A 72,089-nucleotide genomic window follows, 5' to 3' on the forward strand; every position below is an offset into this window, starting at 1 on the left:
GAGGGGTCAAATGCTTTCACCACCATGTTGGAGGAAATGTTTTTATGACTGTGTGAAGCAAAAACAACACAAAAATCATTTGTTGCTTGCTAATTTGAGGATCATTTACTTAATCAAGAAATTAGCCAACTAATCACCACAAACATATTTAAACTCGTGAATAAAAACATACTAGTAGTGATAATATGATAAAACACAAAACAATTCCATAAAGATTTAAGAACAAGTTCATGGATTCTTCAACATCCAACAAAAGTTCAAAAGATTCAACAAAAAGTCAACCAAGATTTGTTTAGCCAAGCATGGCTAAACTTAAATGAACAAAGTTAGATAAGATCGTACCAAACATTTGACAAGATTCAAGAGATGAAAAGAAGATATTCTTCAAGTGTTCTTGAGGTGTTCTTGGCCTTCAAAAGCACTCCAAACTCCAGAGAGAACAAGTCAAACTCGGACCTTCAAGATCAGGCTAAAGAGGCACATCCACCTTCCCAATATAGAGCTCTTAGCAAAATCCCGAAATTGCCCTTGTCAGGAATCCACGCGGGCCGCGGGGAATCTTACGCGGGCCGCGGGCTCTGACGGGTAATTTTGGGCTTCTTCAAGTTTTGGGCCCCCACAGCTAATCCATTGGCCCAGTTCGAGTCCAATCAGCTTCTAGTCCATTTTTCTTCAATATTTCTTCAATTTGAGCCCAATTTGTCTTTCCGCATCACTCAAAACTTCCGCAAACTCCTAAACATCGATCTTGCACACTCAAGAATTTTCCCGTGCCTTTCAAATTTAAAGTTCAACACTTCCAAGCCTTCAAGCAACTGACAAGTCCACTCCATGAATCACCTCCATAGCCATTAAGCACGAAATCCCCATTTCCCTTCAAGCCCAATCGCCTCCCAAGAGTCCCGCTCAGCTAGTCTCCAATAAAATCTGCAATAATGCTCAAGAAACTAGAAAGTACCCCGAAATGGTCATAAAAATAACAAAAGGGAAAATATGCATGGAAATTAACTAAAATGCGAATGAAATGTGCTAAAATAAACTATAAAAAGAAGTAAATAAAATGAAGCTATCATTCACCGAAGACCATGACCATGTTGGTTTTGGTGCAGGTTTCACAGGCGACTTTGCTTTCCGGGTCTTGTTCTAGACATGCGTCTAGAATGGCGTCTGAGACTTGATCGCAGAGCTTGTCTGGGTGGCCTTCGTTCACGGATTTTGATGTGAATAGGAAGGTTTCCATCTCTGTGATAATAAGAGTTCAATTAGAAACGAATGAAATCCAGGCAATTTTCTCATATGATTTTTGAACGAATGTATCACATTAGGATCATTATTGAAGTGAGAAACTAATCAGGCAGTTTCCTTATCACAGAATTCAGTAAATCATCTGTGGTTTTGGTGTGGTTTATGCGTTATACCACGAAATACAATAGATACGATGTTCGATTAACAACTTCAGTAGAGGAAAGAACATGATCTACTTGTAAAAGAGGCTATTTAACATAATCATACTTAAAAATTCGTGAAAAACGACCGAACAGAATGTTCAAAATGTACAGAGATCTCGCTCTTCGAATCAAACTTCAACAATTTGTAAAGCATCAGAAAGAACAGTTTATCAATGTGATTTATCACATGAAGATTTTAAATTTATATACAAAAACCTAAGAGAAATTTCCACAATCAAGACTAACAAACCGCAAATTCAGGAAATAAAAAGTCGATTATCAGGATAAAAAAAAAACCAAATTTCAGAATATAAACACGCAATTGAATCGAATAACAGTAGCAAATCGAACGTACCTTTCTTTGATCGGGATCTGTAGAGATATGGGGAAGAAGCGATTGTGAGTCGGTTGGATTGATTTGAAGCAGATGAAGCATGGATGAGCCGATGAGGAGGCAGAACTAACCATGAAGCCCTAGGTATCCAAGGGAGAAAGAAAAAGACGAAAATATGAAAGGAAATAGATGAGAATTGAACATTTTTAGCAGTTAGCTAAAGTTTTAATTATTGTTGTACCCTTATGACAATTTTAAAATTACACTTTAATTCCTTTAATTTTAAGAATTTACATAAATGGCCCATTCGATAATAACCTTAGATTTAGTTTTTTAAATGGTTCAGATTTGTTCTCGCGTTCTCAACCTTTTAGGTGTTCTCATTTGATCTTACTCATATATATATATATATATATATATATATATATATATATATATATATCAGTGTTGTAAATATCGGCCTAGGCCCTAGGCGCTAGGCGGTCTGCAACTGATTACGATTAGGGGTGCTTGGCGGAAATTGGTCAATATCGGTCAACCTCAGGCTAGACGGTCCTTGGCGCTCATCGGCGGTCCTTGGCGCTCCTCGGCGGACCTTGGCGGGAAGATTTTAAAAAATTCAAATTTTCAAATATTACACCAAATTTTGCAAAATTTCAAAATTTTAAATTTATAAATATTCAAATTTTCAAATATTATACCAAATATTTCAAATTTTCAAATACTATTTTTTCTAAGGAGAAAGAAAGTGATTTGTTGCATCTTTTCTTATCTTGAAAAAGTCTTAAAAAAAGAGATTTCTCTGTTATGTTAAATAAACGAGTTTGCTTCTTTATTCTTAGTTTACTCTTAGTAATTCATTGAATAACTTCTAGTCTTTTTCTATTCTATTTTTATATAAAAGAGTTCCAAGTACGATAGCATTGCTAGTTCAGACTAAGATTATAAAACCTTCAATATAGTTGAATCGTTAGATGAATGTTCCCGATATTGACAATCTTTCATAGGAAGTGTTGTCATCTCTATCTTCCATCATCCATTCCCTGTAATTAGTCCATGCCTAACATCCTACTGCTGGAATCCATTCCACCTGTCCTAATCTATTCTTACCTTCAAAGAACAACAACAACCTAACAACATAGTAAGATAGGTTGAAGTTGTTGGGGAGATAGAGGCTGAGACTACTCAATATTTATCCTCATTGGACTCAAGGAAAAGGAGCTAACCCGGATGCAAATCCTAGAAAACTAACTAACCTCGGCATGGAAGCCAACTTCCGAAACTGCAGGAGAATTGGGACCCTTGCTTCGCTTCGCACCTCGTCATAGCCTTGAAAATCTCACTCGGAGTTATAGTTAGAGAATGGGATATGATTAACTACTTACCTACTGCTACATGGGAGTCTTTCCTCGGGAGATCAAAGAAGGTATACTATTAGACAAGGTTCATTTTTGCTTAGCTGCTTTGCTGTTCTTTTTTTTTTTTTTTTTTATCAAAGATAGCTATTCCTTTGCTTTGATGCTTTCTGTGCCTTTATGGGACTTATAGTGGAATAAAGGTCCCGGACCTCATCCACGAGACTAACCAAGTCTCATGATCTAGGGATCACTCCCTCGATGCCAACCTAGAGAGATGGGTAGAAAGTAGCTAATAGTATTGGGTGCCTTACCTATCCTACATATTAGTAATCCACATTAGCAGTAGGGTAGAAAGGTCATCCTAAATATGAAGAAAACAGAAATCGTTGTATTCCCCTAAAGTAATCGTTCGTATGAGAATAAGTAGACTAGTGATTCAATTGAAAAAGACCTGACTCCCTCAGATTGTACATCTCAGGTTCACAAGATTCTCTCTCAAAGAGACATGATCAGAAAGCAGTGACGAGGGGTCGGGGAAGATGCAAAGAGCAGAAATGACGAAAACAGCTTTTCGATAGGCCTATACACCATCTTCATTAGACTTTAGTTTACTCTTTTCTTTTTCTTTAGATGATGACAAACGAACTGAAAACTACGAATGCTTCTAATTAATTGAATCTTATTTTAGAATCCAATTTTATTTTATATATATATATATATATATATATATATATATATATATATATATATATATATATATATATATAAAGCAGAGTGATGTCTTTATGACAATTCGTCAAGTCTGATCCTCAAATTCTTACCTTGACCAGGAAAACCTCGATGACATAATCGCTTATAGTCACTCACTGGAGGTTTGGAACCCTGAGTATAGTGTTCCGGGATATATTAAGTTTTATAATAGTTTTATTAGTAATTTATGGTCCCCGATTAATCCTCCGATTAATCCCCACCAAACCGATTAATCGCTTGACCCCAGTCGGCCGTCGAGCTAACGCCGAACGATTTTTACAACCTTGATATTAACCCCAAACAAAATACAATACACTGTAAAATAAAATATTAACCCCAAACCCTAATTAAGAGTTATAAGAACCATAACTGATGCATATCGAGCGATACACATCTACTGAGCCATAATGGAACATTTATTGGCATATAAAACGTATATGTGTTATTAATACTTTTATCAGGGCACGTTTAAATTCTGGAAATTTTAGAAAATCATCATTGACATGACAACTTTTGTAGATTGTATCCTGGTAAGTGATAGCTTTTAGATTTCTTCTTCACCTTTTTATTGGCATATATCTTCACAATCAAAGAAATACACAAATTAAAACATAGTACTGTGAATATAAAAATATAAAACACGAAGAACTTGTCCGATTATTACATCCAAGGACATTCGACTTAAAAATGCCTTTTGGCCTAGACCACCCACATTCATGACCACAGCTAACCCAACAATTTCATTAACAAAAATATTTCCTTTTTCCTCTATGTACACAAACCAATCAAATCGTTTTTATCAACTTGGTTAACAACCAATCTCAAGCTAACTTATTTACATTATAAAATAATAAAATATAATAACAAAAAATATCAATATAAGTGTATGTTTGTAGAGAAAAATATTATGAATATCATACTATTTTGTTTATTTATTTTAACAAAATGTCGTCTAACCTATAAATTACAGATTTTGGTTAATAAAAATCAAATTTAGACAACTAGGAAAGTTCCAAGTTACATGAACATTGTATCTGAGATTTTTGTTAAATAATTTTTGTTTATTGGTGATCAAACATTGTTTGATTGCTGATGATAGTAGTCTTATACCCCTTGAAATATAACAATCAGATAAACATGTTTTGAAATTTCTAATAGATATGTTCAAAATTAGCACTCCAAGCTCCGAAAACCAAATAACATATTTGGAGGGTGTTTGGGTTAACTTTTAAAATGACTTTTGACTTTTATCTTTTAGAAAAAGTCAAAAAGATGTCTGGTTAAGTGAAAATGACTTTTGTAAATGACTTTTCCAATAGAGTAAATTGAGCCTTTTTGAAAAGTCACGATTACGTGACTTTTTCTAACTTTTCAACAGCTAAAAATATTAAATTATCAATATACCCCTTATCTACCCTAATTAATTCTTCATTCACAGCGTATTCCCTACTCTCTCGTTCTCTCTGTCACTTTCTTCTCTCTCGCATCTCGATCGTTCCTGCAACACCGACGACCTGCAACACCTGCAACACTAGCGACCTGCAACACTGCAACATTGGCGTCTTCTTTCTCCATCTCCGATCAGGTTTGTTATCTTTCCAGTCGATTTCCGATCTCCGATTTTACAAAATCTTCCTGTCTATTTTCCATTTTTCAGTAGCAAAGAAATGTAGTTTTTGAATTTTCCTTGAACTATTCTGTGATTTCTTCCTCCCGATTTCTGAAATCGATATGTTGTGATTTGTTCCTCCCGATTTCTGAAATTCATATGCTGTGAAATAGTGATTATTCTGTGAACTTGATGAAATATGGATTAATAATTAGTGAAATTGATGAAATATGAGGCTGATGAATTTTTTTTTCAGGGATGATATTTGTGTTAACAGGTAACCAATTTGTGAAACTGATATTTTGTGATATTCTATTTTTTCTGTTTTGATTAGAATTCTGATAAATTAATGAAATCATTTAGGAGGGTTAATGAAATTGATTTGTTGTTTAAATGTTGATACTATATGTAATTCACAGATAATGGATGAAAACAACACTACAATTGTTGATTGTGAAACATCTTTAAAAATGAAAAAACCAAAATTTGGGTGGGATAATCGTAGTTTCATGGTGTTTGTTGATTCGTGCTTGATTGAACAGAAAAAAGACCATAAACCCCGTACCTCCTTTGATAAAGTTGGGTGGGAAAATATACAAAAATGCATTAAGGAGAAAACAGGTTACAGCCTTGAAAAAAACAACTAACAAACAAATGGGAGAACATGAAAAAAACGTGGAAGCTTTATGACCGCTTAATGAGGCTTGAAATCAAACTCGGTGGGACGAGAAACCTAGTAGATGTAGGGATGTCAAAAAGTCTCGTGGGACCCCATTCCCGTGGGGACCCCGTACCGTTTGGGGATTTTTTTTTTAAATAGATCGGGGGCGGGGACGAGGGCGGGGGCAAGGTTAACCCCCGTTTTAATTTCGGGGGCGGGGGCGGGGATAGACAATCCCGTCCCGAAACCCCCATGGAGGCCCCGTTGATAAATTACACATATATTTACATATATTAAATATATAAATATAATAAACTATAACATGATTTTGAGCTTCCAAAATTCATCAAAAAACATGTTTTTAAATTGTTAGTATAATGTTTTTAAGATGCTATAACTTTTTTTATTTTTAACATGTAAAATTCTACTATACATAATTATTTGTTATCTAAAAAATAGTTTTTTTAGCGTAAATAATAGTTTCTTTTAGCAAAAAAAAAAAGACAGCCCAAAATCAATCGGGGACGGGGGAACGGGGGTGGGGGCAGGGGTAATAAAGGGGATTCGGGGTGGGGGCGGGGGTAGGAAGGTTGAACATTTCGGGGGCAGGGGCGGGGACGGGGGAACAAGAAAATTTCGGGGGCGGGGGCGGGGGATGCACTCCCCGTCCTGTTTGCCCCCGTTGACATCTCTAAGTAGATGCGTCGCGTGAGTGGTGGGAGGAGAAAATAAAGATATGATTACTATTCTTTTTAATTATTTTAAGTTATGATTACATATAGATTGAACATATTTGATTTACAATATCTTTTTGTCTTGCAGGAGAATAAAGATTATGTCAAATTTAGGAACACATATTTGAGCATATTTGATGAGAAATATGCTACTTTGTTTCGGGATTCTGTTGCCATTGGAGATCAGACTATGACTCCATTACAATTTCAAAACAATAGCAATCCAAACGAAGAAAATATGGAGGGCGAAGGAGATAGTGATGAAATCAATTTAGATGATGATGAGCCTCTTTTTCCTAGTCTCCATGAAAGTAGTTCAAGTAAAAGGAAGGGGCCTAAGTTTGTTTCCAACAACCATCCAACCAAGAGTAAAAGTTCAATTTATGAAGAACAAGTTGATGCTTTATTGGATGTCATATCATGAAAAAACACACAAACTTATCCACAAAATAATCCTTCCCCAACAATATCAGATTACATGGCCATTGTCATCAACTTTCCCGATTTTCGTAAAGGGTCCAACGAATTTTCACAAAAAGATGAAGTGAAGTACATTGGTCGAAAGGGATATGCAACACAAAATATAATGATTGTTTGTGATTTTAACATGTGCTTTACATTTGTCTGGACCAGTTGGGAGGGGACTGCACATGATACAAGAATTTTCAATGAAGCCTTACAGAGACCAGATCTTAATTTTCCCTATCCAACAGGTGGTTAGTATTTTTTTTTTGAACACAAGTTTTATGTTTTTACTACTTGTTTGAAACGAATAATAAATGTTTGTTTTATTACAGATAAATATTATGTTGTTGATGTCGGATATCAAAATACTAGAGGGTATCTTGCTCCATACAAAGACACAAATATTCGTTATCATTTACCAGATTTTCGACGTGGACACACAGCTGCTATTCGTGAACCTCGTGGACCGAAAGAGAAATTTAACTATCTTCACTCATCATTGCGAAATATCATTGAACGAACTTTTGGAGTGTGGAAAGCTAGGTGGACGTTATTAAGAGACATGCATGTTAATTACAAGTACAAGAACCAAGTGAGAATTGTGATAGCATCGATGACGATCCATAACTACACTAGAAAGGTTGGTAGGTTTGATGAAACGATTAATATGGCACAACAAGAATCTTACAATCATGTACGAGGTGATACCGGTAGTGATGTTTACGAAGAAGGTCCAAGTACACGTCGTACGGACGGTGATGATTTATATATCGCAACGATACGGGATATTATTGCACAAGATATAATCACATTGCGAAGATGAATGTAATATTATCTATGATATTTTTTTATGAATTATTTACAATTTGTATTAACGTAATTTTAATATTGTCATGGTCTAATCCAAAAAGTCATCTTATGAATTATTTACAATTTGTATGAACGTAGTAATTTTTATATTGTCATGGTCTAATCCAAAAAATTAGAAATATTTTAAAAGAAATTTATATTTTATATTTTCTAATAAAATGTTTGCAAAATTATAATATGTGTTTAAAAAAAATTAAGTATTAAATAATATATGTAAAGTAGTAAATCAATGTAAATATGTAAACATGTCATTTTTAGTCATTTTACATATAAAATTTAAACAAAACACTTTAACTTTTGACTTTTTCTCTTCAAAAGCTAATCCAAATACATTTTAAAAAATAACTTTTGTAAAAAGTTCTTTTATAAAAAAGACTTTTGCTCCACAAAAGTTAAGCCAAACGTCCTCTTGAAAAGCAAGAAACATGTATGATGTTTTTTACAGTAGAAAAGTTAAAAAGTAGGTTTTCGGATTCTAAAATCCGAGGAATAAACCCAAAACGCAACACTAACATTACAAAAACTCAAATAATTAATCAAAGTCTCAATGTATTCCAATATCAGGCATGAAACTATATCATTTCATTAAACCGATGATACATATTATCTATAGGGAAGGATTTTTGAAAGTGTAAAGTGAAATGAAAAATAATTTGGAATAAGCTGTCATTTTACCAAGGATCTAAAATGTGGACGTCTATACTCTAAAAAACTATATGGTCTTTTGTGATTATCTATTATTTGTTATATATATATATATATATATATATATATATATATATATATATATATATATATATATATATATATATATATATATATATATATATATATATTTTGAAAAATGACCGATTATTTGTTAGAAGTTAAATTCAAAGAATTTAAATTGATTAAGGGGGTGTTTGGGATTGCGTTTGAAAAGTGTTTATTTGTTTATTGGCTCTTTGAAAAGCTAATAAGCAAAAAAAAGTGTTTGGTAAACTCAAAAACACTTTTTCATAATAACTTTTTTATAAGTTTCAATAAACACTTTTTAATAAGCATATAAAACATGGTTTTTGACACTGTTTATGGCTTTTCAGCTAAAATAACTTTAAAAAACAATTTTTAAACCAAACACTTTTTAACATATTAACTTATTAGCTTTTTCACTACAAAAGCTTATCCAAACACTTTTTAAAAAAAACTCTTTTTTAACACCACTATAAGCAAATTAGCACTTTTATCTAAAATCATTTTTCTTGTTTTTTCCCAAACAGGGTCTAAATCATTTACGTTCGGATTTGTACCTACAATCTAACAGGCTTCCACATCTATCTAGGTTAGTCTCATATTTGTAATAGATATCTTAAGAAAAAAAACTTGTTTATCATTTAGATACGACAAAACTGTAAAATTGGTCCCTGTGGTATTCAAAAAACTTTGGATAGGGTCCAAAAAGTTTTCAACTTGCATGGAAGGTCCAAAATCAATAATTTCCTTTGGTTTTGGTCCTAAAAAAGTTGAAAAATACGATTTTACCCCTTATCATTTCTTTTTATATTTTCTGTATTTGTTTAGTATTTAAATAATTATAAAAAAAATCTCATCCCCTTAAATAATTATAAAAAAGAAAAAGAAAATCACCTACCCCTCCCTACCCGTAACCCCCCTTCTCACTTTCACTCTCATTTACTCTCTCGCCTCTTTCTCTATATATCAGTTTTCTTTTCTTCCATGTTAATGCAATTGTTGGTGGTGGTGTTGGGTTGTGATATGGAAGCGTGAAGACAACCGGAAATCGGTATGACATCAGCTATGTAATGTCTAGATTTCTTGATGAAGAGCTTGTAGGATCCTCCTTCTCTGCGTCTTCCCCTGTATTTGTATTTCCTTGTGATGAAGGTAAGACCATCAGTTTCAGTTCATATATTATGATGAAAGATGGTGGTGGTGATATGGCTCTCTAGCGAGTTAATTATTATCCTCGAACAACAGGAGGGATTTCAAGGCCCTATTTTAGGGGTTTAAAAGTTCGATTTTAGGGTTTCCAAGGTTCGATTTCAGGGGTTTCATCATTTCCCTCTCCTTTTTCGTTGCACCATCTCTTTAATCTGAAACACAAATTAAAAACAAATCTCTTTAATATACTACACACAAGTTAGTGAAATTAGGAATTCATGAACGAAATTAGAATGTACAGGTGATAAATTAGGAAAAATAAACAGGAATCAACTCCTGATATATGAGCTCTTAGGTGTCTAGTAAGGAAAATGATCACCGGAAACCAGTTTGGAATTGCTACGACATCAGAGATCTTTTGATGAAAATTGTCATCGGAGATAATGATCTGTTCAGATATTTTGATGAAAATTGTCATCGGAGATAATGATCAAAACAGATGTTAAATTGTGGGTTTATGGTGGTGTTTTGTTGTGACTAGATGTTGATGATGGGGTAATCAATGGTGTATGATGTAGGGTTCCGGCAAGCATATGGTGGCGGTGATGGTAGTTGAATGACATCCGAGAGAGAGAGAGAGAGAGAGAGAGAGAGAGAGAGAGAGAGAGAGTGTGTGAGATAGAGAGAGAAAGAGGAGGGCTGGGTGAGATTTTAGTTTTGTTTTTATTTTTAATTATTTATATATCAAAATAAATAAAGAAAATAGAGAAAAGAAATAAAAAGGGTAAAATCGTCTTTTTAAGTGTATCAAGGACCAAAAGCCCAAAAAAAAAATTGATTTTGACTTTCCATGCAAGTTGAAAACTTTTTGGATCTCATCCAAAGTTTTTTGAGTACCACAAAGACCAATTTTACAGTTTTGTCTTTAGATACCGTAACGATTTATACAAAACGATTTGCTATTTATGTATTGAATTGTATAAAATAATAAATTATATACGGCTCTAAACAATAAAAAATTAAAAAGTAAAAACACTTCCAAAAGACGGTATATTGGATTGAACTCGTTAGCTTGGCCACTGGAGAGTTGAATACGCCATTGAAGGCTGAGAAGAGCGAGCCAATCGAGTAGCATTGAGTTGCTACGGAGGGGAATAAGGGGTCCTTCGTAGCAAAAAGATATCTTCAGTTGCTTCAGTTGAAATTTTTTGGATTGCTAGGATTCACTAGACAAAAAAGGATAATTTGGCGATTAACCCTAAAGAATTGCATATACCAGTTACGGATCGTAGAATTCGCTCTTAATGGCGACGAAGATGGACGAGGACAAAGAGGAACTGAACATAGTCGCCGCCGAACAACACCGGGAGTTAGCGGCGGCCCGAATCTTCGTATCCGACCTGGACCTAGCGTTCCGCCTCCAACTTGAAGAAGCCATGACTGCCTCTCTCGCATTTCAGCCCTCCTCCTCCACTTCACCGATGAAATCTCAACGACCACCAATCCTGGTCTCGGACGACTCAGATGCTGTAAACCTCGTCGACCTCCAAACCCTAGAGCTTGACAATTACGAGGCTGAAATCCGCGACCGCGTGGTCATCGAAACAGAGAAGATGAAATTTAAGGAAGATCTACACCGTCGAATCCACGATCAGAAACTAGCTCGAGAGATTTTGCGTATGCCAGAGGATGAGTGGGAAGAGGTCGGCCACAATTTCGAGCGTCCTTACGGCGAGGGTTCTTCTTCTTCGAAAAGCAAAGACAATTCAGAGGTTTTTAGGGTTTATTTCAAGGGTTTGTTGAGCGAGGAGAGAGTTCATGGTACTAGTTCTTCACAGAAAACAACGACATTCGCTGGAATTGGCGTGGCAATATGCGATTCGAGGGATGAGTTAATTTTCGAGATGAGGAAACCTCTAGATTTGATTGAAGATGATCGTATTAGCAGGCAGAGTGTTGAGGGGAAGGCGTTGATTGAGGCTTTGAATGCTGCCATTGCTTTGGATCTCAAGAGAATCAGGTTCTATTGTGATTATTACACACTGTATCAATACGTGAGTCGATTTTCGTCTAAAGCTCTGTATGTTGATTTCGTCTTCATACTTCATACTTCATATCAGTGTTTCAACAACTGCAGGTTAGTGGGAGATGGCAGCCAAAACAAGCTAAGATGAAAGCGTTTGTGAATCAGATAAAACTCCTTCAAAAAAGTTTCACATACTTTTCACCCTCTTTTGTTGCTCGAAAAGATGTCAAATTTGCATTCAAACTCGCAAGAGAAGCAATAGATTCTCAAATAAACAAGCCACCGGAATCAAATAATGGCAATAAGCTTGAACACTGTGTTATATGTTTGGATGATAAATCAACAGACCAGTTCTTTTCAGCCGGAAATTGTAACCACAGATACTGCTTTTCTTGCATGAAGCAACATGTAGAGGTGAAATTACTCCATGGAATAGTGCCTAAATGTCCACATGAAGGTTGTGAATTGGAACTAAAAGTTGAAAGCTGTGAGATTTTTATGACACCAAAGTTAATTGAGATGATGAAACATCGATTAAAGGAAGCTTCAATTCCCGTGACAGAAAAAATTTATTGCCCTTATCCAAAATGTTCAGCATTAATGTCAAAAACTGAACTTTCAAAGCTTCCAAGATTTATACATGAGAATGGAGCTAGAACATGCTGCAAATGTCACGGTGACTTCTGTGTCAATTGTAGGGTTCCTTGGCATAGAAATATGAATTGTGCAGAGTACAAGAGAAGAAATCCTACACCCCTTGTGGATGAATCAAAGCTTAAGAGTCTTGCTGCAAGAAATCTATGGCGTCAGTGTATTAAATGCAAACATATGATAGAGCTTGCAACTGGTTGCTACCATATGACATGCAGGTATGTTTTTAATTTTTTTTTAGGGTGTAACCCATGAAATTCCCAAATTCCTCAAGAACCCTAATTTGGGCAAACATCAAAATGGAGCAGGTGTGGATATGAATTTTGCTACACGTGTGGGGCTGAGTGGAAGAATAAGAAGGCGACATGCACGTGTCCCCTTTGGGATGAAGAAAACATTGTGGACACTGATGATGATGATGAATTTGATGATGATGATGATGATGATGAATTTGATGATGATGAAGAATTTGATGATGATTATGATTCTGATGATGATGAATATTATTTCTGAAGATGGATAGTTATTTACTTGATAACTTTTTGATTGTAGGGATGGTTGGTTAGATGGAATGGGTAAAAATAAATGGTGTTTTTGGTGTCTGCTTGTTTATTTGTTTCTCAATGTCAATGGTTTATTAGATGTATTATCTAATATAAAATTCACAATCTTCAAAACAAATATATACCCACATAAAATTTGATTCATATTTGAAATTTTATTTTGAAAAATTAAAGGATTGTTTGAGAAAGAATGTTTTGAAGTTTGAACTATGGAAATTGTTGATGTTAACGTTTTGTTCTTCTTTAGAGACGTACATGAAATTAGATCTAAATAAATAAAAATGATTTATAATAGTGTAACACTCGTACGTGACCATGGGAGTTGGGGGCTTCACACATAATCTCACTAAACCGATATTTGGTGTTCATAACCATGACTTTGCCACACGTACTTACTAAGGTCAGACCGTATATCCCCTGCATCTTGTAGTAAGGCTAACCGGTATATTGTTAGGTCATAATTTTGTGGTTTGAGCTAGGCATTCATCTTGTATAGGTCTTGGTAGGGTCTTGGGGTTTGTTATGTTGGTTGTAGTATGTTAGCGAGTGTGTGCGGCCATACACGCGTGTGCGGCTATACATGTGTGTGCGGCTGCACACTCTGTGTGCGGCCATACACGCGTGTGCGGCTGTACACACGTGTGCGGTTGTATACACGTGTGCGGTTGGTGGTCCTATAAATAGAGTGTATCTGTGTCAGTTGTATAGGAAGGTCAGTGACTTATGTGTGTGTTTTCCTAAGGTGTACCTGACATTTATTTGATATAGATGTGTGTACGTTTGGATTAATTCTTCTTCTACTCCTTCTACACTCTATTTGATGTTTGCCTTAATTGATAACTGATTTGGATCCATTAGATTTGAGACTTACAATTGGTATCAGAGCCAATTCAGTGTCAATTTTGAAGGAACATTGAAGGTGTGCGGTTGGAGTTTGAAGGTGTGCGGTTGGAAATTTGAAGGTGTGCGGTTGGAGTTTGAAGGTGTGCGGTTAGAGTGTGCGGTTGAGTGTGCGGCTGAGTGTGCGGTTGGAGTGTACGGTTGGAGTGTGCGGTTAAGTGTGCGGCTGAGTGTACGGTTGGAGTGTGCGGTTGAGTGTGCGATTGGAGTGTGCGGTTGAGTGTGCGGTTGGTGTGTGCGGTTGGGACCCAGGCTTGTAATGACCTGGGTCCCCAAATCTAAATAATCCCGCTCATTGTGCAGGAACAACTGTGGAGGAATGTCGTCAAACCTTGGTACGTCGACAGCGGTTGTTCCAGGCACATTGACAGGAGACATCTCCCAACTGCATGTCATTCAGAATTTTAATGGGGGCTATGTTTCCTTCACGGGAGGAGATGGAGGGAAGATCACTCAAAAAGGAATAGTTGTAAATGGAGTGCTGAGTTTTGAGAACGTCATCTACGCTCCTGAGTTAAAGTATAGCTTGTTGAGTGTCTCACAGATCAGCTTATAGACTACGGATAATGATATACGGTTAAGCAGTGAAGACCTCGATGCAATAGTGTTTACAGAGTGTTCCATCGAGTTGTACCTGACGTTTTTCTGATATAAACGTGTGCAAGCTCGATTTCTTTTCATCTTCTTATTCTATTGCTGCTTGATCATTGACAAAAGGAGTTAGTGGTGTTCTCAAAGTGACGTCTCCAACTTTTGATCAGATGGTCGACACCTTTCAACCGATATGGATACAACTTCAAGGATTCCTCCCCTTCCATTTGCTATTCCAACTTTATTTCCATTTGATGAGTGATCAGATACTGACACAAACCTCCCAGCCTCTTGTGAAAACAACATGACTTGATCAGAGGCAGGGAGATCTTATCCAAGAACAAGTACCACCAATCCAACAACCCTCCAAAGCTGCTACACCAACTCAACCGACCCTAAAAGGACCAAGTAATGTTAGATCTTCGTTTGAAGTCGGGAGTTCTTCTGCTCCTGGGGGTTCTTCTCCTCCACAACCTACGCATGATGTTGCCTCTTTGAGGCTTGCCAGGTTTCTTGTTCAACAAGATTCAGATCCTTTACCTCGTGGCAAATGAATATCAACAGGTGAAGGAAGTCTAGGGGGAGCAGGCCCATCTATCTCAGAGCTCAAGGAGGAGATCACTGATGAAGAAGACCTGAGTCCATGCTAGCTCAAACCAAGGGGGAGAATGTTAGGTCATAATTTTGTGGTTTGAGTTAGGCATTCATCTTGTATAGGTCTTGGGGTTTGTTATGTTGGTTGTAGTATGTTAGCGAGTGTGTGCAGCCATACACGCGTGTGCGGCTATACACGTGTGTGCGGCTGCACACTCTGTGTGCGGCCATACACGCGTGTGCGGTTGTATACACATGTGCGGCTGGTGGTCCTATAAATAGAGTGTGTTTGTGTCAGTTGTATAGGGAGGTCAGTGATGTATGTGTGTGTTTTCCTAAGGTGTACCTGACATTTATTTGATATAGATGTGTGCACGGTTGGATTAATTCTTCTTCTACTCCTTCTACACTCTATTTGATGTTTGCCTTAATTGATTACTGATTTGGATCCATTAGATTTGAGACTTACAGATGACCAACCCACGTGTGATGGCCTACGTGCCATGGTAACCTACTAACCTACTTGTGAACACCACTCCAATGGAGCGTGGGTGGCTTGTGACGTGATAGCGGAGATGTACAAAAACAACCAATGAAAATGCAACAGGCTTGCAAATCTTGCAAACAGTCATATATTTGACCGTTGTTGTATACGTTGGAAATAAAAATATTATTTAATTTCCAAATTTAAACTTTACATCTTATACTTATATATACCAACCATTTTATATACATTTTACACTACAGAAACACACAACATTCTTCTACGTTCTCATTTTTTCTTTAAAATATGGATTCAACTCAAAATACCTCAGTCACTCCAAGTCTCCAACCACCTCAAACACTCCAAATGATCTGATGACGTGCCCTAGCACGGACAAAGAAGTCGCGAAATAGACGCGTCAAAGAATGCCCCAAGGCATGTCGCGCACAGCAGACTAAGTCCGACGGAACCTAACGCCCTTAAGAGCAGGGCGCTTGCGGAGAAAGGCTTGGCCCCGCCAGGGGCGCCTTTCACTCCGGGACAAATGTAACGGCCTCAGGCGACAAGGCAGATGTTCATTGCATTACCGCCTAAACCAATCATGCTTTTTGGAAATTAAGTCGTCTTCTCTTAGTTTACACACAATACAACCCCGAGTCTATCCACTGACTAGACCGTCGGAGCGCTTTCCCGGGAGTCTCCTCCCGGAGAACGGCCGCTGATCCTTTCTCGTTGTGACCTCGCAGGTTCATCGGAATCACCACAGATGTACAAAACCATCGTTCGAGAACCAAGTCACATCATTTGCCGTCATCCGTAATGTGACGAAAAACAAGCAAAAAGCACACTCCTCATCGGTGAAAGAATGGCGTCCGGTGACACCGGGGTAACTGGTGGAACACCAAACAGCCCCATCAGGCCTATGATGTCGTTGGAACAAACCACCACCCCGATTCCCACAACGCTCTCCGGTGAAGCGTCACAAAAGGGCGGCTCGACGGTAACCACCACTCCAACAACCGAGTCACAGAGATTGGTCGTCGGAGGACCAACTTCTCCGTCGTCGTATCAACACAAAGCACTCCAATGCAAACACCACAACCAATGGTGATATCAAGCAGTACAACACCGCCAACGGTGGAAAACGCCAACGCCACACCAGCTTTCTCGCAACCGCAACCACTACACCATATGGTAGGCGAACAATCGGTGGTTTTCCAAACATCATCGCTGAACCAGATGGTGAGAAACCAAATAATGGCTTTCCAAATACCTTCGTTTGTAACAAACATACCTTTCAACACCACAATCCCACATTATCAGCAACTTGTGCCCAATAATCCTCTTGCACAAAACTCACCCCTTTTGCCCATCCAAATGTTAACCTTCCCATCTCCACAACAAGCGTTCTATGGGCCAAACTATGGTCACTCCCCGATGTAACGCCTGTAGATCCGGGCTAGTCAATTTAGAGACAATAGGGGTCGAAAACGACTTTTCGACAAAAGATTATTTAATCTTAACCAAGTTTTATAATATTTCTCAAGGGTTCCGTACATATAAAGAATGCCGAAATCCGAGTTATAACGAAGACGTTATGACTCGTCGAAGTTTTATGGCAAAACCGGCACGGCACCAGGAGACGTAAATAGTGAATTTTTGATAAAGGACTTTTTAGCCTTATCGATCCAAAAAAAAAAGTTATAGTATATGTTAAACCGAGAACATACAAAAAAAGAACGCCCAAATCTGACTTCGTATGACGAAGTTATGAATTTTCTAAGATTTGGCATAACAGTGCACGCCCCGAAACTCGAATTTTAGTTCGATTGGTTTTTGGCCTACGCGACCTAAATGAGAATTGAAGATCTCATTAATAGGAACTCAACGGTAAAAATACAGACGAAAGCAGAGTACGCATGTAGAAGTTATGAATTTTACGCGAATATTTAACAATATAATCTCCTCGTACTGTTAAAATTAAGATAGTTCTAGAATTAGCAGACGGAGTCAAAATGAAAGTTGTAGATCTTATTTTTACCTACGCGTGGATATAAAGAACGTCAAAAACGGAGGTCGTATGTGAAAGTTACGGATTTTAGAATTCGGAAGTGTGATGTGCGAAAATGGGTGATGTGGCACAATCTTGGCCATTGCTTTCTCCCCAAGTCTTGCCACTAGATGGTGACATGTGGCACCAAGTTCAGCCATTTTCACCCTATAAATAGAACCTCTCCCACCGTCATTTTCTTCACACCTTTCCCATTCTTTCTTCTTTTTACTCTCTCTCTAGAACCTCTCTCTAGCCCCGAAACCCCCCGAAAAGTCTAGGGAACCTCCCTAGCACGAGGCAGAAGCCCCGGAGTGCTCGACGACTCCGAGAGGAAGAGATTTTGGGCTCGGGAACGCTGCTCCAAGCAAAGCCCGGTTTTCTATAAAACCCGCTGTAAGTGAGCTACGTCTACGCTATTTTTAATATATCGTTTATTTAATTATAGTAACGTTATTAGGAACTTATAATAAGTACTTGAGATATTATTATGAGTTATATAATTAATTATTAGGAATATTGGGTAGTGTTTTCTTACGAGTACGAGTGAATTATACTCAGAGAATAAAACCTTAGTATATGTCATTGATCCGGGAGCATGGATTAGACCTATTCATTGTCCCTAGTCCGAGAGTATGGATTAGGCATAATCATTCATCATTAATCCGAGAGTATGGATTAGTCATTCGTCCCTATTCCGAGAGTATGGATTAGGTAAAGTCGCTCATTTCTGATCCGGGAGTATGGATTAGGTAAAACGGCTACTCTTAGGTCTGAGAGTATGGATAGTCTCGTTGTCAGGATCGACGGGGTGGGATAGGAGTTGCTTACACATATATGGTGAAATTGTATGTTTTGTGAGTTCTAAATTATATATATGATATAACATTGTAGGATTGAAATCCCTATGTAATCACTATGTTTCTCAACCTGACCCACTCAGTTTATTTATATCACAGGTGTTGATATGAAGTCACATTACACTGAGAGATTAAGGAGATATAGATCACTAGTGATAATGAATGTAAGTTTTGTTTATGATTTTGTTTCTGTATTGACGATGACATCCCAAATGTTTTAAAATGAATAAAAATACTTTTCTTCGGAAATGCTTTGATAACGTATTTATCATGTTTTACTGGGAACAAATTCCGCAACATTTTTATTAAAAAACGTACTCTGATTTTTATAAAGCATAAACAAAATCGGTCTTTTCGGGCCGCGAAAAATGGGGATGTCACACCCGACATACAACAGCATGCTCACATCCCAAATCAAGACTGTCTGTCATGCAGCATAACATCTCCGTTCGCCTAGGAGCTCTTAGATTACGAAATCCCAAACACAACAAAGTTCCCACATCTCAAGACCTACAATGGAAACACAGATCACGATAGCCACATCGACACTTACGAGTGGACAATGACCTCACTCAAGCTAGACGAGCGATTATGGTGTACATACTTCCCGACAACCAAGACGGCAACGCAGGAACGTGGTTCAAGACGCTGCGACCAAGGATCATCTATAACTTCGGGTAGTTAAAGTATCTCTTCTTGGCGAATTTCATGCAACTGCGTAAATACAAGGGAGATTCACACTCGATTATCGGCTACAAGCAGAAGGAAGGAGAGACAGTGCGAGAATGCTTCACCAGGTTCACTAACACCACACTGGACATCCCAAGCCACGACGAAGGATTAATAGCAGGCGCCTTTACTTGGGGAATCCTCCTAGGACAGTTGTCTCAAAAGCTCATGGGGAAAAACCGAAGATAGGGGCAGAGCTAAAAGAGAAAGTAGAACGCTACCTGAGAAAAGAGGAAGGGGAGGCAACAAAGCAAGCATACCTGAACGCCATGATCGCCTCGGCAACAAAGTGCCACAGCTCACCACCATCTCACCCCGAAACCCAAGGCAGGGGCAAACACTTTGGGTGAAGTAAGCGCTCGCAAGAACGCTTTAGACCATTCCAAAAAGACGAAAGACGAGGTAGGTGACCAGACGTCTATGCAGTTTCTGACAAGCAACCGGTGAAGGGAGGAAAGGGATGGTACTATGAGTACCACAAGAGTAAAAGACATGACACCTTCAACCACTCAATGCTTAAAAGGGAGATCGGAGAAGAACAATTGGAAGGGACCCTCGTCGAGATAGCACGAAACCCCCGTGCAAAGTTTGATGCCGAGAATGCCAAAGACATACCTGATGGGTTTTGGACATAAGAACTTTACCTATGTGCACATACAACCCTATAGCTTGGATCTAGGTTTCACTAATTGAACATGCTATAATTCCAAGACTTTCATGGCTAGATCTAAGAACAAAACATATGAAAAGAGATCTAGATTAATACCTTGAGTTACTTGCTTGAAACCTTCTTCTTCTTGGAGCTAAGAGTCACAAATGTCACTCCTCTAATGGCTTACAAACACCAACTAGCAAGAAGGTGACTTGAGAGAGATGAGGAAGAGGGAAATCGGCTCTAGGGTTTCTCCAATCACAATAATGGCCGATTTCCTCAACTCTATGGGTCTATTTATACTGTGAGCTCCTAGGGTTTCACCCTTAAACCCTAATTGGATAACTTAGCCTCAAAGCAATCCAAATCCCTTCCTAGATAAGGCCTTGGACGATTTCTAGGTGATCCATATCCCTAAAATCGTCCAACCCTATATCCATAAGGATTATCAGCTCAAAATACAACTTTCATATATTTGACAGTTTATACCCCTTTATTCAATTAATCTCTTTAAGTCACCAAATTAATTCCTAATTAATTTATGACTTATATTAATAAAATGATATTATTATTCTTTTAATATATTATTCTTATAATATATTAATTATAATATCTCTTCTCTCTAAATCACCCTGTCAAGTTGCTATAGTGAAGGCAACCCAAAAGGACCTTGCACAATCGGGTCAAGTACTTACTAAATATAGTTACAGCCTTAGACACTAATCCAACAGTCTCCCACTTAGATAAGTCTAGTAACTATAAACGTAAACACAATCCGATTAGCAATCGTAGCTCTCGAAGACGTTGTCAACTCTGATCTTATCAGTAACCTGTCCTTTAGATAAGTGATCGTATAGCCCTCTGTTTTGATATCGTGCAGACGATTTCATGAGACATAGTCATTCTCATCGTCCAACAACTTTTTCTTGATCTCAGATTTATTTGACATAGAACTTAATTGAACACATCAATTCAGTCCTGACGGGCCCAACACATAATTCAAATCAAATCATCAAGCGGCCGTGATATCTCTTTTACCTTCTTAGGATAAAAGTAACAGATAAACTTCGACTTATATGCATTTACTTATCAACTAACCAACTATACACAACAATGCGTTTTATGACATCAATTTACTGATGCGGTTTCGCATTATCAACGTACAACCAATTAGTAAATAATAAACCATATATCTAGGTTTTAAGACCATATGATATTATCGTCTTGCGATCACTCCAAAGTGATTCCAACAAGCGTGGCTTTATTCCAATGCTCAAAACTTGTTCATAAGCACTCATGAACGTTGCAGCAACCCTTTGTTATGTCTAATACCATTTAGACAATCTACACACCAATTCATGACAATCTTCATTCATGCCTACTTCCAACATATGAACGATTGTGGACTGTTTGAATAATTCGATTATTCTTAATAAACTTAATTATTCTGGAAGTCAAAACATGCAAAGTGAAACAATAGCTAAACAATTAACATAAGACAGTAACAATACTTATAAATAACACTCCTTTATTTAATCATCAAATGTCAATTACATTTATCTATTACATGTTTCTAATACTATCTAATCTAAACTAATATCATCCCTCAGCCCAATACTCCTAGCATGCTGCAAGTGCTTGACCCTACTCAGTCCCTTTATAAGCGGATCTGTTGGGTTATCTTCTGATGATATCCTCTTAACCACGAGGTTTCCTTCTTCTACTCGATGCCTAATAAAGTGATATTTTCTGTCGATATGCCGAGATCTACCATGATCCCTCGGTTCCTTGGTCAAGGCAACCGCTCCTTCATTATCACAGAAAATCTCCATGGGCTCCTTAATGCCTGGCACAACTCCAAGATCGCCAATGAAGTTCTTCAACCATATTGCCTCCTTTGACGCTTCGCTCGCTGCAATGTACTTTGATTCGCATGTTGAATCAGCTACAGTTTCCTGTTTGGAACTTTTCCAAGTTACTGCTCCTCCATTAAGGGTAAAGACCCATCCCGACTGCGAACGGTAGTTGTCCCTGTCGGTCTGGAAACCGGTGTCACTATACCCTTGCACCTTTAAGTCATCACTCCCTCCGAGGACTAGAAACCATGCCTTGGTCCTCCGAAGGTACTTAAGGATGTTCTTGACCGCAATCCAATGCGCTCTACAAGGATTCCCTTGATATCTACTGACCACGCTCATAGCGAAGGCCACATCAAGTCGAGTACAAGTCATAGCATACATGATCGAGCCAACTGCGGAAGCGTAAGGTACTCGGCTCATCTTAGCTATCTCAGCTTCGGTACTCGGACTTTGAGTCTTACTCAATTTGGTATTACTCTGTATCGGTAGTTCTCTCTTCTTCGAGTTTTCCATACTAAAACGTTTTAGTACCTTATCCAAGTAAGTATTCTGACTAAGTCCTATTAGTCTCTTACTTCTTTCTCTCACTATCCTTATTCCCAAAATATAGGAAGCCTCTCCGAGGTCCTTCATAGCGAAGCACTTCCCGAGCCAGGACTTTACCTCCTGTAGAGTCTGGATGTCGTTTCCTATGAGCAGTATGTCATCGACATACAAAACGAGAAAGCTAACTATGCTCCCACTGGCTTTGACATATACACATGATTCATCTTCTCTTCGTACAAATCCAAACTCCTTGACTTTCTCATCAAAGCAAAGATTCCATCTGCGACACGCTTGCTTAAGTCCATAGATGGACTTCTCAAGCTTGCACACTCTATTCAGATGCTTCGGATCGACAAAACCCTCTGGCTGAGCCATGTAAATATCCTCAGCCAATTTCCCATTAAGGAAAGCAGTCTTGACATCCATTTGTCATATCTCATAATCATGAAATACGGCAATAGCTAGCATCACTCTAATAGACTTTATCTTCGCAACTGGTGAGAAGGTCTCATCATAGTCAACTCCGGGAGTTTGAGTAAAGCCTTTCGCAACCAATCGCGCCTTGTACGTGTGCACATTCCCATCCATGTCGGTCTTCTTCTTGAAGATCCATTTGCACCCAACCGTCTTACGTCCGGGCACATTGTCAACCAAATTCCAAACTTGGTTGTCATACATGGACTGAATCTCGCTGTCCATTGCCTCTTTCCATTTTTCAAACTCTGGGCCTGCCATGGCTTCCTTATAGCTATTAGGTTCATCTAGATTTATTAGTGTACCATCAATAATATACGTGTCCCCTTCAGTAGTAATATGAAAACCATAAAACTGGGGTTGAACTCTAAGTCTTTCGGAACGTCTAAGAGGTAATGACTCGTCAATGGGTTCAACCGGAGTTTCCTCCTCGGGTTGAGCGCTAGCGGTGGAGGTTCCTTCATTATTCGACTCTTGAATCTCTTCAAGATCGATTTGCCTCCCACTGTCTCCTTGGCTTATGAGTTCTCTCTCTCGGAAAACCCCTCTCCTCGCAACGAAGACCACATTGTCACTCAGTCTATAGAAGAGATATCCAAAGGATTTTTGCGGGTAGCCGATGAAAATACATCGCTCACTACGGGGTTCAAGCTTGTCATGAGTTTCTCGTCTTACGAAAACTTCACAACCCCAAACCTTGATATGTGCCAACGAAGGAGCTTTCCCTGTCCACATCTCGTGAGGTGTTTTGGCAACCTTCTGGACTTGGTTAAGGATATGGGCGGCAGTCTCTAAGGCATACCCCCAAAATGAGAAAGGTACTGAAGCACGACTCATCATAGAATGAACCATGTCCAACAAGGTTCGATTGCGCCTTTCTGCCACACCAATTAACTGCGGTGTCCTAGGTGGCGTCAATTGTGAAACTATTCCACATTCCTTGAGATAGTCGTGGAATTCAAGACTTAGGTACTCTCCTCCTCGATCGGATCGAAGCATCTTGATTTTCCTGCCCAATTGATTCTCCACTTCATTCTTGAACTCTTTGAACTTTTCAAATGTTTCAAACTTGTACTTGATTAAGTAAATATACCCATATCTACTATAATCATCGGTGAAAGTCACGTAGAAGCGGTTTCCATCCTTTGTGGTGGATCTAAAGGGCCCACATACATTGGTATGTATGAGATCCAATAAACCCTCACCCCTCTCACAAGTGCCAGTGAAGGGTGACTTGGTCATCTTTCCAAGTAAACAAGATTCGCACGTGTCATCTTCCCTAAGGTCGAATGACTCCAACACTCCATCCTTTTGGAGTTGGGCTATGCACTTCTTGTTGACATGTCCAAGACGACAATGCCACAAAGATGTCTTATCCATACTATTGGAAGAATCTATACACAACACATCATTTCCTAGGTTATCTACAACCATAACAGTCTCATAAATTCCATTACAAGGCATTGCTTCAAAGTATAAAACACCATTTAGATAAGCATAAATAGAACCATTCCTATTATTAAACGAATATCTAAATCATTGTCTAAAAAAACCATGAAATGAAATGATGTTTCTTGCCATATCAGGCGAGTAGCAACAATTATTTAAATCTAGACCTAATCCATTACTAAGCACTAAAGAATACACTCGAATCTTGGTGACAGGCGACGATCTTCTATTTCCCATGATTAGATTTATTCTTCCTTGCTCCACATCTCTATTTCTTCTTAGTCCCTGCAAATCAGAGCAAATATGGTAACCACATTCTGTATCAAGAACCCAAGAAATAGTGTGAGATGAATTACTAGATTTAATTGTGTATATACCTGCAAAAGATGGCTTGATCTTTCCCTCTTTGATGGCTTGCAGGTATTCCGGGCAACTTCTCTTCTAATGCCCTATCTTGTGGCAATGATGGCACTCTGCCTCCTTCGGGTTAGGGTTGGGCTTAGCAGGATCAACTTTGGTCCCACTAGAGGAGGAACCATCTTGGGACTTTCCCTTGCGGTGGCTCTTTGACGGAGCCTTCCTCTTTTTGCCCCTTCCCTGCCCTATAGCCAAAACAAGGGCAGCGGTTGGTGCGGGAGATGGTGCAACAGACTTGTCCTTTAGGTTGCTCTCAGCAGTCCTAAGGAGTCCTTGGAGCTTGCTTAGGGTGACCCCTTCCTTGTTCATTTGGTATATCATCCTAAATTGGCTGTAGCATGAAGGCAAGGAATGAAGAACAATGTCGATGGCCAAACCCTCTCCAAAGTTAACATTTAACTTGCGAGGACGGTCAACATATCGTTGCATCTTTTGCAAGTGCACAGTCAACGATTCTCCATTTCCCATCTTAGCGGTGATCATATTAGTGATGATCTCGTAGCATTCTTACCTCGCACTTTGGTGGTACCTCTCCATCAAGTCTTGATGCATTTCATACGGATACATGTCCTCATAGGACTTTTGGAATTCTTGGTTCATTGTGGCTATCATGATGCAATGTACTTTCGTTGCATCACGTTCGTGTGTATCAAAGACAGCCATCTCCTCGGGAGTAGCGATTTATGGGTTGACCTTCTTGAGCTTTTCGTCGAGGACATACTCTTTGTCCTCATAGTGTGCAATGGTACGAATGTATCTTATCCATTCGCTAAAGTTGGTACCATCGAAGGTCACCTTTTGGCAAAGACTCATTAAGGTGAATGAGTTGGCAGCAGCGTTGTTTGCGTTCAACATCTACAAATAGAAAGGACAAATTTTGATTAGAATTTGGATCCCTAATTAAACACCCAAAATGAAAAATTAGGGCTAGGACCCAACAACATTATTCACATATTAGAAAAGGGATGCCGTAATCCAATCATGCAAATAATTTGGAGGTAAGTGAATGACGATTCACTAATTCTTCACCACAAAAACATAACTTTAAGTTTTATTGAGAATTCCTAGATTTTAGAGATTCAGTGAACCTTTCAATGGCATGTTTAAATCCCGATATGCCCCTCTAGTTTGTGACTGGGATACCGAGGATCACAAAGCGGGTGTGAATTACCATGCAAATATACATGGTGCCTTCATTGTTACAATCATCTATTCGATGTGCCAGTAAACCACACACACTCCATCGAACTATGATAAACAATGAATCACCATTTGCCACCTTTGCTTAGATCCAATTAGTGTGCCGGTAAACCACACACGCTCCACTAACTTCTTAGCAAGGGTGCAAAGTGCAATTTCATGGGATTGCATCAATTCACTTTTCCTAAAGTCACTAAGATTGGGAATTTATAAAATAGTTTAGTTACTTTATAGATTCATTATACTTATCAATGAGGAGAGAGAGTTTCCCTATCCTACCCGTTCGGCTAACGACCCTCCACTAATCAAGCAAGCGGTGGGTGTGAGTGTACACCCTTTAAGCGCCATTTTATAGGCAACGACCTTATACCCACCTTATAGACCGACTACGTGAATGAGGCCTACTAACGGTAAGACTAGCATTTTAATCTTACTTATATATTTATTAAGCTTTTAATAATATAATAGTATAGGGTTGAATTTTAAACTTGTAAAACTCTAGAGGTTGAAATTTAAATTCTTCTAAATTAAACTATTAATCACAAAATTCAAATTTCAAAACTTCGGGATAGAAATTGAACTTTTCAAACAATAGGGATCAAATAACAAATAATTCAAATTAAACAATTAATTTCATAATTATCTATATTTGACCTAATCCAATTTTAGTCATTAGATAATTACCAAATAATCTTAAATAGTCCAATATTTATCATATAAATAATCAACATTTAAAAGATTTGAAATTATCTTTATTTATGTCAAGGATAATCATTAAATTAAGTTAAAATTCAGATTTTTACATAATAAAACGATTTAGGTATCAATTCAAGACAAAACAGCAACAAAATCCCGAATTATCCTCTGTCTGACGCTCGGACTCGCCGAGTCCAGCTTTGGGACTCGCCGAGTAGGGCCAACTCGTCGAGTCCAAAAACTGACTCGTCGAGTTGAGTCGACAGAGGGCAAGAAAAATGATTTTCAGCAAGTAAAATAGTTAAGCATCATATTCAATTGAAACCAATCATGGCTCTGATACCACTGATGGGTTTTGGGCATAAGAACTTTACCTATGTGCACATACAACCCTATAGCTTGGATCTAGGTTTCACTAATTGAACATGCAATAATTCCAAGACTTTCATGGCTAGATCTAAGAACAAAACATATGAAAAGAGATGTAGAATAATACCTTGACTTACTTGCTTGAAACCTTCTTCTTCTTGGAGCTAAGAGTCACAAATGTCACTCCTCTAATGGCTTACAAACACCAACTAGCAAGAAGGTGACTTGAGAGAGATGAGGAAGAGGGAAATCGGCTCTAGGGTTTCTCCAATCACAATGATGGCCGATTTCCTCAACCCTATGGGTCTATTTATACTATGAGCTCCTAGGGTTTCACCCTTAAACCCTAACTGGATAACTTAGCCTCAAAGCAATCCAAATCCCTTCCTAGATAAGGCCTTGGACGATTTCTAGGTGATCCATATCCCTAAAATCGTCCAACCCTATATCCATAAGGATTATCAGCTCAAAATACAACTTTCATACATTTGACAGTTTATACCCCTTTATTCAATTAATCTCTTTAAGTCATCAAATTAATTCCTAATTAATTTATGACTTATATTAATCAAATAATATTAATTCTTTTAATATATTATTCTTATAATATATTAATTATAATATCTCTTCTCTCTAAATCACCCTGTCAAGTTGCTATGGTGAAGGCAACCCAAAAGGACCTTGCACAATCGGGTCAAGTATTTACCAAATATAGTTACAGCCTTAGACACTAATCCAACAATACCGAGGGAGCGAGATCAACCTCATGAAATTCTAATGATATGGTCTAAATGGGGAAGGTAGGAGGAACATGGTAACGTGGACAATCTCACTAGATCCATGCAAGGATTGACATTTTCAACAAATGACTCTCGACCGATGGGCTGGTGAGGTGATGACCCACTCATAAGGGTCCATCAAAAATGTTACGATCGACCGGGTGTACATCGAGACTGGTGGTTCATCGGACATCATCTACGAGCATTGTTTCAGCCTCATGCCTGACAGGTGGAAGGAGAGCCTTAAACCTGCAACAGGGCGACTAACAGGTTGCATGGGGAACAACCTATGGCCCCTAGGCACGATCCATTTACCTTTCACGCTGACCAGCCACGACAAAGCAAAAAAAGAAGATGATGGGTTTTGAGCACTACATTAATCCTATGGTGTACATGCAAACCCTAAGGGGGTGTTTGTTTGGCAGGAATGGAATGGAATTTGAGGGAAAAGGATTCCAATTCCCTCAAATTCCTGTGTTTGGTTCAACTTCAAGGGAAGGAAAAGGAATGCTAAATGAATTATTTTTTGTTTAAATGAAGGAAAGTCCATTCCTTCACAATCTCGAAGGAATTAAGTCTTTCATAACATGGAAAGCACAAGATTAAAATTATGCCCTTGCTAAACATTACAATACATCAGTTAACCTAGTCGTTCATCCCATTCTCATTGAGCTGACATCCTCTTCGCGTCTACTCCTCATCGTAACAAGGATTGGCCGACAACTTTTAGGTGATCTCTCTCTCTCTCTCTCTCTCTCTCTCTCTCTTTTCACATTCGAACCAAACAACACCTGTGAAGCATGTCTTGGTCGATTCATGGTTTCAAGCTATTTGATTTCTGAATTCAAGTGAATCATATCGATTAAATTAAAGTTCTTTTCTGAATTTCATGGTCAATTCATGGTCTACAACAACCGTTAGCTAATCAATTTCTTCACATTCTCTCCATCTTTTTCTAACTTTATGATTTTTTCTAATTTCTCCTTCTTTTCACGATTTCATAAAAACCGAATGTTCTTTCCCTGCTTGTTTTGATTTCGTTTGTCTGTTATAGAACTGGGAAGCTAATCAGGTTATTTGGTTTAATTTTTTTATGAAGTTGTGTAATTCCTTGTCCAACAACTATTACTGAACAGAGAAAACATGTCTTGGTTTCTTGCTAAATTGATAGAACATAAAACATGTTGTGGTTTTGTTGTTTTACTATCAATATATGCCATTTTGCTTTTTTGCTATCAATGGAATATGTATACTGTTTTTCTGTTTTACAGGAAAATGCCTCGACTTAGTTTAACAACATGCAATCGTAGACAAAGGCAACACGCAATCATAGACAAAGGCAAACTTCATTGATTCTAACATAGTGGAACGTGGTTTTACACGTTGTTGTAGTCCTTTTGTTAATGATATTCAAAAAACATAGGGATAAACGACGTATTAAGCATCTTTCTTCAAATGTAGATCGATTCCCAATAGTACATAGATACATTTATGAGAGTGACACCATGTCTATATCACAAATTAGGATGTCTAGAATGTGTTTTAGTAAATTATGTTGTATGATTGAAACATTGGGAGGCCCAAAACCAAGTAGGAATATGGAGATTGATGAACGAGTTGCTATTTTTCTGCATATTCTTGCTCATAATGTTAAGAATCGTGTTATAATATGTCGGTTTCGTCGCTCGGGAGAAACGATTAGTAGGAATTTTATTCGAGTTTGTAATGCAGTCATACGATTACATAGTCATTTGCTTAAGAAACCCAAACCTGTTCCCGATAACTCTACTGATCAAAGATGGAATTGGTTTAAGAATTGTTTAGGAGCTTTAGATGGAACATATATAAAGTGCCTAGTTCCAGTCGAAGATCAGCCTAGATATAGAACAAGAAAGAATGACATTGCAACAAACGTTCTAGGGGTTTGTTCCCAAGATATGCAGTTTATATATGTGTTAACTGGATGGGAGGGGTCGGATGCGGATGGTAGAGTTCTTCGTGATGGTCTTCTTAGACCACATGGATTTAAAGTTCCAAGGCCGGGTATGTTCTTTTTTAACTATACATCTTATTTATAAATTTTTATTAATAAGTTATTAACTACAATTTTTATCTATAGGTTATTATTTGGTTGATGCCGGATACACAAATGGAGAGGGTTTTCTAGCGCCTTATAGAAGACAAAGGTACCACTTAAATGAATGGCGTCATGGATACCAACCAACTACACCAAAGGAATTCTTTAACATGAAACATTCACCAGCAAGAAATGTTATTGAACGATGTTTTGGCCTTTTGAAGGGAAGATGGAAAATATTAAAGGATAATTCATATTATCCAATTGAAACAAAAAATAAAATCATAATGGCATGTTGTCTTCTACATAACTTCATAAGGCAAGAAATGAGAGTAGATCCATTGGACAAGTGTGATCAGGACGAGGGACTTGAAGATCTTGGAAATGAAGATGTGGATACTATTAATTCTATCGAGACATCAAACGAATGGACCACTTAGCCCATAATATGTTTACATCTAGAGGGGCAACCAATTAAAATGATGTATTATTTGCTTATGGTTATGTTGGGCAAATTTTTGTATTTCTTGGTTGTTGTATTGGACAATTTGTTATTTTGTTTATCTATTTGTAAAAAAAATGTTGTTTTGCTTATCTATTGTTGTTCGTTATGTTTATAGGTATGACAAGCCAAATTAGAAACTATAGGCCATGGACAAGTAATGAAGAAACGAAGCTAGTTGAGGCGTTGGTGAACATGAAAAATGCTGTAGGGTTTAAAGCCGATAATGGTTTCAAATATGGTTATTTGCAACACCTTGAGCAAGCATTGAAACAATCACTTCCAAACTCATGTCTTTTAGGTAAGCCACATATTGAATCTAAGATAAAAACCATGAAGAAAGATTGGCAATGTGTTTATGATACGGTAAACGGTTCAAACACAAGCGGTTTTGATTATGACCCCGAAAAGCATTGTGTTACTGCTGAGGATCCGGTCTGGGAGGCGTACCTACAGGTACATTTTAATAATTAAGTGACTACATGGAAATATTTTTCCTTTTTTTATATGAATTATAATGTTGGTAAATAGGTACATAAAGAAGCGACTAGATGGAAACACAAAACATTTCCTTATTATGAAGATCTTTGCATTGTTTTTGGAAAAGACCGAGCTCAAGGAAATAGAGCTAGAGATTTCATGGAGATGGAACAAGAGGTGAATTTAGAAGAAGAAACGCAAGATTCAGATGACAATTTTCTAGATTCATATGAAGTTAGCCGTACTACAGTCATGCAACATGATGAAACTTCACCGAGTGTTCGTTCCAAGAAGAGGAAAAATCGAAGCGGCGGGGGGTTTAACAAGGCGGTTGGCTTAATTACAGAAAATCTTAAAGAAATATCGAAGGACTTGAGTGAAGGTATTAAATTTGACATGAAGATTAACGAGTTAAGTGAGAAGATCCCTCTGACGATTTTAAAGATGAATTCAATAAGTCAACTTGAAAAGTTCAAAGCTTTGACCAAGATAAGAAGTGATCCCATTAATGTTCAAAATTTTTGGGAGATTGAAGAAGGTGATAGAGAAGCTTGGGTAAAATACATTTTTGAAGGGTAGTATTACCAGTTGGGATATGCATTGGATGTTGATCGGTATTTTGCATATGAAAGTTTTTGGTGCCTTCGATTTGGATGTAACGAAATAATTTACGTTAACTTTTTTTTGGTAACAATATTAAAATATCTAGTGAAGAAGGTGATAGCTTTTAAGTTATGTTTTTTGTGGTAACATTATTGAGATGTGTATTTAAAGAATTTTATATGAAGTCATTTGCATGATTTTCACATTATATTGACACAAACACTCAATCAATTAAATTAAATTTATTATTTTTATAATTTATGTAATGTATCTTTACATATAAATTAAAAAAGAAAGTAAAATTAAGCAGTATAGACAAAAAGGAACTTCTGTCATTTTACATGGATTCCAATTCTAATTCCTGCGAACCAAACAAAATATGGAATTAATTCCAATTCCATTTCCTGCCAACCAAACAGGACATGGAATTGGATTCAAATTCCTGACATATTTCTTTTCCAATTCCAAATGCAATTCCTTCAGCAACATTCTGCGAACCAAATAGACCCTAAAGCTTTGGATCTAGTTTGTCTAATGAACATGCAATAATCATCCAAAGCCCATAAACCCTAGATCTAGCATATACTAATCGATAATATCATAATAAAAGGGTTTAGATCTTTACCTTGATTGTTATATAGCAATAACAATCACAACTTCCTTGATCTTGACTCTTGAAAGCTTTGTCCTCATGTGTTACACCTCTAATGGAGTCACAAACACCATGAGCAACAAGATGACTTAGGAAAGGGAGGCGGATGCACCAAAAACGTCTAGTGTTCTCTTAGAAGTGTTAGCCATGTTTTTGGGAGCCTTAGGGGTCCTTTTATACTTGTGTGGGCTGCTAGGGTTTCAGGTGAAACCCTAATTCTCTGCTTAGGCCTTAAGCAACCCATGGAGTCCCTCTAGAAAGCCCTTGGATGAAATCCATATGGGCTTCCCATAGATTTCGTCCAATCCCCTTTTCCATTAGGAATCCATAGCCCAATTCCAACTATCATATAATTGCAATATCAGTCCCCCTTATTGAATTAATCTCTTTTAGCCACAAAATTAACTCTTAACTAATATTAATTAAACAATATGATTTCTATTTTAATATATTAATCATATAATATATTAATAAATCATAATTAATCCCTTTTCTCCTCAATTCATCCTATCAGTTGCTATGGTGAAGGCAACCCAAAAGGACCATGCTCATAATCGGGTCAAGTACATACCAAAATAGTTATGGGCTTAGGTACCTAATCCAACAGAAGACAACTCTCATAGATTTTGTCGTGATAAAGCATCCAACAGAGATCATGCAGCAAAGCAAGAAGTCACGGGTAGAGCCGGAAAGTGGCAAAGAAGTCGTCAATAGGGAATACCCAGACCAACCAGTCAATGTAGGCAGCAACCTCCCACCAGCCACGAGATAGGCGTTGATCAACCTCTTGAAAAAATACAAGCACGTCTTCTGTCTTCGCTTGGACTCCTACAGACATGGTAGGGGTAGATAGGAAGGTTATATTATATAGCACAAGCTTATAATCAAGCCAGACACTAAAGAAACCAAACAGAAAAAAAGGGTTCAAGGGGGAGATAGGAACATGGCAATCAATGTCGACGTCGCCAAGTTGACCAAGGCGAGGATACTCTAGGAAGCAGTCTTCTCGACCTGGATTGCCAACCTCGTCATGGTGAGAAAACATGATGGCTCATGGCGCAAATGTATCGATTACTCAGATCTAAACAAGGTGTGCCCTAACAACTGCTACCCCTTGTGAGAAATTGACCAAAAGTTGAATCCTTGCAAGGTTTTAGACTAAAATGCTTCTTAGACGCATACATGGGGTACCATCAGATCTTGATGAGCAAAGAAGACGAGGAGAAAACAACTTTCTACACAGACTACATGGCTTTTTGCTAGATCAAGATGTCGTTCGGTCTGAAGAATGCAGGGCGACCTATCAACGCCTTGTCGACTCTATTTTTGCTAAGCAAATCGGAAGAAACATCAAAGTATGCGTCGATGACATGGTCATAAAAAGCCCTGATGACAGGAAGCTACTGGAAGACGTGGAAGAAACTTTCAAAACATTGGAGAAGGTCAGAATGAAACTAAATCCAGGAAAATGTACCTTCGATGTCGAGGAAGGCCAATTCCTGGGATACTACATTACCACAAAAGGAATTCAGCCTAGCCTAACCAAAGTGGATGAGTTGATGGAGGTGTCATCTCCATACACCTTGCGGGACGCCTAGGGGTTGAATGGTAAACTGACCGCTCTAAGTTGTTTCATTTCCAATGCAACAGAGAAAGCCCTACCGCTCTTCCACACCCTCAAAGGACGCATCGAAAAGAACAACTTCCAATCGACAACAACAGCGGAAGCAGCGCTCCAACAAATTAAGGAAGCCTTGCACAAGTTACCTACGTTGTCCAGTCCTGTCCTAGGCGAAAAATTGCAAGTATACTTCTCAGCCTCGGACAAAGCCATCTCTTCAGTACTGGTTGTAGAAAGGGAAGGAAGGAAAGCACCGGTTTACTTCGTTAGCCGAGCACTACAGGTCCCTGGAACCAACTACCCCATCCTCTAAAAATTAGTGCTAGCACTTATCTATGTGGAACGATGCTTGAGGCGCTATTTCCAAGCGCATCAAACAGAAGTGCTAACAAATTGTCCGATCAAACAAATACTACTCAAGCCAGAAACATCCGTCCAGCTAGCGAAATGGGCAATCGAACTGGGGTAGCATGACATCAGCTATTGCCCGTATACTAGCATCAAGGGACAAACGTTAGCATATTTTCTCCTCGAAATTACAAGTGATGCAAAGATAGAAATCCAGACAAAAGAGTTATCAGGGATAGGCCAGTCTAGGGACGACCAGAAGTAGACCCTATACATCGATGGAGCATCCAGTAAAGAAGGTTCGGGAGCTGACCTGATCTTAACAATCCCAGAGAGGGAAGAGATCACTTACACCCTCCGCTTCAATTTTCACACTTCTAACAACAAAGCTGAATAAGAGGCCTTAGTAGCCGGTCTATAATTAGCAAAGCAGATGGGCGCAGAAGCAATAATAGCCCTGACGAATTCAAGGTTAGAAGCTAACCAAATCAACGGAGAATTCGAAGCGAAAGACAAGCAAATGGAAAAATATGTGAAGGTCGTGCAACAGCTTGTCGAGCCTCTCAAAGAGTTCTCCATTAAACAGAACCCAATAGGGGAAAATAGAAGAGCAAACGCCCTCAGCAAGCTAGCATCAACACGTTTCGACCACATGTCTAAGAAGGTCCTAATGGAAATACTCAAAGAGAGAAGTATAGAAGAACGATGGGTACACACTCTAGCGCCAACCCGACACACATGGATGTCACCGATAGTTGAATACCTGCAACACAATGTTTTGCCAGATAGCCACGAAGAAGCTAGAAGAATAAGAATCAAAGCACTGATGTATGCGACCGTGGATGGAGTATTATATCGGAAAGGATTCATGACACCATGGCTAAAATGCGTAGAAGAAGCCAAAGGCAAGGAGGCACTTTGAGAGACACATGTCGGCTCAACAGGTGCACACAAAGGGGAAAGGGCCCTTATAGGGAATATACTTTGGATATGCATCTACTGGCCGACCATACACCAAGATGCGTTGGAAGTAACACGAAAATGTGTAGAGTTCCAGACTTACTCCTCGATCCAAGGCAACCCACCGACGCCTTTGATAAGTATCTTTAGTTTGTGGCCCTTCTACCAGTGGGGAATTGGTATCGTTGGGCCACTCCCAGATGCCCCGAGCAAAGTAAAGTACCTGGTAGTCGCGGTAGTTACTTTACAAAGTGGATAGAAGATGAGTCGTTAGCATGCATATCTGGAAGACAGATGATAAAGTTTCTGTGGAAAAATATTATAGCAAGGTTTGGAATACCGAAGGTTCTCATCAGTGATAACGGACTGCAATTTGTCGAGAACTCGTTTCGAGCTTGGTGTATCGAGAAGGGAATTGAGCAACGATTCATGTCGGTAGCGCATCGCCAAGCATTTGGTCAAACAGAAGTATCTAACAGGACGTTAGGAAATGGAATTAAGAAGCAATTGGGAAAACCTAAGGGCAATTGGGTCGAAGAGCTACCGGGAGTGCTATGGTCGTACAGGACGACGCCAAGAATGAGTACGAAAGAAACTTCTTTTAGCCTAACCTACAGCACGGAGGCGATGCTGCCAGTAGAACTAACGGCTGGGTCATTCTGAACGACCCAATTCGAAGAAACAAGCAATAACAAAGATCTAAGAGCAAACTTGGACCTCATTGAAAAGAAGCGTGAACAGTCAAACATATGTCAGGCTGCTTACAAAAATGTTGTGGAAAGGTACTATAACCAAAGGGTCAAAAGGAAAGCTTTCAAAGTAGGGGATTACGTCCTAAGGCGAAATGAGGCAAGCCACGCCCAACTGCAAGGAAAGTTGGGCCCCACGTGGGAGGGACCATACAAGGTCATTGAGGCCCACCGCAGCGACGCATATGAGTTCGAAACGATGGAAGGAAGACAAATCCCAAGAACATGGAACACCAAAAATATGAGGAAGTTCTATTTCTAATCCGCCGCTCGGACTAATCACCCGGGGGACGTTCAGCGTCGAATGCTCAATGCACTTAGGCATACGACTTTACCTTTCTTTTTACAAAATAGTCAGTGTATCTACAAGGCTAAACACACCTATTTCATTAAAATACTCATTGTATTTGAATGGCTATCCTATTAAAATACTCAACGTATTCAAATTAAAAATACTTAGTGTATTTACAAGGCTCATAATAGCCATCAAATTTTAGTGTATTTACAAGGCTCAGAATAGCCATCAAATTAAAATACTTAGTGTATTTACAAGGCTCATAATAGCCATAAAATAAAAATACTTAGTGTATTTACAAGGATTAGAATAGCCATCAAATTAAAATACTTAGTGTATTTACGAGGCTAAGAACAAGCCAAATTATACCAAATACATTGGGACGATTTACATCAGTATCCAATGCTACTGCAGGCATAACAGTCAGCGTATCCCCTGCGTCCAACGATTAAAAGCAATCGCCCATCGCTACATTACAAATCTCACGCTTGAATAGAGAAAAGAAACGATAATAGGGGTTCAAAACAAAACCATGTGCATAAGATACAACAGATCGCAAGCGAAAATAACAGCAACGAGCATAAGCAAGCACCATTCATATTACTAAACACTAAAGAGTTATTACAAACAAGGCCAAGAAGGCCACCACTATCAAACACTACCAAAACATACGATAACAAGTAACCAAAGCTCCAAACATTTCTTTCACACCCCGAGGGGCAGCACCCGGTACGAAAGTACCTTAGAATCAACTAGGTCATCACCACCATCACCTCCCACCACCGCACCACCACCATCATCACCATTGTCGCCGCCACTATCGTTTTTGCCATCGCTATCACCGCCATCTCCACCAACTCCCTCAATTAGCATGCCGTCAGGAACTTCATCAACTTCATCCAGAGCGCCAAGCTGCCGCATACCCACCATGTCCAAATCCCCCAAGCCCAAGAGATAAGCATGATCCATAGTGGCAAAAGTGAGCAGGGTATCATTGAGACTAGTAATGTGGTTGGATTGGGAATCACTGACGTTGGGATCATACAAACCGAAATCCACCTCAGCTTTCAACCCGCTGCGGCCAGACTCCTCAGCGGCGACAAACGCAACATACCTGATTCGACTAACAGCACTGGTGAACTCCAGATGCTCAATTAGCTTGTCCATAATGTACACAACTCCCACCTATAAGAGTCAGTCCTTATCGCGTCGAACAACCTCCGCCTCAGCTCGAGCCTCCTCGAGGAGCTTATCACAGTCACATACATCATGCTTCAGGCTCTCATTTTGAATCATGAGCCCCTCATTAGCCTGGGTCAAGGAGTTTACTTTTGCTTCCAGGGCAGATCGAATTTCTTCCGCAACAGTTTTCTCCAAAGCAAGTAGGGGACACCTCCTGGTCAAAGCCATGAACATCCTTCTCAAGCTCAGCAATCCGACATTTCAGTTCGACCTCCCGAACACCACAACCTGTATGGGTGATTTCCATCTCATTAAGCTGTTGGGTACGATGGGCACCAGCAACCAGATAAAACATGGCTTGGGCAGCAGCATATGACATGTGATGGAGGTCGAGGGTGAGCAAATCCTAGCTATCATATCCCTTAAATAGGGCTTTAAACACGAGAAATTAGGGTTTGTACTCTGGACGCCACCACACCGTGGCCAAGACCTTGCTATGTTGTGATGCTCAATAAACAACGCGTTGATATAGCCTTGCCACATCGTGGTGCTTCCTCCACCACGTTGTGGGCACTACCAAATTCCACCTCTAGGAGGTCCCAAAATGACCAAGTCTTAAAAGAAGTATCCCTGTAAATGGTGTTACAATTATGTTAACCCATTAGTGATTTACTTGAGAATAAACAACTTGTAAGTGTTATTAAACATTTGAATCAACATATATGTAATTTGGATCTTGTTGAAATCAAGATTTAGAATGATAACAATGAAATGTCTATGTGTTAGTAGTCATGTTGAATCATCAAAATAATTTGGATATGCATAAAAACAAGTTTGGATGAATTTAGACAGCTTAAGACTCAATTTTGCTCGTTTTTCAGTTGTGCAGACTCGACTCGGTCGAGTGGAGTCTTAGGCAAAACTCAACTCAATTTAGTCAACAAATTGTCTCTTTTTTCCATAACTTTTGCATATGGTATCCAAGTCAATCTCTTTTTTCTCATACGTTCTTCGATAAACATAAGGAATGCTTTGAAACAATAAAATTACTACTAGAAGTTACCCGTTTTCAACTTCCAACTACCAATTAGTTTTGTCAAACACGTATGACAATTTAAAAAACAAATAATTGGAAACTATTTTTCGACAATGGTTAGATCTACTTCATTAAATAAAATAAACAAAAGTTTTCATTCAAATAAAGCAAATTATTTCGATTGTTTGTCCGATTTCATATACAAACTCCACGTTTTTTAAATTTCAAATTTTCTCTTTTAGCACTCGTGGTTAAGCCTGTGTTAGTTGAAGGTAGGGCTTTAACGTGGGTCTATGTTGGTCGAGCATGCTTCAATATCAAGTTTAAGGTCATGGGCGGGAATAGGTAAATAAATAGGTGGTGCCTACCTCAAAACATTAAATGTACCAACTCTTTACTATTTTAAACTCTGTAAAATTCATTATTATGTTCAAAATCAAAAGTTTGAAATCGAGCATAAAAAGTTCGTCCATTCAATTCAAAACCCCGTATTACAAGTCGTTGAAAGTATCATACAACATCATAACTTCATCTTTCATCTCAAATTAGATAAACATGAACATTAGTCCCTTTGTGATCTTGTGTTGGTAGCTCTATATACATGGACACCATATTGTTTCTTTTTCCGTTTAAGATTTTTTTTTTTTTTTTATATTTGTTTCTTTTTGTATCTACACGAACGAATAAAATTTTGCGAACATATATCAAGACTAGTTAAATTTGATAAGATTTTCGATACATAAAATGATGATCTTTAATTAACATTGGTTTATTTCATTAAATTTTCTTAATTTTCATTTTACTCAAATCAAATCAAATACTAATTTAGAAGTCAATCTCTAAATACAATTTAAAAAGTAATGTTTTATGTTCACTCACAAAATAATTCTCTTAACGGATTCTACTATCAACAGTGCAAAATAACAACAGCCTCTTGAAAACCGCAGACACAGCGTTGCGCGAGACGGCCTTCACTCTCCTCATCACCACCATGCACCGTCGCCTTCCCCGGCCTACTTCCGCTCCTTTCCTCTTATTCCGCTGATGCGCCACCACTTTCTGCCTCACCCGATCCAAGCACTTTTTGGTTCTTCCGGCAGTCTCCTTTTTCGAGAAAGTATAACTCCTGAGATATAACTGCCTACATGAGATGCTATCGACGATTCCTGGCCCATCTCGACGGTGCTGACTAGATCCTGCCATTGTCTTCTTCATGAACTCGGCGTCGGATTCCGGCCACCTGTAGAGGTTTTTGTAGGTGGCTCTGATCGGGATTCTCGCATCATCAACCGAATTTGATATGCAAACAGAACTCATATTTCTCCGATGAGAGAGAGAGAGAGAGAGAGAGAGAGAGAGAGAGAGAGAGAGAGGTGTGTGTGTTGAGAAGGGATGAACGAAATGATGAAGGGTAGGGGACGATGTTAATGACTAATAATGGAGTAATAAAGCATCCTTTAACTACCTATATGTAGGAGGTTGTGTATCAGCATGAAACGGGTCGGGTCACAACAAAATAAATCGATAAAAGTCGGGTTTGGTCGACTTGACATGTTTTTTCTTTTTTTAATGTTTTTGATAAATAAGTTGTGTTAAACATGATTGTATAGTATTACAAGGGATAATAAAAATAATATTACATGTGACGTGAAATATATTTATTATTTAACAAAAAATATGCTGTGTTATTTAACAAATCAGTCATATTTTTATTAATAATTAGGAAATGATCATTAATTGTGTCCCTATTAAAACTCTATATTTTGGATGTTATTAGATTAATTAATATGTAGTGAAATTAAGTGACAGTTTGAATAGACACAAAATCAATATAGGTTGTGTACTATAAATCATTTGTAATATAATCTTCTTTGAATTTCTTTTTAGAGTTTTTGTACTATAAAGTATTTATAATATAATTTTGTAATTTGCAACTAATTGAAATTAATAGTTATATGTACTATGGTTAAAATTAATGTCATTGTGTAGTGTAGCACATCAATGAATGGTAATTCTCGTGATGATTGTGTATATATTATAGCACATGAATGGGTGGTCATTTTCGTGATGATCTTTATCATAATAGCTTCTAATCTTTTTTTTAAAGTAATTTAGATATTTATAAGTGTTACCAAATATACTTTGAAGTTTGAACACTTCCGACCTCTTTGACTTGTCTCTTTTTTTGCTTTTTTTGTTTTAGTAATTTGATTAATGTTTTAGTTCTTTTCGTTTTATTTGATTTGTCAAATAAAACATGATCCAAATTGAATAATTTGCAATTAGGTGAAGTACGGTTACGTTCTAATGTCAAATAAAACATGATCCAAGTTGAATAATTTGCAATTAGGTGAAGTAAGGTTACTCTTCTAATGAAGACGATTAAGGTATATAGAATTTATTGATCGACACAATCATTGTGTGCATCATTGTATTGTATGTATCATTGTGGAGGGCCAGAAGTACATTCCTACAAAGTGTAGCGGTAAAGGCAACCGTTTTACCCTTTTGATATCCGAAATAGATCATAAATTATATATATATATATATATATATATATATATATATATATATATATATATATATATATATATATATATATATATATATATATATATATATAAAAGGAATGTACAGTTATGATCTTAAGGTACATGTTAATAACATGGGCTAGCGTTACTTGATAATTACATACAAATAATTATAAGGGCATTTATAACAATTTATTATGAGAGATAAATAAAATGTACTTATATTTTAGGCAACAAAGAGACATTAATTAAAAAAAATCAAAATTGAAAAATAACATTTATATTCTTTCATATTTTACGTCAAAAGACATGATACGAGTTTAATTATATCATTATTTTTAAAAATAACACATTCTTAAATTATTCTATAAGAATAGAAAAAATATCATTCTTAAAGAATAACAATTATATCGTAATATTCTTAAAAATAACAAATATTCTTATATTATTATGTGAGAATAGAAAAAATATAACTTTTAAAGAATAACAAACATTCTTAAAAATGTGAAACATTCTTATATTATTATGTGAGAATAGAAAAATATAACTTTTAAAGAATAATATAAACATTCTTATATTATTATATGAGAATAAAAAAAAATATCATTCTTAAAGAATAACAATTAGAAAAATTACAGACGACCTCACTCACATCCTCACTCACTTTACTTAGCATCTCCTTTTACCACCCACTAACAATTGTCGATGTCTTCATTCTTTTATTTTTCTCTAGTTTATCAACACAAAAAAGAATTTAATATAATATATTTATAATAACTAAATATCTTGAATTTTAGTAGAGTGTGGATCAATTTCAGCCTCAAATTGTTTTTGCCATCATCGAAGTTAGTCAGGCTATGGATGAACAAACAAAGACGAAAGAGAATGAAAGATCTGGTTATATAATTCCATAAAAATGGGTTTTACTTTGAAATTTAAATTAAATTCCATAAATATCAGTATTTAATTTAGATAATGTTTAATTTAGTTACCAAAATTAGTATAATATCCATATATAAAACTATTGGTCTACATTTAGTCATACGTTCACACAATAATTAACTGTTATATATGATCCTAACTCTATATATATACTTAAATTTGGAACAACTGAGATAAATTAGAAATGTATAAACATCATTTTTGAATCGCTAAAAATGACATATAAAAGTCCAACATCATTTGTTATTAATGAATAGTATAACACCAAATTTGGTGTTATATTGCTCGTCACACCAAATTTGGTGTGGAAATTGATGTTGGATTTAATGAGTTTTGTATCAAAATTGGTGTTTTGGGATACCCTAAGGAAGATCATAGTTACTATTTGAATGAACCGAGAAGCAATTTTAGAATAAATTTGAACCAAAATCTAGTTTTAGAAATATAAATAGGGAAATCTGCGAAAAAGTCTCAAAGTTTTGCCCCAGTTTATGATTTAGTCCCAAATTAAATTTCATTAATGAAAAATGACGGGTTACCGGCTATTACACTCACTTTAGTCCTTTTGAACCGGTAAACCTTTGATTAGCCGGTTACCCAAGCTTTAAAATTTCTCTTATGCGTTTCTGCTTCTCCCCCCTTTCTTTCTATCGTTTTATTTGCAGGTGGGTAACCAACATTGTGAAGATGAACAAGAATATACCTTTTATTTCTCTCGTTGTTCATCAAGGCCATATGGAGTTCCTCTCATTTGATTTGTAGGTAGGTAACATGTGAGATGGTGGTGTTCTACGGGAGGAGATATGGAGATGGTGGTGTTCTACAAACTTCTCAACACTTATCTACTCAAATGTGTTGATTGGGTGATTGAAATCAACCCATATATAAACGAGATCCTCTACGTCTTTAAAACAATCCATCATCTTCCTAATGTCTAATTTCCTTTTTTTTCTAATTTTGATTCATAATTAGGGTTTTAGGTTACCCTCCATTAACCTTCCCTGTCACCCACTCCTCTATAAAAACCCCTCCATGGTGTTCTACAAGCTTCTCAACACTGATTTGGTCGAACTTTTTCCCTGGTCAATGGTCCATAAAACATGGCGAAATTGGAATTCGGAGTTAGTGATGGCGGTGGAGTGGAAGGTGGAAAGGGTTGAAGCAACGAGATTCCAATGTTTCTTTGTACATTGATGGGTGGTTTAAGGGCATAAACGAGGACAGAAGAAGAATGTTGTTTCATCAACGGTGAAGGTGAAGGTGAAGTCGAATGGAATTGGGATGGGGGAAGGGTTGTCACGATATGGTAATTGAATTGGTTTTGAGTTGTGGTAAGTTGGAATGGAATTGAAGAATCCTTAGGTACATTTGTTAACCGGGAGTTGGTCAAACCTGGTTCCAATGGTCCTTCAGTTACAACAGATGTAGGTACAACTTCAAGTTCACTAACAAAACTCATCATTTTCTCAGAAGCACCTCTAAACATTACATTGGAAAACGCGGCACTTAAGGATATGTATATATAAGAAAGAAAAAGCAAAAAAAAAAAATTAAATACCCAACAACCGTGCGATCCTCCCTTTTTCCCCTCAACCAATCAGAAAACGCGACACTTAAGGACCGCAGTGCGGCCAAGACCGCACCAGACCGCGGTCTGGGGCGGTGTTCTTGGTCTACGTGACACAAAGTGCGGTCTGAGACTGCACCCACACCCTTCAACCTAACGAGACAAATAATAGTTATGATCCTATAACATCATATAGCTAAGTACAAATAACAAATAAGTAAATGATTTGTGAAATAAGTCAATAAATACTTCTATTTAAAACTTAGTGTTTAATGCTCAATTTTTTTTATCACTAAATTACTTTAAAATGCTTATTTTTATCCCTTAATTTTAACTTTTAAATCACTCTTGAGCTTACAATGATTTTTTTTATTTTTTATTTATAATTTTTGTGTTTAAAGCCTTGGAATGTCGACTTTGATGTTTCTAATTGTGTTTCATTGAATCTGAACCAAATATATGTTTTATTGCTCAATGCTCAATTCATGTGTTGATGACATCAAATGTTGAATTTGTGAGCAAAAAGCATTAGCCATCGGCAGTTATGTAACGACAACCAAAAGAAAGTGTCAACAAGGAGCAAAGCAAAGAGAAGATCATGAACATATATACTACTAATGCACACGAGGAACAAGTTCTATTTTCAATGATTTCAAATGATCAAATGCCAAAATGGCAATATAGATTTTTTTTTCTTTTTTTTTGCTCTTTTCCAAAAAAAATGGCAATATAGTTTGACAGCTTGGATTTAAGAAACTTTTTTTTTTTTTTTGCATAGCTAATTAGCAAATGAGAAAAATACATTTCTCTTAATTAAAACCTGGAACAAATATCCCAATTGGCGTTTAATTACCTATAACAAACTCTTGTCTAACATATGAGAAAAATACATAATTGGAAAAGTATAAGGATTATTTATGTAATTTTGTCTAAAGAATATGATAGTGTTGTAGTTTGTACAAAAAGCAAAAGTAGATAATACAAACCTGTCGTTCCGTTTGCAAAAGCTCCGGACTCCTGATGGCGACAGCCGTTTCCCGGAAGAGAAATTTGGACGTCGAAGACGATGAACTTCTCATTCTGTTCTCCGAGCAACGCCGCGAGCTCACGGACGCCATCGCGGCCGATTCCGACCTTGATTTCGCCTTCCAACTGCAAATGGAAGAGGCGATAAAAGTCTCTTCAATCTCTCAGCCCTCTTCATCGTCGTCTTCCTCACACCAGCCATTCCTCCTCCTAAACGAAGTCACAGAAGCCCCTTCCGGCATCGCTCATCTCATCGCTGAAGAAATCGACAAGTTCGAGCGCGAACGCAGCGATCGGGAGTTGGTCGAAGCGGAAAAGAGGAACATGCAGGAGAATCTCAACCGTCTGATACACGATCAGATCTTCGCTCGCAAGATTAAAGGAGTTCCCGATGATGAGTGGAGAAGAACCGGAGATTATATTCAGAAACCGTACGGATTGTCGCCGTCGTCAAATGAGGAGGCTTTTAGGATCTATTTCAAGGGTTTGGTGAGGGATGAAACGGTTATGAATTTCAAAATGCGGTTTGCTGGAATAGGAGTCGCAATTTGTGATACAAGCGATTGTTGTGTATTTGAGTTGCGGAAACCCTATTTGCTCGGTGGAAACGAAGGTGAAGATAATCTGATAGAGCTTAAAGCTTTGATTGAAGCGCTGAATACTGCTGTTACTCTTGGGTTAAAACGAGTTAATGTTTTCTGCGACAGCAATTCGGTTTATCAATGTGTAAGTCTGAATTTCACTGCTTATAATCTGAATTGTTGAACTATATCTCGTCTTGTCTTGTCTCAATCACACTGCTTATGCTTTCTGCTATTTGGCAATGAAGCTCACTGGTAAAGGGCGTTCATCAGACAACAGGATTGCGTTATTGATTAATAAGCTGAACCTCGTTCAGAGAAATTTTGTTTCCTGCAGTCCATTCCTTGTGACTCAAAACAATGTAAAGTTTGCTTTCCAATTTGCAAAAGATGCAATACTTTCTCAGGCCAAAAAATCTGCAGAAAACACTTCTGGGAAGACATTACTGGAACAATGTACAATCTGTTTCGAACAGACCTACATCGCCCAAATGTTTCCTATCAACAAATGTCTACACAAATACTGTTTTTCCTGTATGAGAAAGCATGTAGAAGCAAAGTTACATCAAGGGAAGCTACCCGAATGTCCACATGAAGGCTGCAAATCTGAGCTTCAACTCGAGAGTTGCAAGAAGTTCTTGGAACCGAAACTATATGATATGATGAGCTCAATGATAAAAGAAGCTTCGATTCCTCCATCAGAGAAAGTTTATTGCCCATTTTCTTGTTGCTCTGCTTTAATGTCAAAAAGTGAGATCAAAGAACATGGTGGAAGAGAAACTGGAATGAGAAAATGCATCAAATGTCATCGTCTTTTCTGTATCAATTGCAATGTTCCTTGGCATGAGAAAGTCACCTGCTCTGACTACAGTCAACCTTCTAATGAGGCAAAACTGAAGTCGCTTGCAAAAAGGAAGCATTGGCGTCAGTGTATCAAGTGCAAGAATATGGTTGAACTCACAACAGGGTGCTACCATATCTATTGCAGGTATTGTATTATCTTTCTTCTTATACAAAACATATGAAGATTGAAGATATATATATTTAGTTGTATGTGGTTGAATTAAAATGTGATTATTGCAGATGTGGACATGAGTTTTGCTACACGTGTGGAGCTGAGTGGATTAACAAGAAACCCACGTGCAAATGTCCATTATGGGATGAGTGCAACATTATATACGCCAATAGACAGAGGCAACGTCGATAATAATAATGGATCCACTAATCTAAGTATCCAACTCACCTCTTTTTTTTTTTTTTTTTTTTTTTTTTTTTTTTTTTTTTAATTTCCACAAGGATTTACAAGTTGTCGATGTTGATATTGTGTTTCCTTTAGGAAATTATTTTTTTTAAGAATTTTATTGAGCAGTTCAATTGTGATTTTAATTAATTAATAAGGTTTGGACTTACAAACATGGCAAAAAAAAAAAAAAAGCCAACTAGGAGACCATGTATGAAGGGTGACCGATTCACCCCTTTATTTTCCTCATACCGGTGTTTTTTTAAAACGTAAATGCCAAATTTAAGAACCTATACTAACATACACTTTTTTGAGAAAAAATGACATTAACCCTATAATTTTTCATAACATAATCTAGATCATAACATTCTTTAAATCATGAAATTTTGATTCAATACTATCAAATATCATAACATTTTTAAATCATAATAAATTAAAGACTATAAATACGTTGAGTCGTAATATATTTTTATAATAAATAGTTTAAATCATCTTATTTACATTATATCATTTTTAACATTATTTATTTAAAAACTTTCAATCTTATAAAATAAAGTATGATATTTTTTTTTTGGAAATGTTTTTTAGAAAAAATCAATATATATATATATATATATATATATATATATATATATATATATATATATATATATATATATATATATATATATATATATATATATATATAATTCAAATTAATTCTTATTTTAAAGAACTAAAATTATTTCGTATTTATGATTAAATGAACTTTTCTAAACGATTAAGTTGATATTTTTTTCACGTCTAATTACCTTTCTCTAAAATAAAAAATAATGAAAATTAAAATCAATTCTCAACAAACAATTAAATGTAAATTCAAACACCCATCAATATTAAAGCTGGCAAAAATCGATTCAAACCGTCAATCCAACCCGAACCCAATCCAAAATTAGCGGGTTGGGTTGAGATTTTCAACTAATTTAATTTAAATGGATCAACTCGTCTAACACATTTAATTAAATATGTTGAGTTAGGTAAAAATTATCAACCCATTTTTTAATCCATTTAACTATAATATATATATATATATATATATATATATATATATATATATATATATATATATATATATATATATATATATATAATTTAATATTATTTGAATATTATCATGTATTAATTAAAGTATTAATTTGTAAATTATAATATTGTGTTATTATTATTTATGTTTAATAAAATTCAATCCTAATTTCCATCTTTTTCTTAGCGTCGATAATACCGGTCACTCTCGAAAATCACTGTGAAACTAAACATTTTTAATGTTATTTGAACAATTTATTTGTATTTATGAATTTGGATTGTGCTTTTGTCATAATTATGAAGTTTTATTTATGTTTTATAGTTTAAGTGTATAATATTTAACTATATAATTTATTTTAATTGGGTTAACCCAAGTTTAACCAATTTATTTAATAGGTTGGGTTGGAAACTACGTAAACAGGTCGACCCGGTGATAACCCATTTATCTAAAAGGTTGGGTTGGATTGGAAATATCAACTCACTTAAATAAACAGGTTGGGTTGAGTTAAAATTTCAACCCAATTATTAAATGGGTTGAACCCGAATTCAATCCAAGTCGACCCATTGCCACCACTAATTAGACCTGGAAAACGTGTCGTGTCGGGTTCGTGTCATTCCGTGTCAAGACATTAAATGGGTTGAAAGGGCTTGACCCTAACCCGACTCATTTAATTATCGTGCCTTGCCGTGTCAACCCGTTTATTTTTGTGTCGGGTTTCAGGTTAAGGTTTAGACCTTGTAAATATGTTATGTCATGTCGAGTTAAAATATTTTAAATGTTGGAAAGTAGGAGTTATGGAGGCAAAAAGGAAAAGTGAAACATTGGAGTTATGAGATGGAATGACAAAATTTATAGTAAGTTCAGAAGGAAAATGAAAAAAGTTAAAGTTAGGGAGAAAATGGATAGGCGGCGAGGATGACTAAAATTAAGTAACTTTGAAATTTTGAATATTACTTCTAATTCTTGAGTTTAACCTACTATAAATCTATAACATATAATATATTTATAAAAATATAAAATTTATAATAAATAATACATAATTAAATGGACCATATTCGAGTTGAAAGTCTTGACACTAACTCTACCTATTTAATTACCGTGTAGTGTCGTGTCAACCCGTTTACATAAACGTGTTGAAATCTCTGACCCTAACCCGCTAATTTCGTGTCGGGTTCGTATCGATTTCTCGTGTCGTATCATGTTTTGCTAGGTCTACCTCTAATCAATATCCGGTTAATTTACATTCAAATGGTAAGTGCATAAACATGTAAACTAGTCAAGTAGATTTTAGTAGTTTCATTTAGATGAGAAACTTATTTGTGCATAACATAGTTTTTTTCGATAGATAATAATTGATGATATATAAAAGTATACAATAAAATATATACTTCATTCACTCATTTGTACGACTATATATATATATATATATATATATATATATATATATATATATATATATATATATATATATATATATATATATTTATTTGTGTATTATATTTTATATATATGAATCAGTTTCTAAATAATAGAATCATTTTCAATTAATATTGTTTATAAAATATAAATACATTCGGCCGACCGGTTCGTTTGCATTGGGCCGGAAATCCACGGTAAAAATATGTATAGAACAAGGGAAATGCAACCGTAAATTGGCGGCGGTGATTTTTTAGGAGCAGAGATATTTCATTATCATCTCTTTGAAACTCTCTTTTTGGAGCCAATACGATAACCCACACCACAGCATGGAGGACGTCGACGACGACACTGAACTTCTGATCCTCCTCTCCGAGCAACGCCGTGAACTCACGGCAGCTATTGCCGCTGATTTCGACCTTGATTTCGCCTTCCAGCTGCAAATGCAAGAGGCGATCAAACTCTCTTCGGCCTCTCAACCTTCTTCCTCCTCCTCCTCGTCTTCCTCTCACCAACCTTTCCTCTTCCTAAGCGAAGTCACAGACTCTCCTGCCGGCATCGCTCATCTCATCGCGGAAGAAATCGATAAGTTTGAGCTCGAACGCAACGACCGGGAGTTAGTCGAAGCGGAAACGAGAAACATGAAGGAGAATCTCAACCGTCTGATACACGATCAGGTCTTCGCTCGCCAGATACTTGACGTTCCTGAGGCTGAGTGGATAAGAACTGGAGATTACATTGAGAAACCCTACGGATTGCTGCCGTCGTCGAATGAGGAGTTTTTTAGGGTATATGTCAAGGGTTTGGTGAGTGATGAGACGGTTATGAATGTGAAAATGCCATTTGCTGGGATTGGAGTCGCGATTTGTGATACAAGCGATTGTTGTGTATTTGAGTTGCGGAAACCCTATTTGCTTGGTGGAAACGAAGGTGAAGGTGATCTGGTAGAGCTTAAAGCTTTGATTGAAGCGCTGAATGCTGCTGTTACACTTGGGATAAAACGAGTTCATATCTTCTGCGATAGCACTTCTGTTTATCAACATGTAAGTCTCTATGTTTTCCACAATAACACTGCTTGTGTAAATTATTAAACTGTTTATCATCTTTCCTTGAATGGAATTGATGTTATGTTTGGCAATGCAGCTCACTGGTAAAGGGCACACAACAAACAACAAGATTGTGACATTGATTGATGAGCTGAACCTTATTCAGAGAAAATTTGCTCACTGCAGCCCATTCCTTGTGACTCAAAACAATGTAAAGTTTGCTTGTCAACTTGCAAGAGACGCAATAGTTTCTCAGGCCAACAAATTTGTAGAAAACAATTCTGGGAAGACATTACTGGAAGAATGTACAATTTGTTTCGAATCCACCTACATCGCTCAGATATTTTCTATCAACAAGTGTGAGCACAGATACTGTTTTTCCTGTATGAGAAAGCATGTAGAAGCAAAGTTGCATCAAGGGAAGCTACCCGAATGTCCACATGAAGGCTGCAAATCTGAGCTTGAAATCGAGAGTTGCAAGAAGTTCTTGGAACCGAAACTATATGATATAATGAGCTCAGTGATAAAAGAAGCTTCTATTCCTCCATCAGAGAAAGTTTATTGCCCAATTCCTAGTTGCTCTGCTTTAATGTCTAAAACAGAGGTCCAAGAACTTGCTGTTAATTTCTCATGTGTTGCCCTAGAAGCTGGAATGAGAAGATGTGGGAAATGTCTTCGCCTCTTTTGTATCAATTGCAATGCACCTTGGCATTATAACATTAATTGCTGTAACTACAAGCAACCTGAAAATGAGGCAAAACTCAAGTCACTTGCTACAAGGAAACTTTGGCGTCAGTGTATCAAGTGCAGGAATTTGGTTGAATTGGCAGAAGGTTGCTATCACATTTATTGCAGGTATCAGTTTCTGATCTCTACATAAGTGTAATTACCTTACCTACTTTAAATTATCATAATTCTTAAGTTGAAATAATGGAATTGCAGATGTGGATATGAGTTTTGCTATACGTGTGGAGCTGAATGGATTCAGAAGAAAGCAACGTGCAGATGTCCAATCTGGGATGAGAGGAACATCATATATCGATGATGTGATGAATCAGGTTTTTTCTTCTTCATCATCTTTTTGGTGCTCCTGAAAGGATTTAACTGTTGCAGAGTAGATGTAGATCCCACAACTTTTATGGAAAAATGTTTTGCTTTTTTTTTTTTTTTTTTTTTTTTTTTTTGGGTTTGTACATATTGGTTATTTTAAGATCATGTTCAACAATATCACCAATGTTTTGAACAAAAAATGGTGCAAAAGGCTATTTGTCTACGTATTTAATATGTTTTTATACTAAAAAGTATTAATATATTTCAAGTATGTTAATATTTTTGTTATAATAGCTTTAATATGTCCAAAGAAGTAAATCATATATTGATAATTCGAATTACTTGTGACGTTCTTAAAACAAATATATTCTATACTCACAGGATGTTTGAGATTATTTATTTGAAGTGCTTATTGATTTATTGTAGTTGTTTTAAATGTTTGGATATGAAAATTTTATAAGCATTTATTGTAAAAGAGCACAACCACATTGACCATTTATACTTTTTATAAGCTTCATCCATAAAGAATCATTAATCGTATGAAATCTCCCTCTCCATTCTTGTAAAAGAGCATAAATACTTTCGAACCCAACTAAATTTCTTATCAATTTCTCCATCTCTATTTGACCCAACACACTTATGTGTTAAATCAACTTTTTTCTACAAACAATCAATTAAACACATTTTGTAGACTTAGGTGACTATTGTCGTTTTTTCATTTGATATGTTTATATCCAACAAAAAAATTGATGAAATCCATTTATCGTTGTTTGGACAATATTTAATTACCTTGGAGGATTAGGGTCCGGTTTACCTCGTTATTAGATTAATATTAATATAATATTAAAACTATCATAACATTATTTTTTTTTTATAAAAATGGAGTAGGATTAGAGATGTTTTACATCATTTTTATATGAAAATATAGTATTAACACCAAAAATGTAGTTGGGTTGGAGATAGGGTAAATAAAAGCTAACCGCAAACCGTAAAAATCAAGAAAAAGAAAACAAAATCAAACAAATAATCGATGGTATGATTTTTATTTTACAGAAACCGAGTATTTGCGGTACAATTTGATTTTGTATTATAAATCACACCACATCATTTGTAAAAACCAAGTACCAAAAACCGCACTATATAATTTTTTCAATATATAAATAATCTATATTACCTTTTTGATATTTATAAAATATATTACTTTTTATGCTTTTATTAATTACTTTGAACTAAAATGAATTAAAAAGCAATATTTCATTTTCAACCTTAAGTCCGCAACATAAACAAAGGTTTATAAATAAAAATAAATCTTTAGAAAGAAAAACCGTCTATGTCATTACCATTGCTCTAAGTTTTAAGAGGAACAACTTTATTAATGGAATATAGACTATATAAAAATGGCTTGGTTATAGTTAGTGAATTGCCTAAAATTTTTAAATTTGGAGAATACATTTGGACTATTAAAATAGCCCATTTTTAAATCTCCAAGCTTCTAGAAGTTCTAAAATATATTTATAATAACAATCTATTTTGGTCATTATTTTGAGATAGGAATGAAATTTATTTAAATTTTGGTTTCAAACTCTATATATCTTATATCTTATATTATATATAACTCATATTAGTCATATCTTAAATTTTAAGAGGTACAAGGTACAAAACTTTTTGTACAAATCAATTATGCATAACAAAATCATTAATTCTTACCAAAATTTTGAAAACTTGAATTAAGGAATGTTGTTAAAAAAATAATTTGAGCAAAATAACAATTTTAAAATATTAAATTCATCAATATAAGTTAATTTATATTTCTTAAATTAGATACAGATAATAATTAACATTAAATGTATAAACATACAAATAAATATAATTTCTAAACAAAAATATTTTAATTAAAAATGGTAATTTTTCTTATTACATAATAACTAACAACAAAATCTAATAATTATTTTCCCGTAAGAAAACAACAAAATCTAATAATTATTTTCCCGTAAGAAAACTATTCGCCAGAAAAACTATTTATCGCCGTTGTTTTACTCGGTACTTGTTCGGCCGACTATCGCATAGCGAGTACTCAGGAGTACTCGGATTCGTTAATTCATGTATAAATATTTTTAGGAAACTTATATATGTCAAAATCATAAGTTAAAATCTTAAGTTGATTGAAATATATAACAAAATTAGATACATGTGAATACACAAAAACTGAAAAAACACATAATTGTCTCACTTCGTGACTAATTATTGAAAATTTAAGATGTATATATAGTAATAATCACATATGTTTGTGTTAAATAATAAATTGTCAAGTATATTATACATATTAATCACTGAGTTGACAAGGTTTTACAACATTGCTTAGTTCAGTAAAGGGCCGATCGGGGAGTACTCGGAGGAGTAATCGGCCAACTCGGCGAGTTTTACAACACTGTGTGTGTGTGTGTATATATATATATATATATATATATATATATATATATATATATATATATATATATATATATATATATCGGATGATGACTATTTTTAAGATAAGGATTCGTGAGTACACCTTAAAAATTTTGAAAAAAAAAACAAATCATAAAATCGAGCATGGTATTATATTGGAGAAAAAAAGATTGAAAAAAAAAATTGGATCATTAAAATTGAAGCATGGATCATTGTTATGATCCATGATTCAATTTTTATGATCCATGATTTAATTTTAACGATACAAAAAAAAAATTCAAAATTTTTTTCTCTCGGATATAGTACTACACTCGATTATATGATTTGTATTTTTTAAGATTTTTTTTTTCAATTTTGTTAAGGTGTCCTCACCGAAAAGAAAGTCCTCACCAGAACCCGACTATATATATATATATATATATATATATATATATATATATATATATATATATATATATATAGTTTCAGTGAGGACTCATAAAATGGTGAAAACTGCGATGACAGTCCTCCACCACCCATTTCGTCAAGTGCACAAACGTCAAACCCAAATATTTGGACGTGGTGTTTTGGCATGTAACCAACGTTCGTGGTAACTAATACGGACTCGAGAATTTAATTATGCGCGGTGAACGTCCATGGAACATCATTGAAGTGAGTTTTATTATTTATTATCATTTATTTTTCTATTTTTTGTTAAAAAAAATAGATATATGCTCGGTTTTGACGTTTTTAATTTTTTGAGTAAATTACACAAATAGTCCCTATGGTTTGGGGTAATTTATACGTTTGGTGCCTAACTTATTTTCTTAACTTAGAAGGTTCCTACAGTTTGTTTTTGTTACACGTTTGGTCCCTATTGTTTGTTTTTTGTTATGCGTTTGGTCCCTGTCTTACCTATAAAAACTATTATTTAAATAGGGAAAAATGGTGGGATATGTTAGGTAATGTGAGGGGGGTGTGGTTGAGGGTCTATTTATTTAAATAAATTAAAAAAGCAAGGGCAATATAGTCTTTTTAAGTAAGACAGAGACTAAACGCGTAACAAAAACAAACAGTAGGGACCTTCCTAGTTAAAAAAATAAGTTATGGACCAAACGCGCAAATTACCTTAAATCATAGGGTCCATTTGCATAATTTACTCTAATTTTTTTATTTTTTATTTTTCCGTTTTTTAATTTCCTTACTACATACTTGAAGGTGCAAGTGTTTTTCTTTATTTTTGTTTTTACTTTATGATTTTTTTGTTATTTTTTGATTTTTTTTATTTTTTAAAACAAATAAGGTTTTGAGCTTTTAATGTTTAACAATTATAAAATTTTAAATAAGAAGAATATTAAGAATCATAATATTTTTGGTTCATAAAATTTTGAATCAAAATGTTTTGAATCATAGTATTTTAAATTAAATCATTTTTGAATCATAAGATTTTGGATCAATAACATATTAAATTAAATATAGGTTTTATTCAAAAAGAATTATGGATCATTATTAGGGGTGTAAGTGAGACAAGCCAACTCGCGAGAAACTCGAGACCGACTCGGAAAATACTCGAAATCGACTCGACCTTAATCGAGCCGAGCTCGAGCTCGAGCTACTCGAGTACCTTATCGAGCCGAGCTCGAGTACAAAAATACTCAACTCGTAAGGCTCGCGAGCTTAGTCGAGCTTAGTGTAATTTACATATATGTCATTTCTTTATAATTGTTCATTTATAAGATATATGTCATTTCTTTATAATTATTCATTTATGACATATATGGTTGATGTTATATTGATATTCGATGATTAATAGTGGTTTTTTTGGTAGTTTGGACATTTACATGTGGAATGTTTAATATTTCTTACTTAATTTAGTGATTTTGATTTTTTTTAAATATTAGTCGAGCCGAGCCGAGCTTGAGACTGTCGAGTATTTCACGAGCCCGATCTCGAGCTTAAAATCAAGGCTCGAGTCGAGTTCGAGCTCGAGTATTTTAGTCGAGCCGAGCTTGATAATATTCGGCTCGACTCGGCTTGTTTACACCCCTATTCATTATATATTTTCAATTATAAAAGATATAGTTAAGGATTATAAAATATTTTAATCTAAATATTTTTAGATCATAACAAATTAAGAATCATAAACAAGTTGAATCAAAAGTTGTTTTGGATTCATCACATTCTAGATCATATTATGTTCAATATATATATATATATATATATATATATATATATATATATATATATATATATATATATATATATATATATATATATATATATATATATATATTCTTATAATTAAAAATAAATACTTCAAAAACTTATTTATGGAAAAATTCTTTTTACAAAGTCACTAGTATATTGAGTAGAAGTATACCCCTTAAATTTTTATGATTTTTAGAGAATTTTTTTCTAGATTTTTTATAAATAAATAAATATATATATAATTTTTTTTTTCAAATTTCGTGATTGTGTGCTCATTTTGTAAAGAATTAGATTTTAAGAACTTTTGTTTTTTAATGTTTTTTAAGATTTTTTTTTCAAAGAAAAGAAAAGGTTATATGGTCAAAAAAAACGAAGTATGTGAAAACCTATACGACATTGCTTTGGGATATGAAAATTTTAGAGCCTCGGGTATGTATGGTGTATCTTTGAGGTTGAAGATTGTCTAAAGCTAGAGGATAACGAATTACATTTCAGTGGATTCAAATGAATATTGGAAAATACAAGACTTTGAAGTTCTTTTTAAATTTCTATAACTTTTTGGAAGACAAGGCTACGACGTCTCTGTTGTCGTGTTACAATTTCTTGGATGAACTTTACCACAAATAATAATAAATTGAAAATAGAAACCATAAATTGAAAAAGACAGTTGTTAATAAATTGACAAATTCTAATAAAGTTGGGAGGAAAAAATGCAATTGGGAAGATAAACATGAAAGCTTCTTCCTCAAGCTAGGGTGAAATGATTGAAAAGTGTTTTCAAGTTATGTTCTTTGCATTTAAATGTTTTTAATATGGATTTGGACTATGAACAATGCTACTTTGATTTATATGTTATAGTATATTTATTGTTAAATGTTAACTGCATGCACTTTTTGTACTAGGTAGTTTGGTTTCATTCACTTCATAGTCATCACAAAACGACAAACATCTACAACGCAAAAAATAAATAACACTTCAAATCCATACTACATGTTTTTTAACCATTCAATGAAACAAACTATCATTAATTTCACGTAAAATCTAAACGTAATGAACTTACTATCTTTTATCATTTCATGCACACTACTCACATAAAATAACAAAAATTATAAGTTTGTTAGATTGATTAGTAGTGATTTGACTTTTATAAAATCAATTTGTTTTTAAGCATATGAATCAAAAACATTAGTAAAAAGTTAGAAATATCACCTCACCATAATCAATGGCTATAAGTAACCACCATGTTCATTCATATTTCATTTAACCATGGTTAATTATCAACTCCAAATTTTCCAAAACCACAAACAAATAGCAAAATCTTTTCCCCTAAAAATGGTGAAATCTCTTTTGTAATAACCATACAAAAATACCATTTATAGCTTTCAAAACACCAAAAGAACATAAAAAGGAAAATTTGAGTCAAATTACCTCAATTTTGTGACCTATTTACTCCACATATATAATATAGCTTTCATCCCAAATTGGACATGTGCATGTAGGTTTCTTCTCAATCCATTCAGCTCCACACGTATAGCAAAACTCATATCCACATCTGCAATAGTTAATTACTTTTAATTTCATGAATATAAAACAAGAAAATATAATAATTATATTTAATAAAATGCTTATAATATATACCTGCAACAAATATGGAAGCACCCTGCTGCTAATTCAACCAGATTCTTGCACTTGACACACTGACGCCAGTTTTTACTTGATGCAAGCGACTTCAGTTTTGCCTCATTAGCAGATTTATACTCAAAAGACTCGATGTAATCACAGCAACTCATATTATCATGCCAAGCTACATTGCAATTCATGCAAAAAAGACGATGACATTTCACACATTTTCTCTTTCCAGATTCTTGAGAAGAAGAAGAAGAAGAAGAAGATGAGGGGGGAGCTTGTTGTTGGAGCTCGGTTTTTGACATCAAAGCAGAGCAACTAGAAACTGGGCAATAAACTTTCTCTGATGGAGGAATGGAAGCTTCTTTTATCATTGAGCTCATCATATCATATAGTTTTGGATTCAAGAAACTTTTGCAGGTTTCAATTTCAAGCTCAGATTTGCATTCTTCATGTGGACATTCGGGTAGCTTCCCTTGATGCAACTTTGCTTCTACATGCTTTCTCATACAGGAAAAACAGTATCTGTGTAGACATTTGTTGACAGAAAACATTTGGCCAATGTAGGTGGATTCAAAACAGATTGTGCATTGTTCAAGTAATGTTTTCCTCGATTCGTTTTCTGCTAATTTGGTGGCGTGAGAAAGAATTGCATCTTTTGCAAGTTGATAAGCAAACGCCAGATTGTTTTGCTTCACGAGAATAGGGCAGCAATAAGCAAATTTTGTCTCCATATGGTTCAGATGATTGATCAATGTCATAACCTTGTTGTCTGTTGGTCTCCGTTCACCGATTAGCTGCAGATTTTCGAACATAAGATGGAAAAAGAAAAACCCTAAAATTGGATGTATAGAAGCTTACATGAGAAAAGCGATTCAGATTTCATGAATGTGGAGACTTACATAATGATAAATCGAAAGGCAGTTGCAGGAAATTTCAACTCGTTTTAACCCAAGAGTAACAGCAGTATTCAGCGCTTCAATCAAAGCTGTAAGCTCTAAAACATCATCATCTTCACCTTCGGTTCCACCAACCAAAAAGGATTTCCTCGATTCAAATACACAACAATCGGACTCATCATAAATCGCAACCCCAATCCCAGCGAACGACATTTTAACATTAATAACCGACTCATCGCACACTAAACCCCTGAAATAAACCGTAAAAACCTCCTCGTTCGAAGACGGCAACAACGCGTACGGCTTCTCAAGGAAATCCCCAGTCATCGTCAAGTCAACATCGGGAACGTCAAGAATTTGGCGAGCAAAGGGCTGATCGTGTATCAGTCGGTTGAGATTCTCATTCATGTTCTTCAATTCCGCGCCAACTAACTCCCGATAGTAACGTTCGCGCTCACGCTTGACGGAATTTCGAGCAGTGCCGGAAGAGGACTCTTGAGTTTCGTTTAGGGGGAAGTAGGAAGACGACGATGAAGAAGGTTTAGAGGATGAAGAGACTTTGATCGCCTCTTGCATTTGCAGTTGGAAGGCCAAATCAAGGTCGGAACCGCGTTCGTCGGAGTCGGAGAGGAGGATCAGAAGTTCATTGTCGTCGTCGACATCCATGGCGTGTGGGCTTTTTGGCTGCAAATATAGAGTTTCAAAAAGATGATATACCGAAATGACAGCCTAAATATCACTGTATGGTTATTATCTTTTGACAAATTTTCATAAATAGTCCTACCGCTTTTTAATTTTTTTCTGGTTCCTATGCGCAAACATTGCATAATTTTGTCAAATCTATCTTTTATATTTCACCAATGTTCTTCAAATCATTTGAATCCGATGTTTTGTACTTGCTTTTGTTTTTGTTATGTCCCTTCCCATTGGTCTAGAAGGTGGTGCAATTTGAACTGGTTCATCATCATTGAGGTCGAAACCAACACGACCATCAGATGTAGTATGTTTAGATTCGGATGTTCTTGACCGTTTTGAACCGCTCTCGATATGAGCGTCAGATATTTTGTTCAATTGTCATTTTGTGTTGTCTTTGACGAGATTCCAAACTTCAACAAACTTGAAAGGCTTCTTGTTTTCTTTTTGGTAGACTTTTAAAGCTTTCTGCAAAATAACGACGTCGCTTTCACCGCTTCTCCATTGTCATTTCATGTTGTTATATAAATCATTAAACAACATGACTTCCTTGTTCATCTTCCCCCATTTTAAGTAAATTTGGTCTTTTGTACGATACTCCGGAAGGTTCATTTCTTTGTAGAATCTATGTTTAACTTGCATCCAAAAACGGTCATGTTTTTGGTCTTTACCAATACTAAACATTTTGTTAGCGTGTCATCATTATTCTTATTATATGTAGTTTTTATATTTGCTTGTATTTGAGTCCATATATCGGCCCTTGTGTTCTGGCCCAAGTTGATGTATTTTGTATATAATCTTGGCAATTAATGAGAGATCTTTTGACGGGAAATATAGTTAATTTCATGGTATCAGAGCAACTACACGTCTCCTAGACTCTTGCTAACCCTAGCCGAGGGCTTCCTTACTATCAATTGATCTCTCTCCTCCAGATTCTTTCTTTCTCCCTCTACATCTGTCGCTCATCATGTCTACTCCAACTCTCTCTGATAAACCTTCTTCAACCATAAATATTAAGCATGATGTTCCACTGGTGCTAGATCTCGACCAGATGAACTACGACATCTGGAGAGAATTATTTGAAATACACTGTATCAATTATGGTGTTGATCACCACCTGCAACCTCCTCGTCAAAACACTGTCGAGCAATCTGATAAAGAGAAGGATAAATCAACTGCTGATTCAGTGGCAGCCAAAATTGCATGGACTCATACAGACTCGATCGTTAGATCTTGGATGTATGGTACTCTTTCTATCCTTCTTCTACATATGATCTTCAAGAAGCAAGCCGCTGCCTATGATGTTTAGATATGCCTGGAAAAAGTTTTTCGAGATAACAAATCATCAAAGATCACTCAGTTGGATCATGAACTCCGTAATATTTCCATTAGGAACTCCACTGTCACAGAATATTGTAACCGGATCAAGTCACTTGCTGATCATCTTGAACATATGGACTCTAAAGTCTCAGAATCAAATCTGGTTGCGTACATGCTCAATGGTCTTTCTTCCAAATTTCGTTATGTTGCTATTAACATTCGTCACCGAGACCCTTTACCGTCTTTTTGGGATGTCAGATCTATTCTCATTTGTGAAGAACAACAAATGTTGCAAGATGACTATAGCACCTGGTTCCTGGTATGTAAAATTTATCAAAGTGTTTTGCATTTTCAGCCTTGGACTCGGCGAGTTGTAGGCCCGACTCGCCGAGTAGAGACGGGATTTGGAACACGTTTAAGTTGGCGACTCGGCGAGTCCCCGCTGTCTGATGAAACCCAAAATTTCAAGGGTTTGCACCTTATTTAAGCCATCTTATGCGCCCCAACCTCGCCCCCTTCACCCTCAGAGCTCCCTATATCGTCCAAACCTTGCTCCTTGTGAGATTGAAGTGTTTTGGTGTGTTTCTTGAAGATTTTGAGGGAAGAGAAGAGTAGATCAAGAAGAGAAGAAGGAGGCCAGACATCTTGGTGTTATTTCAAGTGATTCCCTTGAGGTATAACTCAGTTTCCCTCTGTTTTCATGCTTGTAGTCCCTTATAGCTCCATTAAAGTCCTCTTTGAGCCATTTCGAAGATTGGGTATAATTTAGGATCTGTAATAAGTCGATTAACCTTTAGATCTAGGCATGATTGAGCTCCAGGAGCTCGGATCTACTGCCTTTATGGAGCCATATTGCATGAAAGCCCTAGATCTACTATTTTAGTGCATTTTGAGCCCTAAAACCTTCATTGGTGTTTATTTACACGTAAAGTTGGAAACTTTATGTGTTAATCGAGCCCTAGAAACCCAGATCTATGTATGGCATGAGCTGGATTCGAGCAAAATCGAGTATATAGTATTTGCATGTGAAAGACTCGGTGAGTCGTTCATTGGACTCTGCGAGTCGAGTCTCGAGTCCCCGAGTTTTCCCCCTTTTTCGTGTTTGCGGAGTGGAGTAGTGAGTCATGGGGTGTGACTCAGTGAGCCAGAAGCCAGACTCACCCATGAAGGAACTCGGCGAGTCAATGCCCTGACTCGGCGAGTTCAAGGCAATCTTCTTGCCTCAAGAACAGACTCGACGAGTTGTTCATACAACTCAACGAGTCTCGGCATAGAGTGTTCTTCGGATGAAGATGAACTCGACGAGTTGTTCATACAACTCGGCGAGTAGGATGAAGGACTATTGGACCTTGGTTTAGAAGGAAAAACCGTCGAGTCAATGCCTAACTCGATGAGTAGAGACGGGATTATGGTCAGACAAAGGGATAGGGACTCGGCGAGTTGGCAGGCCAACTCGGCGAGTCGGGTCAACTGGGAGTTGACTTTGACTTTGACTCTTGGCTGGGTTAGGGGTAAATGGTCATTTTACCCTGAGGTCGATTAGCAGTATTTGACTAAGTGTTTTGTGGGGATTATAGCCGGAGGATTTCCGGGGCAGCAGTAGTAGAAGAGATAGTCAGTTCCCACGCAGATCAGCAGCTACTTTGAGGTGAGTTACCTTCCAGTAGCAGTGGGTCTACGGCCTCAATGCCGGCCCACCAGTAGGAGTTATATGATAGATGATTGTCTCTGTGATATTCATCTTGGGTTGCTACTACCTGTGATATGTTATTGTGCTAGTATGTTATGATGCTATGTGCTAGTAACAGTAGGGGGAGATAGTCCCCCAGATTACCGGTCGATAGGGCCGAAGGGGCGGTCATGCCCAGTCTTGCTAGATAGATTATGTGATATATGTGTTATGTGATAGTAGTAGGGGTGAAATAGTCCCCAGTACCCGGTCGAGAGGACCGAAGGGGAGACCAGCACCCAGATATGCTAGTTAGTATCCGGTCGAGAGGACCAAAGGGGAGGCAAGCTCCCAGATATACTGGTCAGTATCCGGTCGAGAGGACCGAAGGGGAGGCCAGCTCCCATATATACTAGACAGTATCCGATCGAGAGGACCGAAGGGGTAGGTCGGGTACCCAGATATGCCTGACAATATATGTATGTTATGTGATTGTATGGTATGGGGTATGTTGGGGGAACTCACTAAGCTTCATGCTTACAGTTTTCAGTTTTGGTTTCAGGTACCTCTTCTTCGAAGGGGAAGGAGCTGGCGCGGTAGCGGCCCATCACACACATGACTTGTATTCCGCACTATGAGATCCTCCTGGGAATTTGTACTCTGACATTATTACATTTTATAAAATGTTTTCAAGACATGCGATAACTTTTATGAAATGATATGATTGGTGAACGTTTTATTTCTAATGTTTGCTAAGTATATGCTTTAAAAATGAAATTTTTGGCTCGTATTTTTGGGTCGTTACAAGTTGGTATCAGAGCCCTGGTTTGAGGGATTCTGACACACCCTCGGGGGTGTTTGAACTCAAATTGAGGGATTAAAAGATTTTAAAGAAGAAAATATTTTCTAAAAAGCTAAGTAAAGAGTTTTAAGAAGGAACGAAGTGTGTGATGTGCGCGATCGGCCGAGCTCAAGTAAGTATTCCCCAAAATACCCATACAAGATTATGTTATGTTTATCAGTTTCAGTAGAACAGCATTCTAGAATAGGACTAAGGATCTAGGAGTGATGCCTTATGTGCCTGCTTTATGTGCTTCAGTGTATGAAAAACTGCATGCTAGTATTGAGTACACAGCAGTAGGATAGCCTGTTTAGGTTATGCCTGGTAGTATGAGCTTAGCATTGTATGCTAGTGCAGTTTCTCGTTATGAGGGTAGAATTGCTTGAGTAGTTTCCTGTGTCCGAATGCTACTTGATATGTGCTTTGTGGGACTCCGAGTAATGGGAGTTAGCCATTAGGTGAATACGTCACATCACATATGATCAGGGTTGAATAATCTCAGAGTGCTGGATTTGGCCCTACTGCGTAGCTCTCGTTTAAGTCTAACTGTTGTAGGGACGAGTCTGTTACTCGAAGGATTATCTGAGCCTCACCACATGTGATGGTATTCAGGTAATGACTAATTGGCATTACAAGGAGGCCTTCAGCAGCTGAGGACCGGGTAGGGTGGAGTTAGAGATTTTCCTGGGGCAAGCCTAGGATGAGTATAGCAGTGATCAGCGGTAGTGAAAGGGACCTAGTGGAGTCAAGGCAGTCCTTGGAGAAGGTACGGATAGATGTGGAAGGTAGTATGGGCCCGTACTACTGAAAGCAGAGGATCCATACCCGAACCGAGGAAGGCCAAGATAAGATCAGGGAACTTGTAGTAAGTGTGATCCCTCCAGAGGCATCCTTGAGTCGACCCCCATTATCTTCGGGTCGATCAAGGAAGGGATATTGGATTTGATGGAGGATCGCCTCAGGGCATTCAGGAGCGACATGGCATCTGGCCAGTCGGGATCTCGCACACTGTCCTTCAAGGACTTCCGGGGTAGTGGTGCGCCGGATTTTCACGGGGCGAAGGACCCCATAGCTGCTAGGCGATGGATTTCAGACATTGAGTCTGCACAGTTGACTAGCTTCTGCCCTGAGGGGTCGAAGGTGAGATATGCAGCAGGATGTTTAAGAGATCGAGCTAGGGATTGGTGGGAGTCCGTTGGTGACTCGCTGGGAGCCTCGGCTGTCGAGGCTATGACCTGGTCGGACTTTGTGACCAGGTTCAGGGCAGAGTTTGCGCCGGCTGTCGAGCTTCAGCTACTGGCCAGGGAGTTCCAAGATATGAGGCAGACGACGGAGACTGTGACGGAGATCACCGCCAAGTTCCGGGAGAGAGCGTTGTTGGTGCCCCAGTACGCGGGTGATGAGGATATGAGGAGGACCCGCTATCATGACATGCTACGAGCTGATATTCGGGAGCATGTCAGTTTTTCAGCTTGCCCTACCCTGGACTCCATGATTTCCAGGGCAAGGGAGAGGGAGATAGATCTGGAGCACATCCGGAAGAGGAAGGCGGAGGAGGGGCATGTTATGGGGGCTTCAGGGAAGAAGCCCAAGGGACCAGATGCGGGGCCGAAAGGCCAACAGGGGCGGGGCCGCTGCAGGAAATGCGGCAAGACGCACGAGGGAGCGTGCAAGTTGGGATCGTCGGGCTGCTACAAGTGCGGCAAGTTAGGGCACTTCAGCAGGGATTGTACCGCCCCTACACCTGTGATTCAGACATCGGAGTTGCTGTGTTTCCACTGCAACCAGAGGGGCCACAAGAAGTCCAATTGCCCCCTGTTGACAGCATCAGCGCCGACTCCAGCAACCCTGCGGATTACAGATGGCCGGCAGGGCAAGGCAGAGGCTCCAGTGGTGAGGAGCCGGGCGTTTCAGCTGACGACAGAGGAGGCACGCGCCGCACCCAATGTGGTGACGGGTATGATTCTTTCCCTCTATCTTATTTTTATGATGTTATGATATTGATATGTGCTCTATGTATATGCATTAGGATCATTCCATGTGAAACGGTATTCCTGTTCAGGAGTTGTTTGACTCGGGTGCCACCCAATCATTTGTTTCCCTTGCTCTTAGCAAGAGGTTTACTGAGTCTTCGGGCATGTTGGATTGCCCTTTAGAGGTAGAGATTGCCGATGATCGATCGGTGCGAGCGTCAGCAGTATTCAGGGATTGTGTCCTAAGGTTTTTTGAGGAGCGCTATTTGGTGGATTTGGTTCCCATCCCTTTGCGGGGGAACAAGGTGATTATAGGCATGGATTGGTTGAGCCCTAATGGGGCGGTGATAGATTGCGCGCAACAGTTAGTGCGGATCAGGACCCCAAGTGGGGGAGAGTTGGTGATCCACGGCGAGAGGGCACAACGTGGACCTACAGTATGTTCAGCAGCGAGAGCTAGGCGCTACCTTCAGCAAGGTTGTGCGGGATATGTCGCGTATGTTATGGATACCCGGGAGACGGGTAAGGCGACGGTGAGCAAGGTTCCAGTGGTGCGAGACTACGCTAATGTGTTCCCGGAGGAGCTTCCTGGAATACCTCCGGAGCGTCAGGTAGAGTTCAGGATCGACCTAGTTCTTGGTGCGGCTCCGATAGCCAAAGCACCCTATCGGTTGGCTCCTCCCGAGATGCAGGAGTTGTCTACGCAGCTGCAGGAACTGCTAGACAAGGGATTTATTCGACCGAGCAGTTCACCCTGGGGAGCCCCGATCCTGTTTGTGAAGAAGAAGGACGGGTCGCATCGGATGTGTATAGATTACCGGGAGCTGAATAAGGTAACGGTGAAGAACCGTTACCCACTCCCGAGGATTGATGACCTCTTTGATCAGTTACAGGGAGCATCTTGGTTCTCCAAGATCGATTTGCATTCTGGTTATCATCAGATGAGGGTCAGAGAGGAGGATGTATAGAAGACCGTGTTTCGGACGCGTTATGGCCATTATGAGTTCACGGTGATGCCGTTTGGGCTCACCAATGCTCCTGCCGCGTTCATGGACCTCATGAACCGTGTGTGTAGACCGATGTTGGATCGGTCTGTGATAGTTTTCATTGATGACATCTTGGTTTATTCCAAGACGCAGGAGGAGCACGAGGAACATCTAAGAGAGGTTTTGGAGACCTTGAGGAGGGAGAGTTTGTACGCCAAGTTCTCCAAATCTGAGTTTTGGTTGCGCGAGGTGCAGTTTCTTGGGCACCTCGTCAACCAGAACGAGATTTCAGTAGACCCGTCAAGGTGGAGGCCGTGATGAGGTGGGAGGTTCCAAAGTCTCCATCCGAGATTCGGAGTTTCCTAGGATTAGCAGGCTACTATCAGAGATTCATTCAGGATTTCTCCAAGATAGTCGTACCCCTGACACGGTTGACTAGGAAAGTCGTGGTCTTTCGATGGGGGCCTGAGCAGCAGGCCACGTTCAAGATTCTGAGACAGAGATTATGCGAGGCGCCAATCTTAGCCCCGTCTGAGGGTGTAGAGGATTTTGTGGTATACTGTGATGCATCTATCTCGGGCTTAGGCACAGTATTGATGCAGAGGGGACATGTCATTGCTTATGCCTCGAGGCAGCTGAAGCCTAACGAGGCGAACTACCCGACGCATGATTTAGAGTTGGGGGCGGTGGTCTTCGCCCTCAAGATTTGGCGGCATTACCTCTACGGGGTTCGATGTACCATTTACACGGACCACAAGAGTTTGAGGTACCTCATGGATCAGCCGAATCTGAACATGAGGCAACGTCGGTGGTTGGACGTGGTGAAGGATTACGATTGCGAGATCCTTTACCACCCAGGGAAGGCCAATGTGGTGGCCGATGCGCTTAGTCGTAAGGCGGCACCGATCAGGGATGTGTGTATGAGGATGATGGTGGTGACTCCACTGTTAGAGCAGATTCGGGAAGCTCAGCAGGAGGCTATGAAGGAGGAACATCGGAAGAGCGAGCGAATAGTGGGTCAATTCACCTCCTTCGATTATGATAGCCGAGGATTATTGACACTACAACGTAGGGTGTGGGTGCAGTATCACGGAGGCGTGCGCCAGATCTTGATGGAGGAGGTGCACAAATCCCGATTCTCTATTCATCCAGGGGCGACGAAGATGTATAGGGATCTTTGTCTAGACTATTGGTGGCCCTGCATGAAGCGGGATGTGGTGTGGTACATCGAGCGGTGTTTGACCTGCAGGAAGGTCAAGGCCGAGCATTAGAGACCGCATGACAAGATGCAACCGTTGGATATCCCATTGTGGAAATGGGAAGATATTACAATGGATTTTATCACAAAGCTTCCTAGGACTGCGCAAGGAGTATATTTGATTTGGTTCATCGTGGATCGATTGACCAAGAGCGCCCATTTTATTCCGATCCAGGAGAGTATCTCGGCCGAAAAGTTGGACGATATCTATATCAGGGAGATAGTGGCGCAGCACGGGGTACCAGTGTCAGTGATATCAGACCGAGATGTGCGGTTCACTTCCAGGTTTTGGAAGAAGTTTCATGATGAGTTGGGCACTCGTCTGCATTTTAGCACCGCCTTTCACCCGCAGACGGATGGTCAGAGCGAGCGGACCATCCAGACCTTGGAGGATATGTTGTGGGCATACGTGCTAAATTTCGGTGGTAGCTGGGATACTTATCTTCCCTTGGCTGAGTTCTTGTACAACAACAGCTACCACGCGAGTATTGACCATCCTCCATTCGAGATGTTGTACAGTCGGAGGTGCAGGACCCCGATATGTTGGGGTGAAGTTGGCCAGAGGGTCATGCGGAGCACTGAGGTGGTGCTCAAGACGACCGAGAGAATCCAGCAAGTTCTAAGCAGGCTTCAGATTGCGCAGAGTCGATAGAAAAGTTACGCCGACAAGCGTCGATCAGACCTGGAGTTCCAGGTCGGGGATATGGTTCTCCTGAAAGTGTCGCCTTGGAAGGGCGTCATTCGATTCAGGAAGCGGGGCAAGTTGGGCCCGAGATTCATTGTTCCGTTCAGGGTTGTAGCCCGGGTGGGCAAGGTGGCATATAGGTTGGATCTGCCAGTCGAACTCAGTCAGATCCACAGCACCTTCCATGTCTCCCAGCTGCGGAAGTGCCTAGTGGATGATTCAGCGGTGGTGCCGCTAGAGGATATACAGGTTGATGACAGCCTAAATTACATTGAGCGCCCAGTTGCAATCCTCGACCGGAAGTCGAAGGATCTGAGGAACAAGAGGGTCGAATTGGTGAAGGTGCAATGACAGCACCGAAAGGGTTCAGAATAGACTTGGGAGCCGGTGGAAGAAATGATGGAGCATTACCCCAAGCTGTTTCAGGATCGAGCAGCAGACTTCGAGGACGAAGTCTAAAATAAGTGGGGGAGATTTGTAGCACCTGGTTCCTGGTATGTAAAATTTATCTAAGTGTTTTGCATTTTCAGCCTTGGACTCGGCGATTTGTAGGCCCGACTCGCCAAGTAGAGACGGGATTTGGAACACGTTTAAGTTGGCGACTTGGCGAGTCTATATTCTGGACTCGGCGAGTCTCCGCTATCTGATGACACCCTAAATTTCAAGGGTTTGCACCCTATTTAAGCCATCTCATGCACCCCAACCTCGCCCCCTTCATCCTTAGAGCTCCCTATATCGTCCAACCCTTGGTCCTTGTGAGATTGAAGTGTTTTGGTGTGTTTCTTGAAGATTTTGAGGGAAGAGAAGAGTAGATCAAGAAGAGAAGGAGGCCAGACATCTTGGTGTTATTTCATGTGATTCCCTTGAGGTATAACTCAATTTCCCTCTGTTTTCATGCTTGTAGTCCCTTATAGCTCCATTAAAGTCCTCTTTGAGCCATTTCTAAGCTTGGGTATGATTTAGGATCTGTAATAAGTCGATTAACCTTTAGATCTAGGCATGATTGAGCTCCAAGAGCTTGGATCTACTGCCTTTATGGAGCCATATTGCATGAAAGCCCTAGATCTACTCTTTTAGTGCCTTTTGAGCCCTAAAACCTTCATTGGTGTTTATGTATATATAAAGTTGGAAACTTTACGTGTTAATCGAGCCCTATAAACCCAGATCTATGTATGGCATGAGCTGGATTCGAGCAAAATCGAGTATATAGTATTTGCATGTGAAAGACTCGGCGAGTCGTTCATTGGACTCGGCGAGTCGAGTCGCGAGTCCCCGAGTTTTCCCCCTTTTTCGTGTTTACGGAGTGGAGTAGTGAGTCATGGGGTGTGACTCAGTGAGCCGGAAGCCAGACTCACCCATGAAGGAACTCGGCGAGTCAATGCCCTGACTCGGCGAGTTTAAGGCAATCTTCTTGCCTCAAGAACAGACTCGGCGAGTTGTTCATACAACTCGACGAGTCTCGGCATAGAGTGTTCTTCGGATGAAGATGAACTCGGCGAGTTGTTCATACAACTCGGCGAGTAGGATGAAGGACTATTGGACCTTGGTTTAGAAGGAAAACTCGTCGAGTCAATGCCTAACTCGACGAGTAGAGACGGGATTATGGTCAGACAAAGGGATAGGGACTCGGCGAGTTGGTAGGCCAACTCAGCGAGTCAGGTCAACTGGGATTTGACTTTGACTTTGACTCTTGGTTGGGTTCGGGTAAATGGTCATTTTACCCTGAGGCTGATTAGCAGTATTTGTCACACCCCAAAACCACGAACGGCGGAAACGTTCAGGGGTGGAGGACGTCATGTACAGTATCACAACAGTGTAATATAATAAACAAGCAACAACATCATCCATTGCATTATAAGTAAAGTTTAATACATGTGTGTTCTTTCATTGTAATAAGACACCAAAAATATACAATCAAAATAAAAGACGAGACTTGTCTGCTCCGTCTTCTCAAAACCTGGCCTCCGTACCTGTCTACTGATGACCTGAGAATACAAGTTATTTTGAAAGCGAGTATCAGCTTTAAAGCTGGTGATTTCATAAGTATATAAGTGTCATTGCTTTGTTTGTGAAAATCTGTTATGAAAGCCATGTAAACCTTTAAATGAAAATGTTGAGGTAAGTATGAAATCCCTAGAAAAACCCTTATTTTCTATAAGTATGAAATGTAGCCTTCTACCAAGACCCGAATGTTCTGTATGTATGAAGTGTAGTCTTCTACCAAGACACGAGTGTTTTGTAAGTATGAAGTGTAGTCTTATACCAAGACACGAATGTTCTGTAAGTATGAAGTGTAGTCTTCTACCAAGACCCGAATGTTTTGTAAGTATAATGATAGTTTTTCCTTTCTATTGACTAGTACTAGAGCACTTAGTCTAACTCCTCGTTTATGTGAAAGTAATCACAAAATAAAGTAAACATGGAAAATATAATCATGTAAGTGTTATTGTCTTGGGTTACCAGGACAAACACGACATCGCTGAAGCGAAATATAGACCCTATGGAACATCCGAAGAGTGTCCCCTCATCCTCTGTAGCGGCAGCAAGGTGGAAGGAGGGTTAGTCCCCGTATCGATCTCTTAATGCAGATCGTCAACCTAATGATCCTCCGAAGATTCACATCTCATCCACTGTTGCAACAGTGGACAGTGGGATGGTTAGTCCCGTCACTGACTACTAAATAAGTGACAACCGTAGACATCCGTCGATGTTCATCGACCACTGGTGCTAATCAGTGGGATTCGGAATGGTAAGTCCCGCCGAAACATCCCATTGAACCGGGATAGGAAAGACAATTTACACAGCAAGTACTAATAAATCATCCTCTTAGTTCTAAGTACAAGTATCCAAGGTAAGTAAATACAGGATAATGCACCTATGAAGGAGTGTTCCTGTATGGTATTCATGTAAGTATGTCCACGTAACATGTAAGTATATGTAACCATATTCATGTATCATGTAATCGTAAGTACGTGTACTCATGTATCATGTAAGGCATTAGTATAGACTCATGGATGAACTGACTCCGGTGTGATTCCTTGTAATAGTAATAATGTTTGATATCTTCTAACTATCCCTATGATAGCTAACTGGAAAGTATGTGGTTGTTCAAGTAGATTTATGCACCCTCGATACGCCAGGGTGCGGGAAACTGAACGAATGATGAAAACTATAATCTCTAACATATAAATGAACATATGCGCATAAGTATAGTTTGATTCAAAAAGGTAAAATAATGGTTTTGCAAGATATCTAGGAGTTTTGAACAATAATTTAGAGTGACTTGAAGTCATTAAACATTTCAAAACTAATACTTCTGTTATCCAAGTATTTTAAGATAGGAAACCATTTTATGTGACACCTTTTGAAATATGTGAAATCTACTGAGTGAAAACACAGTTATAAAATACATAAGATTGATTTAGTAACATATTGTTTTCTACTTGTATTCCCCCCTCCCCCCCCCCCCCATTAAAGCATTTAAAATCCTTTAAAACATTGATTAAGGGGTATGAACTCACCTGTAGTTGGTGATTAGAATGAACTGAACGGTATAGGACAGCTAGGTGTCAAGCGAGGACTTGTGCACGCACTACGATCCTAATGAACATATAATCACACATATATGCACTCAATTATACTCAAATGACTAATTGATAATGTTAAGACATCCTAGACATAGTTAACACTTTATATAAGTGTTTTAAGCCGTAAGGATTTCATCTAAGTTATTGTGGGACAGGGTATTTGTGTTTAGGGTTTCCAAAGGACCCTATATGAGAGTTTACTCTCCATAAACCATCACACATGGAGTTTACGGTTGTAAAATCTTGAGTTTACGGCCGTAAACTCCCAAACATGTGTGTTTGGTGTGTTTTGAAGTCCCAAATGCTTTCTAGAATTATCCTAACTTAGTGGCTAAGTCCTTGGAAGGGTTTAAGGTCTAGAAGTACTCCAAATAGGAGTTTACGGCCTCAAGGCCATTTCCCCTTGGAGTTTACGGCCGTAAACTCCCTTGGGGTGTTGTTTTTGTTGCTTTCAAGCCTCTTGCACTTGTGGGATATGTTCTAGACTTTTATTCCTAGCATATGAAGGCATTAGGCACACCTTAGTGCCCTCTTTAGGAGTTTACGGCGCAAGAACCATGTCTTGTCCGTAAACTCACTTGGTTAAGTGATTTTGGTGAGTTTTGGTCCTTCATTTTAAGTGGAACAATTTCTTGTAAAGGTCTAGGGCTTTAGGTGCAATGAAAACACCCTTTATGTCCATTTATATGGAGTTTATGGCCTAAGCTTCACTTGGGCCATAAACTCACTTTTGTTTGTGTCATTTGATGTGTTTAAGACCTTATACTACTTGGGAAAATAGTCTAGATGCAAGCCTTAAAGTCCTTGAGTCCTCAAATCACCATTTTGGGTTAGAATATGGAGCTTACGGCCTATGAGAGTTCTGGGCCGTAAACTCCCAATCTTGGGTGGATTTGTGCATGTTTTCTTGTCCCTAACTTGCATACATAATAGTCTAAGGCTTTATCATAACAC

General features: G+C 37.9%; 6 protein-coding genes across 6 annotated transcripts; 4 read left to right on the top strand and 2 right to left on the bottom strand.

Annotated features, from left to right (window-relative positions):
• The first annotated feature begins 7,372 nt into the window (after positions 1 to 7,372).
• On the top strand, positions 7,373 to 8,182 carry LOC128126768 (uncharacterized). Its single transcript, XM_052764876.1, has 2 exons — positions 7,373 to 7,610; positions 7,692 to 8,182. Exons 1-2 carry the CDS (start codon positions 7,373 to 7,375, stop codon positions 8,180 to 8,182), a joined length of 729 nt encoding a protein of 242 aa, XP_052620836.1.
• A 2,973-nt stretch (positions 8,183 to 11,155) lies between these two features.
• Positions 11,156 to 13,387, top strand: LOC111903838 (E3 ubiquitin-protein ligase RSL1). Its single transcript, XM_023899584.2, has 3 exons — positions 11,156 to 12,164; positions 12,248 to 13,005; positions 13,096 to 13,387. The coding sequence occupies exons 1-3, from the start codon at positions 11,415 to 11,417 to the stop codon at positions 13,298 to 13,300; spliced, it is 1,713 nt and encodes a 570-aa protein (XP_023755352.1). The 5' UTR covers positions 11,156 to 11,414; the 3' UTR covers positions 13,301 to 13,387.
• Positions 13,388 to 39,252: 25,865 nt separating this feature from the next.
• LOC111903846 (uncharacterized) lies at positions 39,253 to 39,951 on the bottom strand. The gene has a single exon (XM_023899590.3). The coding sequence runs from the start codon at positions 39,819 to 39,821 to the stop codon at positions 39,396 to 39,398; it is 426 nt and encodes a 141-aa protein (XP_023755358.1). The 5' UTR covers positions 39,822 to 39,951; the 3' UTR covers positions 39,253 to 39,395.
• Positions 39,952 to 44,499: 4,548 nt separating this feature from the next.
• Positions 44,500 to 46,419, top strand: LOC111903837 (E3 ubiquitin-protein ligase RSL1). Its single transcript, XM_023899583.3, has 3 exons — positions 44,500 to 45,296; positions 45,400 to 46,139; positions 46,235 to 46,419. The coding sequence occupies exons 1-3, from the start codon at positions 44,565 to 44,567 to the stop codon at positions 46,356 to 46,358; spliced, it is 1,596 nt and encodes a 531-aa protein (XP_023755351.1). The 5' UTR covers positions 44,500 to 44,564; the 3' UTR covers positions 46,359 to 46,419.
• Positions 46,420 to 48,972: 2,553 nt separating this feature from the next.
• On the top strand, positions 48,973 to 51,393 carry LOC111903835 (E3 ubiquitin-protein ligase RSL1-like). The gene is made up of 3 exons (XM_023899582.3): positions 48,973 to 49,910; positions 50,011 to 50,768; positions 50,856 to 51,393. Exons 1-3 carry the CDS (start codon positions 49,197 to 49,199, stop codon positions 50,956 to 50,958), a joined length of 1,575 nt encoding a protein of 524 aa, XP_023755350.1. The 5' UTR covers positions 48,973 to 49,196; the 3' UTR covers positions 50,959 to 51,393.
• A 5,421-nt stretch (positions 51,394 to 56,814) lies between these two features.
• Positions 56,815 to 58,981, bottom strand: LOC111903834 (E3 ubiquitin-protein ligase RSL1). Its single transcript, XM_023899581.3, has 3 exons — positions 58,127 to 58,981; positions 57,237 to 58,021; positions 56,815 to 57,150 (listed from the first exon to the last, which is right to left on the bottom strand). Exons 1-3 carry the CDS (start codon positions 58,787 to 58,789, stop codon positions 57,045 to 57,047), a joined length of 1,554 nt encoding a protein of 517 aa, XP_023755349.1. The 5' UTR covers positions 58,790 to 58,981; the 3' UTR covers positions 56,815 to 57,044.
• Between the last annotated feature and the right edge of the window lie 13,108 nt (positions 58,982 to 72,089).

Source organism: Lactuca sativa, chromosome 6 (assembly GCF_002870075.4).
Source record: "Lactuca sativa cultivar Salinas chromosome 6, Lsat_Salinas_v11, whole genome shotgun sequence".
Lineage (NCBI taxonomy): Eukaryota > Viridiplantae > Streptophyta > Magnoliopsida > Asterales > Asteraceae > Lactuca > Lactuca sativa.

Excerpts from the sequence above, each read along its gene's own strand:
- LOC128126768 (XM_052764876.1), top strand. The coding sequence starts at position 7,373 with ATGGCCATTGTCATCAACTTTCCCGATTTTCGTAAAGGGTCCAACGAA. Across the intron at positions 7,611-7,691 it reads TTTTCCCTATCCAACAGGTG|ATAAATATTATGTTGTTGAT; the intron begins GTTAGTATTTTT and ends GTTTTATTACAG.
- LOC111903838 (XM_023899584.2), top strand. The coding sequence starts at position 11,415 with ATGGCGACGAAGATGGACGAGGACAAAGAGGAACTGAACATAGTCGCC. Across the intron at positions 12,165-12,247 it reads ATTACACACTGTATCAATAC|GTTAGTGGGAGATGGCAGCC; the intron begins GTGAGTCGATTT and ends CAACAACTGCAG. Across the intron at positions 13,006-13,095 it reads TGCTACCATATGACATGCAG|GTGTGGATATGAATTTTGCT; the intron begins GTATGTTTTTAA and ends AAAATGGAGCAG.
- LOC111903846 (XM_023899590.3), bottom strand. The coding sequence starts at position 39,821 with ATGAGTTCTGTTTGCATATCAAATTCGGTTGATGATGCGAGAATCCCG.
- LOC111903837 (XM_023899583.3), top strand. The coding sequence starts at position 44,565 with ATGGCGACAGCCGTTTCCCGGAAGAGAAATTTGGACGTCGAAGACGAT. Across the intron at positions 45,297-45,399 it reads GCAATTCGGTTTATCAATGT|CTCACTGGTAAAGGGCGTTC; the intron begins GTAAGTCTGAAT and ends TTGGCAATGAAG. Across the intron at positions 46,140-46,234 it reads TGCTACCATATCTATTGCAG|ATGTGGACATGAGTTTTGCT; the intron begins GTATTGTATTAT and ends TGATTATTGCAG.
- LOC111903835 (XM_023899582.3), top strand. The coding sequence starts at position 49,197 with ATGGAGGACGTCGACGACGACACTGAACTTCTGATCCTCCTCTCCGAG. Across the intron at positions 49,911-50,010 it reads GCACTTCTGTTTATCAACAT|CTCACTGGTAAAGGGCACAC; the intron begins GTAAGTCTCTAT and ends TTGGCAATGCAG. Across the intron at positions 50,769-50,855 it reads TGCTATCACATTTATTGCAG|ATGTGGATATGAGTTTTGCT; the intron begins GTATCAGTTTCT and ends ATGGAATTGCAG.
- LOC111903834 (XM_023899581.3), bottom strand. The coding sequence starts at position 58,789 with ATGGATGTCGACGACGACAATGAACTTCTGATCCTCCTCTCCGACTCC. Across the intron at positions 58,022-58,126 it reads GCCTTTCGATTTATCATTAT|CTAATCGGTGAACGGAGACC; the intron begins GTAAGTCTCCAC and ends GAAAATCTGCAG. Across the intron at positions 57,151-57,236 it reads TGCTTCCATATTTGTTGCAG|ATGTGGATATGAGTTTTGCT; the intron begins GTATATATTATA and ends TAACTATTGCAG.